We start from the raw sequence: 72089 nt of genomic DNA, 5'->3' as shown, positions 1-72089 counted from the left end.
CACTCTTCAATCCAATTGACTCACAAGTCAAGGCATCACCTTTATGATGTCAATAGATCTCTTTGAAAAAGGATGAACAAGAACTGCCTAACATATTCTTGTTGTGGAGGAGCAGCTAGATCTGTATAGAATGAAGACAAAGGAAAATCTGGAGATGGGAGGTCCTGAATTCAAATCTAGCATCAGATACTTCTTAGCTGTGTGACCCTGGGCAAACCAGTTACTCCCATAGTCTAGCCCCTACTGCTCTCTTTTTTTAAACCCTTACCTTCAATCTTAGAATCAATATTTTGTATTGTTTCCAAGGTTAAACAATGGAAAGGGCTGGACAATGGAGGATGAATGACTATCTAGGAAGTCTCTAGGGTCATATTTGAACCCAGGACCTCCCTTCTCCAGGCTTGGTTCTCTATCTACTGAGCCACCTACCTGTTTCTCCCACCTCCACCCCTCACTGCTCTTCTCTCTTAACAATGATACTTTAGATCTATTCTAAGACAGCAGGTAAGGGGTTTTTCCCCCTTTATTTTTTTAAATTTAAATTAATATATTTAGTCAATTTACAACATTATTCCTTGGTTACAAGAATCTTATTATTTCCCTCCCTCCCCTCCCCCCCCTTCCCATAGCCGATGCACAATTTCACTGGATGTTACATCTGTCTGTGATCAGAACATATTTTCATGTTGTTGGTGTTTGCATTAGGATGTTCTTTTAGAGTCTACATCCCCAGCCATATCCCCTCGACCCATGTAACCAAGCAGTTGTTTTTCTTCTGCGTTTCTACTCCTACAGTTTTTTCTCTGAATGTGTAGAGTCTTTTTTTTTGTAGATCCCTCCAAGTTTTTCAGGATCACTGCATTGCCACTAATGGAGAAGTCCATTACATTCTATTGTACCACAGTGTATCAGTCTCTGTGTATAATGTTCTTCTGGTTCTGATCCTTTCACTCTGCATCAGTTCCTGGAGGTTGTTCCAGTTCACATGGAATTCCTCCACTTTATTATTCCTTTGAGCACAATAGTATTCCATCACTAACAGATACCACAATTTGTTCAGCCACTCCCCATTTAAAGGGCATTCCCTCATTTTCCAATTTTTGGCCACCACAAAGAGCGCAGCTATGAATATTCTTGTACAAGTCTTTTCCCTTATTATCTCTTTGGGGTAAAAACCCAGCAGTGCTATAGCTGGATCAAAGAGCAGGCAGTCTTTTAGTGCCCTTTGGGCATACTTCCAAATTGCTCTCCAGAATGGTTGGATCAATTCACAACTCCACCAGCAATGCATTAATGTCCCTACTTTGCCACATCCCTTCCAGAATTCATTCCTTTCCATTGCTGTCATGTTAGCCAATCTGCTAGGTGTGAGGTGATACCTTAGAGTTGGTTTGATTTGCATCTTTCTGATTATAAGAGATTTAGAACACTTTTTCATGTGCTTATTAATAGTTTTGATTTCTTTAACTGAAAATTGCCTATTCATGTTCCTTGCCCATTTATCAATTGGAGAATGGCTTGATTTTATGTAGTTTAGCTCTTTATAAATTTGAGTAATTAGACCTTTGTCAGAGGTTTTTGTTATGAAGATTGTTTCCCAATTTGTTGCTTCCCTTCTAATTTGGTTGCCTTGATTTTGTTTGTGCAGAAACTTTTTTTCTTTGATGTAATCAAAATTATTGATTTTACATTTTGCATTTTTTTCCTAGCTCTTGCTTGATTTTAAAGTCTTTCCTTTCCCAAAGATAGCAGGTAAGGATTTAAAAAAAAAAAAGTTCATGTGGATCAATTCACAGAGTTTCATTTTTTAAGAAGAAGTAGCATAGAGTGATAAACAGAGGGTCAGCTTTGGAATCAGGAAGACCTGGGTTTGAATTCTGTCTCTGATTTATAACAGTTGCCTGAGTCCCTTAATTTTTGTTCACCTCAGTTTCCCCATCTATAAAATGAAGTTAATATCAGCACCTATGTATTTCCGTGGGCAGCTGAAAGGGTCAAATGTGTATTAGTTCAGCTCATATGTATAATTCTTGAGTGTTTGAATCACCTGTGGAGGGAAACTGGAAGCTGGAAAGTAATGGGTTAAGATTACAGGCTAGAGAAAGTAAGCCATAGAAGGAGAAGAGAGAGAAGGAACACAAGGACAAAACTTTAGCTTGGTATCAGCATGTCAGCAGGTCAGCTCTTCCTCTCCAGATGGTCAGAGAGAGTGACTGAGCTGAACTGATTTTCTTGAGGATTGCAGGAATGGGGATTGCAGGATGTCAATCAAAAACAGTCAGTACATCAGAAGTTTTAACATGTTAATGACAGGGAGCAGCTGGGTAGCTCAGTGGACTGAGAGCCAGGCCTAGAGACAGCAGGTCCTAGGTTCAAATCTGGCCTCACACACTTCCCAGCTTTGTGACCCTGGGCAAGTCACTTACCACTCTTCTGCCTTGGAGCCAATACACAGTATTGACTCCAAGACAGAAGGTAAGGGTTGAAAAAAATATATGTTAATGACAAAGCCAGAAGAGAGGATCATAGCACAATAGATCGCCAGGAATCCTAGACAGAACCTTTCTCCTTCCCCTGACACTGGCACCAGCTTATGCAAATGCAAATGTAAGTCTTTGATATTATAAAGGACCTGTAGCTTTCAGACTACAGATCACAGTAAAGGCTGGATTGCTAAATTCCACAAAATTGAAGACCCAACCAATTTAAGGATTCAGCAACCAAGCATGTGGACTATTAGAAATATCTCCATAAGTCTGGCCCGTGAGCACTTTGCTCATTAGAGTCAGCTTTTTGAATATATCTTGAATACCTTTGTGGTTCATCATAACTGAAACCCTACAAAATGAGAGAATAATTATAATTATAAAACATTTAGCCCAGTGTCTGGGAGATAGTAAATGCTGTACAAAAGTTAGCTATTATCATTATTATTATCTTTCTGGGCAAATTATTGAACCCCTCAGGGCCATAGGCAAGTCTCCAAGACTCCAAGGTAGAGTTGCTGCTGATCTGCAGTGAAGGATGGCGTTTTCAAACTAAGTAATCCATCCTATGAGATGCAGAATTGCAGACTGGGTATCACTGAGGGATGGCTTGAAGGAACTGAGATCATCTAATTGGTGGAGGTGACTTCAGCAAATCTATCATGACTACCTTCAAGTGTTTGAGGAGATGTCATATGCAGAAGATCCCTGGATTTGCCCTGCTTGGAATAAGGAGTACAAATTGGAAACTGTCAAAAGCAAAAATTAGGCCTGACATGGGGGAAATGACTAAAGTACCTCCTAGGTAGACTAGTGAATAGACATAATAGAAGCAGCAAGTGATACAGTGGATTGAACTCTAGATCTAAAATCAGGAAGACCTGAGTTCAAATCCAACCTCAGACACTTACTAGCTATGTGACCATGGGTAAATCACTAAACTGTTATCTGCCTCACTTTCTTCATCTATAAATATGGTTAATATTTGTCACTATCTCTTAGGTTTGTTGGTAAGATTAATAATAGTTAACATTTTTATAGCATTTACTATGTGCCAAGCAATGAGTTAAGCTTTAATAATTACAATGTATACATTATAGTTTATTTGATTTTCACAATAACTCTGGCAGGTAGGTGTTTTATTATTCTCTATTTTACAGATAAGAAATCTGAGGCACTAGAGGCCAAGTGTCTTGTCCAAGGTCACATACCTAGTAAGTATTTCAGGTCTAACTTGAACTCAGGTTTCCATGATGAAATAATACTTCAAAAGGTCTTATTACAGTGTACAGCATGTGGTACTTAGTGCTAGCTATTATTATTGCATATAAAGTGTGGTATTTTGAGTCAGGCTAACTTCAGTTCAAATTTACTCTCAAACACTGATTAGCTATGTGATCCTGGGCAAGTCATTTAACTTGTCTGCCTCTATTTCCTCAAGAATAAAATAAGGATAATAGTAGCACCTCCTTCCCAGATTGTTAGAAGGATCAAAGCAGATAATATATGTAATATACTTTAAAACTTAAAGTATTAGTTATTTCCTAAAGGGGAAGTGGGTTCCCCCTTGATGGAAGTCTTCAAATGAATTGTTTTTTTAACGCTTATATTCTGTCTTAATATCAATTCTAAGATAAAAGAGCACTAAGGGGCACTCTACTGTCTACCTGTTTAGCTGCTCCTAAATGAGTTTTGAGACTCTGTGTGTGTGTGTGTGTGTGTGTGTGTCTGTGTGAGAGAGAGAGAGAGAGAGAGACAGAGAGAGACAGAGACAGAGACAGAGACAGAGAGAGAGAGAGACAGAGAGAGAGAGAGAGAGAGAGAGAGAGAGAGACAGAGAGAGACAGAGAGAGACAGAGAGAGACAGAGACAGAGAGAGACAGAGAGAGAGAGAGAGAGGGAGAGAGAGAGAGAGTTATATTGAAATGGAATGATCAGAATAGTCATAAAAATGAGCCCACAGACCCAGGCTGAGGTCCCTGAAATATAGGAAGTTAGGCTCTTCCATTCCAGGCAGGGCTTGGACATAGATGGTCACTGATATTCCTTTTAACTCTAGAATTCTGTGACCAGGTGACTTCTAAAGTATCTTCTCCTTCTCCATTTCTGCTCAATGCTCCCTGACCTTTGGGATTGTGAGCCTCCTCTTTAACCCCCCAGGTGACCAATCCCAGGTCTATGGAAGGATGATAGCAAACTGCCCTGCTGTGACCATCGATTGCCCTAAGATGGAGAGTCTGGAGAGGAACGTTGGGTGCTGGATGAGCCTCTATTTTTTTTTTGAGAAATCCCAAATTCATGGGCTTGTTCTCCCTATTTTCCCAGCTCCCTCTCTAATACTGTGTTTGGCTCTCTCCTTCACCCATACATAAGCAGCTGTCATGGATCAAAGTCTTCCCTGAGATGTATTTGCTGTGAGTCCTAAACAAGCCAGTGTTTCCATGTAATGAAGAGAAACATTGAAAAGAGATGGTGAAGGGCAGACCAGCCTTTGAAAGCTGCTGTGATTGATCTGCCCATGTTCCCAGAGCTGACTGTTTCCCCATTCTCCCAGCCCAGCCTGGCCAGAATTGGGAGCACAAAGAGGGAGGCAGAAGCTGAACAAGCAGCTGCCAGGGGTGGCCCTTCTCCTCCTACTGCCTGTTTAGTCTCTCCTACCATCATGGAAGGAGTCCATTTTCCCTCCATGGTCCAGCTCAGAAGAGGAATGAGCTAGAACTTCACTCCTGCCAGGAATACATGGTCTTTGGAGTTACTAACCCTTCACCAGTGGCTTTCCTTGTATCAATCCTATGATGCATGAATATGTTTGGGCCAAGGCCAACTCATTTCTTCAGATGAAGGATTCATGTATTTGTGAATTGGGTTTCATATCTCTCTTCTATAACTAAGGCCAATTGTTGAAGGAAAGACTCCTGCTTCTAGCCTGGGCCCTACAATAGCATGGTGGAGAGAAGGGGCTTAACTTCCTCCCCACCACCCCCACTGCCACTAGCTGCTGACCAACTGCCACCTCTGGGCAGGTGACCCCCATGGCCCTGCTTCCAGCTCACCCATCAAAGCCTTCCAAAAAGGAAAGCTCCCATCACCAAAGGAGTCAAATAGTTCCACATTGGTAACTAACATTGACTTCATCATCAATGAAAATGGTGTTAAAGCATTATCACTGTCTTTGCTACTGCACCCTAAGAACTCCTCATGATTGGTAGCTGAAGCATTCTATTTGTGTTGTCTCCCTGATTTAGAATGGAAGCTCTTTGAGAATGAGGACTGTTCTGCTTTTCTATGGTCCCCACAGTGCTCAGTGTGCTTGGTGTTTAGTACTTTTGGTCTTATCTAACTCTTTATGACCTCATTTGGGAAGGAATGGTTTCCCATTTCCTTCTCCAGCTCATTTGATAGATGAGGAAACTGAGGCCAAAGTGATTTGCCCAAGGATACAAATCTGGTAAATGTCTGAGGCTGAATTTGAACAAAATAAATTGAGTTCTCTTGACTCTAGGCCTGGAAATCTCTCCACTATGCCAGTGAGCTATAGTAATTAATTAATTAATGTTTTTTTTTTTTTTTTGCAGCATCTACTTGGCTCAGTAGACTGAAAGCCTGGTCCAGAGATGGGAAGTCCTGGGTTCAATTCGGTCTCAGACATTTCCTAGTTGTGTGACCCTGGGCAAGTCACTAAACCCCTATTTCCTAGCCCTTACCACTCTTCTCCCTTGGAACTAATACATAGTATTGATTCTAGATAGAAGGAAAGTTTATAAATTTTAAAAAATCATTTATTCATTCATTTCCTTATTAATCAGGTCATTTAAATTTTAGAATGACCTTTAAAATTGGGGATGCTCTGAGCCTCTATTTACCATCTACACAATTGAGATAACAGTTCCCAAACAACCTACTTTATAAGGTTGCTGTATGCAAAACACTGTGGTCTGGTCATAATCTTGAGATAATAATAATGATGATGATGACAAAGAAGATATTAATGATGACCATTCCTATGGCTCTTTCCAGTTGTGTATTATTTGTTGAGTTATTTATAGTTGTGTTTAATTTTTTGTGACCCCATTTGAGGTCTTCCTGGTAAAGATACTTGAGTGGTTTGCCACTTCTTTCTCTAGCACATTTTGCAGATGAGGAAATTGAGGCAGTCAGAGTTAAATGACTTATCCAGTGTCCAGTGTCACCCAGCTGAGATTGGACTGGAACTCAGAAAGATGAGTCTCCCTGATGCTAGGCCCAGCACTCCATTTACTTTTCTATAGAGCTGCCCTGTTTACGTATAGCTCATGAATGTATGAACTAAATTCTAATCACCTTTTGTTTTTGTCTCCTCTTTCTTGTGGACCTTGGCTGGTGATCAATTGGTCTTTGATAATATTAAGTATTTTTCTATTTATTGATATAAGTACATGTATTTAAATACATATGTAACCTATGGCCCAAAACAATTGCCATTCACCAAAGACTGTGGGTTCCAACACAGCAGGTTCAATCTTAGAGGCTGGAGCAGGAGGGTAAAGGGTTTATTTTTTGTTCTTTTTAATTTGGCTTATGCCTCCACTCAGAGTGACTTTAGAAACATCACTAAATATATCTTAGGTATAGCAGCTCAAAACTAGTTTGTTTTTTTTTTTTCCTAGATGAGAGTAACAGAGTAACCAATTCCCATTTCATCATGAAAGTAATAATGGCTGTAATTTTTATTGAAAAGATGGGGAGGATATGAAAAACTGGGGGATATGGGAGGTTTGTAGCAGGGTATGGAGGAGTTGAGGGGAGAGGGAATATTGCTGCTGGTGAGGAAAAGGAGAGCGATGCCCCCTGCCGAGAGGAAGCAACAGGGGTCTTATCAGGACTGTTTGTCTTTGAATGACTGAACTGATGTTCAGTTCCCTCTCTATGCCCAGAAAAGAGAATCCACTTATCTGACTGTGAATTCAAATAATATAAAGTTTAATAACCAGTTGGGATTGAAGAGATGTCAGGAAGGAGGGGCAAGGGAGGTCCCTAAATAAGGTTGGAGTCTTTCTCAGCTTTTGGAGCTGAGGCCAGGCCCCACAGGCTGGCAGAGGGTTTCTCCCACTCCTGTCTTCTGTGCTAGTTTTGTCAATTTCAGAATCTTAGCAGTAGACAGAAAGCAAACAAGAACAGTTCTAACCTTCAGAAACCTGTGTCTTCGAGCTGAACAGAGTAGAGGTACTCCACTCCAGACTGGGATAATGAGCTCCTCCCACCTCCAACACTAGAAAGGAAGTACTAGTCACAAGACCCAACTGCCACTCCCAGCAGGAAGGAAGTGTTAGTCACAAGACCTAACTGCCACTCCCAGTTACCCCTTCCCCCACCAAATGTCAGTTTTGTTTCCTTTCCACATGGCAGATCTCAGGTAGTTCAACCTTTATTTCACCTCATAGAAAATGCAGAGGACTCACAGGAGCCCATAAACACATACGAGAAGACATAAAACACTCACAGTCATTCTCCTTGGAAGAAACTGATTTGGGGGTGGCCATTGGGGCAACCATTTGACATTCCAACAAGTTCCCTTTGGATCCTATGCAGTTGCTCTAAGACACGGCTCTGTAGTTTAGCAACAACTCCATTTTAGAACTCTCCTTCCCCTCCAACAAGGCAGACACACTTTCAATCAATTCATCTGTCATGGAACCTGAAGTATCCAAATACTTATTCTAATGGAAGAAAGTGGCAAGATATGTATTTCTTGCTTCCTTAATCATGAGCTTCTTTGATTTTTTTCCACTGTCATGGAAGCTCCATGGCTCATCTTCTTTCTCTGGGATGTTCAACAAATTCCTTTCTTTCTAAAAGGTTCAGTGCCTAAACTCAAAGCTAGATATTCTGAAACATAGCGCTATTCCTGGGGCAACTGTCCAATCTGGTACAGCCTAAGAAATCCACCTTTTCTGACTAGAAGTTTAGATTTGAGAATCCTATTACCTTGTCATTATTACTTTGTCATTCAGCCCACCCCACTTCCCCTCTTCAGGAAGTTGAGTATCAAGAATATTCTCTATTGAATCCCCTGGGTAGGCAACAAGTGGGGCAGACATATGTCTATCCTTGACATGCTCTTCTGCAGGAACTCTATAATTGCCTCAGCTGCTGCCATCTTTGGCAAAGTCCACCCTCAATTCTCTGGTCTCTGATTTGTGCTTAGGGAGGAGTGGATGACTCAAGACACCTACACCATTTCCTGGGGGGAGAACAACACATGCATACACTGATTACTTTACTCTTGCCTGTCCTGAGAAAAGTGAAGAAGGAAAAAATGGCAAAAAGTTGAGAGTGGTTTATTATTTTCTTTCATAAGTTACTGGGGAGTAGTGATTTCTCCCACAGAAGTCCATCCAATTCAGAGTCCAAGATAATCATCTTGGAAACATGAATTAGGTGGACATGAATATGTTTTCCTGGCCTTTGATAATTTTTAGGGTGCTCATCAAATTAATCAGTGATCCCCTGATCCCTCCAACTCCCCCAAACCAAGAGACTCCTTACACATGTGCTGAGTCTCCCTTCTCCTCCATTGGTTTGTAAGATCCTTGAGAGCATAGGCTGTCTTCTCCTTTTTTCATTTTTTAATAGGATCTGTGTACAGTGGATGATCAATCCAGTAATTCTGGACCAGACTTATGCTATCAGGGGCCAATCCAAAGCTGAGAGGACTATAATTTTTCATGGTATGAATAATTCCAGGCTTCCTCTAAACTGAGTTGCCGGCACTCCCAGGACCTACCCTGTCCACTGCTTTGGGGGTCCTGACAAGATGTGGCGGTGAAGGCAGATAATGATGAATGGGACTCTTTCGCTTTCAACCCACTGCACAGATTTCACAGGAAAAACTGTTCTGCATTGGCTGAGGCTTGGCTTTATTTTATATCCTCATGTTCACATATCTACTTGGCACACAGTTTGATTTTCAACATACATGTTTCCATAGATCCGAACAACAGATGTGAAGCCTAAGGAAATAGTCAACAAAACACTGTTTCTAAGTGCAGGGTCAGAGGGTAGAATCAACATGGCCCAGTTTTAGGTTGGAGAATTCTGAGCACAGATTTGCCAGAAGTTTTAAGCCTAGAAAAGAGGGTCCTATCTAAGTGGGTACATAAGAATCCTTAGGTTTAATTTTGTGAGTAAAATCTCTTGGCAACATTCTGGGGGGACAGAGTGGGACATCTATTTTAACCCTACAAGGATGTTGCTCTCATCTATTTTTCCTGGGGCTAAGTAAGAATAATAATCATAGCAATTCCAATAATAAAGGGATGTTAATAAGGAAAGTCACCCAGGGTGGGGGGGTGGTCTGAGTGGATGTTTCCATCCTTTCTGGGGGCTGTTTTGCAGCCCACAGTTTTCTCCTGTGGCCATGTCAGATAGCATGATCTGCAATGGCTTTTGGCACTGAGTAGGCTAAGACATTGGTAATTCCTCCAATATGTCTCAATTTCATAATATCACAGAGGATAGATCTGGAAAGAACTCCAGAATAGAATGGCAGTGTTTGAAAGGTCATAAAATTTCAGAACTTTGAGGGAGCTTAGAATATAGAACATAGAATGCCTAATGTTGGAGGAATCTTAGAATATAGAGCACAAAATGCCACAGAGAGAGGTGATCTTACCAGGTCATTAATTGATTGACATCATTTTTAGAGTGGAAGAAATGGAAGCTAAGAAAATCCAAGTGACTCTTGTTCAAGAGCAGGATACATAGGTGACATGTATCAGAGTAAATAAATAAGCCCAAGAAAATCCTTGGATGTCTGGGCTTGTCACCACTAGGTTGAGTATTCATGTGGAATTAGGAGTTTAGATAGAATGATTTGGGGGAAACAATCTTTTATTTAACATCTGGAAGAAGTTCCTAGGGATCCATTTCCATCTCCCCTAATATCTTTCAATGATCTGTACAAATCCAAAGCCCAGGTTAAGAATGGGAGTAGAGAAAGGCAACTGTAACTCCAATCAATAGAGTCATTGTGCAAAAACCATTTAATATGGGTTTTGGAATCTTCTATGAAGCTTTATTTTGAGGACATCTTCCTAGATATCTCTTAAGCAGATACTAACTACCTCTTTTTTAGGTGGTGAAGGATATGAATTGGAGGAAGCTTGCTGACCCACAAGCTGATTGCCTTTTAAATGAAGAGCAGGTTCCACTTAATTTAATGAGTATTTGATATGTATATATTGTATACTAGGCACTGATCACAGAGGACAAAAGATAATTGTGAGTTACCTAGATTAGGATCCATGGATTATCTTTATAATAACAGGGAAATGCAAGATTTAAATATTAATAAATAGACTCATAGCCTCTATTTCCATAGCCTCTATTTATTGGTTCATTCATTTGACAAGCATTTTTTAAAATAAGGAAACTAGGGCAGAGGTGAAGTGGATTGCCCAAGGTCACACAACTCTTAAGTATCTGAGTGGGACCTGAACTTAGGTCTTTCTGACTCTATGTCCAGTGCTCCAGCCACGTCAATGAATATTTATTAAACATCTATCATGTGCCCAGCATCATGGGAAATAACTTAATATAGTGGATAGAGAGCAAGCCTTGTAGCCAGGGAGACTTGGGTTTGAGTCCTTCCTCTTCCTGGTTGGCTGATCCTGGAGAAATCCTTTAACCTCTCAGTGCCCCTGGCAAGATTATAAGTGGCAGAGAGATAGTGATCTGTATTGGTAGAAGGAGTTTCCTCACCTGGGAATTCCCTCTACCAGTCAAATCCCAAGTCTAATTCCTAGGTCTAGATATGTGTCTAGGACTTTCTTGGGCACTGATTATACAAAGAGAGAAACAAAATAGTTCCTGCCTTCAAGGAGTTTATATCCTATGGGATGTGAGGAATATAAAACAATTTCAGAGTTGGTGTGAAAAGCATAGAAAACTGGGGAGATCGAGAAAGGTCTCCTTTTGGATTATTTGAAACATATTAAATTCTGTTTTGAATGGAATAAGATGAAGGAGAGCATGAGGTTTGACTACAGGAGAGTGTGGAGGTAGGAGGAGGAGAGAGAACACTGGAACTTCCTGACACAAGACTAAACCTTTCCTCTTTCACCAACCTCTCTCAAACTAAGGGTTCTGATGTGCTCTGGGATCTTGGAGTCTGTAAGGAAGAAGAGACCTGGTAAGATGGGTGAGTTCCCTCTTCCCTGGGACTAACTGGGCACAATTAATTCTCCATCCATCCTTTCCCACCCTCGGCTTCTTTCTAAGGCAAGCGTCTGAAATGGACTCTGGGGAGGGTCCAGGCAACAGCTGCCTTTGATCAACCCAACATCTGGGAGACTCAGCACTTCAAGAATGCTGACTTGTGATCAAAGGTGGGAACTCAGTGACAGTCCAGACCTGGCAAGATCCCAACATTGTGAAATAGATGATTGGTGCTTGAGGAGGGGGGAGGGGACAGGACAGAGAGAAATGGGTCCATCTACCCACCCCAACAGTTAGGTTTCTGGTCACTCAGTGTTGAAGACTGGAGTTGGGGGTGAAGGGGAGGTCACTTTGTGTATGGGCCATGGCACTCAGAACCAGAAAAGACCAGAAATACATGGTCTCCATCCCTCCTCATTGTGCCCAAATTCCTTCTCCCTGTACCATTTCCCACTTTCCTTAGCCCATTCAGTTTTCTATTATAGGAGTGGCTTGGAGCATAGAAGACATGAGTTCTGATGCCCACTTACTAGCTGTGTGAGATGTTGGGTGAGTCACTAACCTTTACGTATCTTGGGCAACTCCCTAAGACTGAGGGAGAAAGCATGCAATTAGCATCTACTGTGTTCAGACATCTTACTAAGCACTTTACAACTACTTCATTTGATCTTCACAGTACAATAACTGGAAATAGGTGTTATTGACATTATCACATAGTAAGACTTGACTCTCTGCCCTCTTTGTATCAACTCCTCTGAGTCAGTGTCCATGGCTTTGGTCAGGCCTCCACTAAACCCAAATGAAAAGTACTGTTTTAATTTGAACTTCAAAATAACTCATTGAGATAGGTGCTACTATGTATGATCCCCAATTTTGCAACTGAGAAAACTGAGGCAGATAGAGGTGATATGACTTGCCCAGGCTCACTCAGTTCAGCTGTTCCGGAGCCAGATATGAACTCATGGACATAAATCTTCTTGACTTCTAGCCCAGTGCTCTGCTCACCGCTCCACCTAGTAGTCTTAATTTGAGGCTGTCCCCTCAAATGTAATTGTCCTCTCATCTGACTTCCACCTCTAAGAATCCCTAGATTCATTCAAATCACAAGTTAGGTATCACCTACATGAAGCCTGCCTTGATGACTTCTATATGTGATTCCTCTCTTCCTCCTTAAATTATTTTGATTTTACTTTTCTGTGTCTAAATTGAAGCACATATTCTCTTAAATTATTCATTCAATTTCATATCAGAGTCTGAGGAATAAACATTCTTCCTCCATCCTCTGAGAAAATTTTTCTAAGGGATGACTGATGTCTTATAGAAGGCTGTGAAATGTTCTGGGGATGAATGCAGAAGGCAATGGGCAAAGATGAGTACCTGAGGGACCTCACCATCTTCAGGAAATTCCACTTCAATTTGGATTCTATTTTGTACCTCCTGGACTCCTGGCATCATTTTGTTTGCACTCCACTTGGGCTATCATCTCTACTCCTATCCTACCTGAGAAGGGGAATCTGCCCCTGGAGTCAACCTAGACTTTGATAGAGCAGTTTGACTTTGTTTTACTTTGCTCCAAGCTTCCACCTAAACTTCCTGGACATTCCAACCATGTGTTACCCTACATCTCCCCATAATGTGTTGTCATCTCTCTTTAGAATGCTCTAATTTGTATCCCTAGTTGTTAGCATAGCTCCTGGCACAATTATATCCTTAATAAATTATCTATCTATCTATCTGTCTATCTATCTATCTATCTATCTATCTATCTATCTATCTATCTATCTATCTATCCATTTATACATACATTCATACACCCAGTCATCTATCTATCTACCTACCTACCTACCTAAGCTGCTAGGTGATAGAGAGGAGAGAGCTTCTAGATTTAGAATCAGACTGATCCAAGTTCAAATTCTGTTTTAGATATTTACTGTGTGACCCTTGGGCAAATCATTTAACCTCTCTTTGTCTCAGTTTCTGCAACTATAAAAGAGGGATGATAATAATAGGTCCTACCACTTGGGGTGGTTATAAGGATCCAATGTGATAATATTTGCAGAGCTCTTTGCAAAACAAAGTGCTACTTAAATGCTCACTATTATTGCCTATTACTTAAACCTTCATGATAGTCACAAGTAGTTTTGTTTCTGACTTCCTGTTTTATGACACCTGATATTAAAGGTCCTAGAGGCACGTGGAATAAGGTTCTTGCTGATGTTATATCTTTCAAGGAATCTCCTGTGATTTTGATGTACGTGAGCAATGGTTCCTGGTTATAAAAGAGCTTCTAAGTTGCACTTTGGTCTACAGAATCAAGTACATTTTTAAAGTCAACAAAGAATAAGCCAGAGTTGGGGAGAGATCTTTTATTCTTTCATCATTCAGTCAATTCAGTAATGGCACAGATGGCACCTACTATAGAATATCTTAAAGATCTGCCTGTTCCCTTTTAATGCCACCACCCTCCCCACATATGAAAATGTTTGCTATTTCTTCAAGGTCCCAGTTTATAAGAACTGTGAGCTCAAGGAGGAAGAGACCTCAGAGACCATCGAATCCAACTCCCTCATTTTACAAATGAGGAAACTGAGACCTAGAGAGATAAAGTGACTTACAGGATTATAGAATTATGGGATCATAGATGTAGAGTTGGAAGGGGATTTAAGGGATGTCTAGTCCAACCTCTTCATTCTAAAGATAAAGAAACTGAGCTGAATCCCCCAAAGCTGAGCAGTGTGCCAAAGGGTACCCAGGGAGTAAGCACCAGAGATTTGAATTCAGCTTCTCAGGCTCCAGAGATAGTGATCTGTCCTCTATGTAATGATCTCCTCATCCCCTCTGTTTAGACTGTAAGCTCCTTCAGGGAAGGTTTATTGTTTTTGCTTTTGTATGCTGAGAGACCACCACAGAATTTTGCTTCCAGGACTTTCTTAATGAGTAAGTGTTTGGTGGATTGAACTGAACCAAATCGTGGCTGGATTCACAAAATTCTGTTTCAAAAAGCTATGACTTGAAGACATGGAAATTGCTTCTGTCATTTACAATGAATCCTATTCCAAAGCAAGATCCAACAAGTACCATTCCACAAATATTCATTAGGTGCCTACTATGTGCTGGGGATACTTTCCTTTGCTTCCTGTGGTCATTTTCTTCTGAGCAGCCAAAAATATTTTCCAGACATTACCTAATCCTCAATAATAGCATCCTCTTGGGGATAGTCTAGGAACAACTCTCTCTGTGCCTTGGACTTACCACATGGAAATGGGGATTTGCTTGGGCAAAGTCTTGTAGCATATGGTAGGATACAGGAAAGCCGAATCCTGGTCTGACCAAATGGGACCTCCTGCCCATCTTTCCGTCACCTAATGGTTCTCACTTTCTCTGCTCAATTATTTCCTGATCCATAGCTTTTTGTTTCCATTGAAATGGCTTCCAATCTGCTTAGTGAGTCTGGTATTTTTATCCTACCCTAAGCTGTTTCTTTTTTCCTCCTGTTTGATTCCATCCTTTTAATGAAATCATTAACTTATAGGCCCTCTTTCCCTACTGACATCTGCCAAGGTACAGTCAGTTCTCTCCACCTTGCCTCATATGTTAGACTTTGTTGAGCCCAATGTCCAACAGTCCCTGAGAGATTGAGCTGTTTAGGAATCATTAGTCAGCGACCATGGTCATGGCAGGGAATGTCCCACTTGGCAACCAAAGGCTATAGGTCTCAGTCCTGTGGCCAGCTTGCTCCATGACTAACATGGCTCTCTTTGGAATGTCTTGAGGTCCTCTTTCTGATCCTGGCACTTGGGATAATGAATGTCCTCTCTCCCTCTCTGTCTCTCACTCTTTCTTTCCCCATCTTGCTTTTCACCCTCACTCCCCCTCTTTTCCTCTTTCTTTGAATTGGCCAGACCCTTTGATTTTTCAAAATAATCAAACACTTCCCAAAGGAATGATTTCATTTCTCTTTTCTAAAAACAGCCCATAAAACAGCCTTCTAGCCAGAGGAGATGTGGTTTGGTTCAGGCTGGCACATATGTGTCCATGGGGAGGTGGGGGCATTTTTCCACTGGCTAATTTCTTAGGGGAGTTCAGCTGCCATTTTTAAGGGAGTGGGTGATTTCATTAAATAACTCACTTTTTGCAATCTCTTCCCTAGCCTCTGGTTCTGGTTCTATTCCAGTCCCTCAAAGAGTTGGGTTTTATATTAGCTCCCTGTCCTCCTTCCAAGGAGATCAGGGCACTTTCCATGCACCATTAACTCAGCAACTGAAATAAAAGTAATATGCCATTCAAAAAGCCTCTTGGCTAGAGAAAATCACCAAAAATGTCCAAACTTGCAAAAATATTTCTCTCACACAAACAATCTGTGGTCCTCTGGTCCTTAGGAAATGGACTTGTTTAAGGTCTCAGGGAGGTCTCACCACTCAGCTTTCCTCTCTTTCCTCACTCAAAGCTCTACTAAGTCAGTATTTCTTGCTCTTTCTCTGCGTTATACATAAGATGTGCCTGAAAGTCATTCTTGCCAAAGATTACCTGTCTTGTTTCAGGCCAGTGGCCCAGCCAACCCTGTAGATTACTGACCCAAATCTGTCAGAAGTGGGGCTTACGTGATCATCTACAAAGATCATTAATTGTACATGATTGTATAGGTATAATTCACATCACATTGCTTACCAGCTCCAGGACGCAGGATGGAAGGAGGAAGGGAGATGATTTGGGTCATATAACTTTGGGAAACTTACTTGGAGATTTGTTATTGCACGTAATTGGTAAAAAGAATATAAAGTGAAATAAAATATTTAAATGAACTGAGACATCTTCAAGAAAAGACTTTTCCCAAGTCTATCACCTGATGAATAAGTCCAACTGCTAGGCTGGAAGAAAACTCAAGATGTTTTCTGTTGGCTTGCTGTCTCCTGTTCAGGCAGTTTCATGTATTGTTAGTAAATTTATTTAAATCCTCAGGGCTAAAAGGTATATGATGTCTTCCAGATACCAAGTTTCCATTTTTAATAAAAGTGGGCACTTCCTTTAAAGGAAATAACCTATCTGAATTATTTGGTACTCCTGTTTCTGTTTCTAGGCTTCTTAATCCATTCTCAATGGGGTAGGTATGATAAAGAGAAGGGTTTGTCACACTGAGGGAGAGGGTTTGTTGTTGTCCAATAGTGCCATAAAGATCAGAGGTAGGAAAGATATGGGAATTGAATTGGGCAGAGTGGGAAGGAGGGGCAAAGGAAGAAGTATGAAAGGATAGAGAAGTGTAAGGGTTGGAGGAATGAGTAGGGTGTGAGGCATTAGGATGGTCAGTATGGGTAGGGTAAGAACTTAGAGTGGAGGGTGTGGGATCAGAAGCATGGGCAGTGGGAGGAATGGGTTGGTTAGAAGTCAGGTTTTCTAAGGCCAATTGGGCAGGGGGAGGGGTGGGTTGGTTAAGAGCAGGGGTTTCTAAGGCAGAGTTGTCAAGAGAAGCAGTGGGTTGGCTAGGAGGGTTAATGTCCAGAGATTCTGATAATGTTCTTAACTCTCTTTTAATGTTCCTCATAAAAGCTATGATCTCCCCCAAACTTTCCTCCATAAGCTCAAGCCGAGTATTTATTTTTGTATTTTGTTGAGTAGTAGAAGGAACACTTGGTTGGTTTGACTGAGAAGTGGGTTTTGTAAGGAAACATGGAAGGAAACGTGTCAATTATACTTTGCCATAAGCCCCATGGTATGAGAAATCTCAGAGAGGCAACGAATGCTAATTTTACAAGGTTGGTCATGTTGCTGAATAGCCAGTTGTTAAGTACGTTAATCCTAATTTAGGCAGTTGTTCCCTAAAGGAAAGGATATTTAGAAACAGCTCTCCCTATTGCTAAGATTTAAAACAGTTGTGTTCTTTTTAATTTAAGGAGAAATCAAAATGTTTTTTACTCACCTGCTCTTGCAGCTGTGTTTTGAAGCCGAGTTAGAAATGTTTAAAAAGACTGACTGACAGAGTAAGTAATAAAGAGAGAAAGGAAAGAGATTTCACAGAAATTTTTGAGGGTTTTTCGTCACAACATACATGGTCTGCCATAAACTGTTACAGATAAAATAGTGGTTGCCTTAAACTGTGACCGCAAAAAATATGGTTTCAAGACTTTGAATAGCCAAAACTGTAAAGATAATTTTTTGGGTCTTGATTTTACATTAAAAATAAAGTGATTGCCAAGGGAAAAATTCCCAAATATGAAATACCAAGTCAGCTGGGTTTTTATGGAGATTTAAACTAATACAAATGAGGAATTAATGAAAGGGAGAGAGAGAGTAAGAGGAAATAATGAGAAAAGGGCTAGGCTAGCCTAGGCTTAAGCCTTAAGAGAGAAATCAGTCAGTCTTTTATTAACACACAACAAGATCCTTCCAAGCAAAACTCTAGTGTTCAGAGAGACCCTCCAGTATAGCTCAGGAAGTTGAACTAAGTTCAGAGGCCTTCTGACATCCTTTTAAAGATAATTTTCTCCTATGTCACCTCCCCTAAGTTTTCACATCTACCAATCACAGTAGACGTTTTCACAGGACTGACCATTCTTAATTCACATCTTCTTTAGTTCTCAACTTCTCTGGGTAGACTAAAATGTCACACCTCTTTTGTTAAGCTTGTCCCTTGCAAGTTTGCAAGTTGCCTGACCTTTTAGTGATTAATTATACCTTCATAGGTACTTAGCACCTGTTTGTATTAGATCTAAAAATAGACCTAGCTTAAGGGTTCTTGCTTCACTTTAAGTATGGGTTGGGGAATTTTCATTGTTCAATAAGGAGTTTACAACTTTATTTCCCCCTAAGGCACTGTCTAAGTATGGGTGGAGTAATGTTAGAGTTCTCACATTCCTGATCAAGTACCTTCATTGTTTAAAATGGGGAATGATCACCTCTACTATTTGACATTGTACTAGAAACACTAGCAGTAGCAATTAGAGAAGAAAAAGAAATTGAAGGCATCAAAATAGGCAAGGAGGAGACTAAGCTATCGCTCTTTGCAGATGACATGATGGTCTACTTAAAAAATCATAGAGATTAAATCAAAAAGCTAATTGAAATAATCAACAACTTTAGCAAAGTTGCAGGATACAAAATAAACCCGCATAAGTCATCAGCATTTCTATACATCTCCAACATAGTTCAGCAGCAAGAACTAGAAAGAGAAATCCCATTCAAAATCACCCTAGACAAAATAAAATACCTAGGAATCTGCCTCCCGAGACAAACACAGGAACTATATGAACACAACTACAAAACACTCGCCACACAACTAAAACTAGAATTGAGCAATTGGAAAAACATTAACTGCTCATGGATAGGACGAGCCAATATAGTAAAAATGACCATCCTACCCAAACTTATCTATCTATTTAGTGCCATACCCATAGAACTTCCAAAAAATTTCTTTACTGATTAAAAAAAAAACCATAACAAAGTTCATTTGGAATAACAAAAGATCAAGGATATCCAGGGAAATAATGAAAAAAAAAATACAAAGGAAGGGGGCCTTGCAGTCCCAGATCTCAAACTATATTACAAAGCAGCAGTCATCAAAACAATTTGGTACTGGCTAAGAGACAGAAAGGAGGATCAGTGGAATAGACTTGGGGCAAGTGACCTCAGCAAGACAATATATGATAACCCAAAGATCCCAGATTTTGGGTCAAAAATCCAGTATTCGATAAAAACTGCTGGGAAAACTGGAAGACAGTGTGGGAGAGATTAGGATTAGATCAACACCTCACACCCTACACCAAGATAAATTCAAAATGGGTGACTGACATGAACATAAAGAAGGAAACTATAAGTAAATTAGGTAAACACAGAATAGTATACATGTCCGACCTTTGGGAAGGGAAAGACTTTAAAACCAAGCAAGACATAGAAAGAGTCACAAAATGTAAAATAAATAATTTTGCCTACATCAAATTAAAAAGCTTTTGTACAAACAAAGCCAATGTAACTAAAATCAGAAGGAAAACAACAAATTGGGAAGCAATCTTCATAAAAACCTCTGACAAAGGTTTAATTACTCAAATTTACAAAGAGCTAAATCAATTGTACAAAAAATCAAGCCATTCTCCAATTGATAAATGGACAAGGGACATGGGTAGGCAGTTCTCAGATAAAGAAATCAAAACTATTAATAAGCACATGAAGAAGTGTTCTAAATCTCTTATAATCAGAGAGATGCAAATCAAAACAACTCTGAGGTATCACCTCACACCAAGCAGACTGGCTAGTATGATAGCAAAGGAAAGTAATGAAAGTTGGAGGGGATGTGGAAAAGTAGGGACATTAATTCATTGCTGGTGGAGTTGTGAATTGATCCAACCATTCTGGAGGGCAATTTGGAAGTATGCCCAAAGGGCACTAAAAGACTGCCTGCTCTTTGATCCAGCCATAGCACTGCTGAGTTTGTACCCCAAAGAGATAATAAGGAAAAAGACTTGTACAAGAATATTCATAGCTGCGCTCTTTGTGGTGGCCAAAAATTTGAAGATGAGGGGATGTCCTTCAATTGGGGAATGGCTAAACAAATTGTGGTATATGTTGGTGATGGAATACTATTGTGCTCAAAGGAATAATGAAGTGGAGGAATTCCACAGAGACTGGAACAACCTCCAGGAAGTGATGCAGAGAGAAAGGAGCAGAACCAGGAAAACATTGTATACAGAGACTGATACACTGTGGTACAATCGAAGGTAATAGACTACTCCACTAGGGACAATGCAATGTCTCTGAACAATATGCAGGGATCTAAAAAACACTATCCACAAGAAGAGGATAAACTGTGGGAGTAAAAACACCAATGAAAAGCAACTGCTTGAGTACAGGGGCTGAGAGGAAATGACTGAGGAGATACTCTAAATGAACTCTAGTGCAAATACCAAGAACATGGAAATGGGGTCGAACCAAGAACACATGTGAAACCCAGTGGAATTGTGCGTCGGCTATGGGAGAAGTGGTGGGGGGGCGGGGGGAGGAAAAGTTAATGATCATTGTTTCCAATGAATAATTTTTGCAAATAACCAAATAAAATAATGTATAAAAAGTAAATAAATAAATAAATAAATAAATTGAATTTAACAAAAAATAAAATAAAATGAAATGAAATAAAATAAAATGGGGAATGCTCTTAACCAAATGTTCTAATGTAGAGTATGAGAATTTTTTAAAATTCACAAGTCTGAGAATTTTTAAGATTCACAATACTCCAGGCAAGTGAAGACTTTCCCATTTGTAGGGATGAATGAGAACAATTTTTCATGTCTCCAATGACATGGAAGCAGAAGCTATGGAGCACTTAGAACTTAGACACTGAAAAAGCTGCGGCCATTCAGTGCATCCTGAGTCATCTCCACGAGTTTGACTCTTGTCTTGCCACTGCACTTCAAAAACTCTGGAAGAGAGTGGGGCCAACAACTTTGTGAAACTCTGCCTCACTTTAATCCACTTTATATGGGCATCAAAAGACATTACCCCTGCCAATTAGTGTTTTACAAGAAGGTTAAGAACAATCTGCCCAAAGAATATATAGCAGACCCTTGTCCCAGAAGATGGGCTTTTGGCAATAGGTTGAATCCCCAATTCATCTTTATATAAACATCCGCATCTTACATCGTAGTTCACCATGGCAATACATAGGAATCACTGATTTTAGAGCCCTGATTATTCAAGTGAAGAAAGGGAATGAAGTCCAGGTCTTCTGGTTTCTTCTTCCATCAAAGGGGAAAAAAGACAATTCCTCAATCAAATTTCAGAACTGGTCAGGGCCTCAGAAGAGAGAACATCAAAGCCTGGAGGGGTCTCAGAATGTTGGAGTATGACAGAGGCTGGAACTAGAGAAAAAGTGCTAGGCTGAAGAGTATGTGAAATTGATCACATCAATGGGGGAGGGACCCTAGGAGTCTGAAATCTGGAGGATGAGCAGACTCTGGCTGGTAGAGCAGTGAGGGTCTCTCAGTCTTGAGAAGCTAAAGATAGAAGGTGGAAAAAGACTTTCTCCTGAGAGTTACCCACTTTTCCTGCTGGTGACTGGAAATCTTTCCCCCCACACTTCCCAATTGAAGGGACTTCTAAAGAGAAAACTGAGCAGACTTTACCTCAGCTCCTGTTGTCCAGGGGTGAGTCAACCTGACTTTCTCTCAGGGGGCTCAGGCTGCCAAGGCCTGAGTTCCCCCCAACTCAAGAAGGGAAGGAAAAGGGATTTAGATAGAGGCAGGGACCCCCTTTCCCCACTTTCCTTTTACCATTCTTCCCTGCCCATTATTCCTTTTGCATTACCTGATTGAGTTGACATTAAAAGTTATCTGTTCCCCAAGCTGAGTGTAAGTGAACAGATCAAGGGAAGACCCTTTGGTCTCAAATAGTGGAGGGGGGACAAGAGGAACAACAGCAAATTGGGAAGAGCAGCTTTAGCTAAGGAGGGAAGTCAGAAGGCAGGAGAAAAATCTTCTAACTTCCTTTCCTCTCTCTGAGCCAACCCTAAACATCAGCTGTCTCCCCTGTAACCCGCTTTTGAGAAAGAGGTTCTCAACTCTTTCCACTCTCAATACTGAAAGTCTTAACCCCTCTGGCTATAAATTAACTCCTTTTTTAATACAGGAGTTGGGATGGGTCTTAGAACATGGAATGTCAGAACACAAGTGATGTTACTTCCTTGTTTAAAAAGTACTAATAGTTCCCTATTATCTATCAGCCTAGACAGCTCTCTAAAATGAGTTCTGAACCTGAGGCCTCTGAACTGTTTTTTTCTAACTCTTTTGATATCTCTATTTTAGTATAATTGGTGACCTCCATAACCCTATGTGTTTCATTTTATGTTTTAATAACTATGAATCTGAGAAAGGGTTCTTCTCTTGGTTTCATGAGCCTGTCAGAAGAATCCACGCTCTAGGATCAAGGACCTCCTTCTCTGCCACTTAAAACCCTTCCCAAAAAAGGTTGTTTTTTTTTTGTTTGTTTGTTATCCCATACTATCTATACTATCAATGCTAAGACAAAAGAGTGATGCATGCTAGAACTAAGTGACCTGCCCAGGGTCACACAAGCTAGGAAGTGTCTGAAGCCAGATTTTGATTCAGTAAGACCACTCTTTCTGGCTGCTGGACTGGTACTCACCATTCCATTACCTAGCTGTCCCACTAATGATAATTATATATACATATAGCCTTTTTTGCCTCCTTTTCTTCAATTTAAATGGGCCATAACATGAGCACCTACCTTCTAGGGCTTCTGTGAGGATCAAATGAGATAATATTTGTAAAGCACTTAGCACAATGCCTGGCACATAGTAAGCACTATGTAAATGTTAGCTATTATTACTATTAGTTATTACTACCTGCTAACCATATATTATTGTATTATAAGATTTGATATATTAAAATATTCATTCAATAATTAATAATAACTAACTTTGTATAAGTGGTACCTAAAGTCCAAATATATTTTATGGTATTAAAGATTAATCATATTAATAATCTTAACTTTAATTAATTTATAATATATAATAAATAGAATAAAATATAATTGATGTAATTATAACTATTAATAATTATGTTGATTATAATAATGGTAATTATGCAATTTTAAGCAATTAAAATTTTAATAGCTTAAAAATGGACCAATACTTTTTGAGAACTCCATCCAATGCTTTTAAGTTTTCAAGGCACTTTATATAGCTTTGCTCCTCTTATTCTATCCTTATAACAACCCTAGAGGTTAGTACTATAGATATTTTCATTTAGTAAATTAGGAAACAGATTCTTAAAGAGGTCAAATGGCTTGCCTTTGATCAATCAATTAAGCAACAAGAATTTATGAAGAACCAACTGTGTCAGGCATTATTCTAGTAAATGAAACATGGCTGGCAAGTGTTAGTGACAGAATTTGCATCTGGGTCTTCTAGATTCCATTCTCCATCATTAGACCCTCTTCTAGAAAAGAGTGTATGAGGTGTTAAGGGAGAACAAGCTTCTCTAGTGGGAGGGCCAATGTTCTCTACATATAGCCCCACCAAGCTGCACAGGGAGAACCAGCACCTTTGGTGGGAGTGTCCTGTGCACTATGAGGTCACCTAGTATCCATGGGGGACTAGCACCTTTCCAGGACTGTTCACCCACCTTTGGTATCCACCAGTCACACTACTCTCATCTGTGATTCTAAGAAGCTATATATACTGCAGCCACACCTTGGTAAAATCATCCCTTGAGATGGGGCCAACTAGACTGAGGGTAATTGACAGGCCTCAAACCCATCAGTGAGTCACAGGGGTGTCTGCCCCAAGTATAGGAAGACTTCCTCTAGCAGAATGGGAGGATGGGAACACTTTGTTCCTACAGAAATAAAGGCAGCTAAAGCAGAAGCCTATGGAGTAATAAGAGCCTCATCAGATGTTGAAGATGCCATGGTCTTTCTGGCAGCCCAGCCCATCTTCGGTCATTCTGATTTTTGCCTTCCCACTGTATTTCAATGATTCTGAAAAGGAGTGCAACCATGCCACACTTCAATCCAATTCAGCAGCAAGGATCACCCTTGTGATATCGCTGGTCCTCTTCAAGAACAAATGATGAATAATGACAGCAAACAGTTAGTGATCACTTGCCATGGTGTTAAGCAGTGGATTAGATTAGGTGACTTCCACCATACCTTTTGACTCCAGAGAAGGAAACTGACCTTGGGGAAGTCAACTTGGGCACATCTTCCTATTGGCTCTAATCTGGGCCAACCACCCTTCTCTCTGCTCTTTATACTCTGCATCAGCCCTAGAGCCATTATCACCTCTTCCCCCTCTACCCATATCTCATTATGCTTTGTATGGCTTTTTCTCATTTTGCTTATTTGTGTACACTTCATATTTCTCCTCCTAGACTAAGCCTATCAAGGGCAGTAAATCATTTTATTTGAATTCCCAATTCCTAATAAACAATATATTTGTTAAATTAAAAGCAAAGAAACATCTCCATGGCTTTGCAGTGGCCATACCTCATTCCTTTGTCTCTTAGGGATCTTTCTCTTCCTGAAAAGATCTTCTATTTTGTAGGGTAAAATTAGGGGGGTCTGACTGAATATATTATTTTAGTGGTTGATGGGGATTAAAATTCAATCCCAATAAAATATTCAAGTCAGTTTGGGATTTTTATGGTGGTTTAATTATAATAGAAGGAAGAAATTTAAAAGGAGAGAGAAAGGAAAGAGCAATGGACTGCTCTGGCAAGCCAGATGGGATTTCAGAGGCTTAGGCCAAGGGGCCTTCTAAATGTAGCTTGACTTCTAGCCACCAGGCCTCCTCCATGATGAGAGGTCTCCTTTCAGGAGGTAAAGGAAAAAAGGAATCAGCCTTTTACTCACCAAGGTCACTCAGAAAAGACGCCGCACCTAAACCCACTCACCTCACTGCCAAGCCACAAATGCCAAAACCCACCAAGAGCTCCCCACATCACCATGAGAGCCCCATGTCACCAAGAGAGCCCAATGTCTCCAAGAGAGAGGCCAGAGAGGGGATGTGACATGAAATATATTGACCCTTCTTTACATCACTTCCTGTGTCTCACATGTACCAATGGTAGCTTTGCTTGACTTAGGTCAGCCTAGGGGGTCTGTCAGCTATTATCTGATTTGTCACTTGCTAGCACATGTTTGTCATTATCTTCCTCAACATGTAATCCTTAAGTAGGGGTGTTTCCATTTCTGGTTGCTAGAATTCTAAAAACTAAGCAAGGTGGAGTAAATCTAAAATTCACAATTCGAAGGTTTTTTTTTTTTAACTCTTACCTTCCATCTTAGAATCAGTACTGGGTATTGGTTTTAAGTCAGAAGAGTGGTAAGGGCTAGGCAATAGGGGTTATGTGACTTGTCCAGGGTCACACATCCAGGAAGTGTCTGAGGCCAGATTTGAACCTAGGACCTGCCATATCTGGGCCGGATTCTCAATTCACTGAGCCATCCAGCTTCTTCCCGAAGTCTTTCTTGATTACTCCAATATCTAGGGCCCTCCCTAGCTTCCTTGTATTGGAACATCAAATATTCATTCTCTTTACAGTTATTCTGTCTTATCTATGTATATATGGCAAGAGTGTAAGTTATTGAGAATATGGAATGTTCTATTCTATCTTTGCATTCTCAGTGCCCAGTCCAATGGCTGCACATAGTAAGTGCTTGCTAAATGTTAGTTGACCCTTGAAGTCAATTCTCTCTGGGCCCCAGGAAAAAAAAAACAAGCAAGGAAATAAGAAATCTTAGAACCTGGCCCAAGTTACTTACTTATCCATATCTAGAAATCATCTCACCTGGTCCTATCTCAGAGCCATTTCCATAAGACCCCACTGATAACAGAAAAAGGAAAGGTAGAACATTCAATACAGTGAGAGCCTATGAAACAAAGGAGAGAGGAATATATTGAGGGGTATTATTTTTTCCTGAGAAGTTTAAAGAGCTCTTAATCATTGAAACAAGAAACCTCATAAAATTTAATAACCATTTGCTAAATCTCTACCAACCTTCCAAGCACTAGGGATGCAAAGACTCAAAAATGGGTCATAGATTTAGCATGGGAGTTTCAGAAGTCATTGAGGAAAAGCCCCTCAGTTCACTTATAGGTAAAGTGATACTCAAGAGCTAAAGTGATTTGACTAGGGTCACAAAATTAGCAAATGTCTGAGGCTGACTTGAAGTCCAGTGCTCTATCTACTATATCAATGATAGTGAACCTTTTAGAGACCATGTGCTGTGCCACCCTATCAAGTGTAGAAGGATGTGCCCTCCCCTTACCACACAGGGTAGGGAGAACTCACTCTCATTGGGCTGCTGGGTGGAGGGGTGGTAAAGTGAGGAATGATCTCAGAGAGTGTACAAAGTGTGAGAGGAGTGGTTTGAGCTCTGCCCCCCACCAGCTATGCTGCCTATGAGCTTCTCATCTTACCCCCTATGATCTCCCATTTGGCTGCTGGGTAGAGGAGCAGGTGATGTGAAAAAATGTCATCAGACCTGATGGAAAGGGGTATGTGCATGCCCACAGAGTGCTTTCTGTACTAAACACCTCTATACTATACCATGCAGCCTATTTATGATACTTTCCTTGTCCTCGAGAAGTCTATACTCTTCTAGGAAAAACAACATGAACACAGATAAGTTAATAAAAGGTACCATGTAGCTAATAATGTTTAGTGCATAAGAAGTCCTTTAATGTTACAAAATGCTTTGGAAACTTCATTTGAGAAAGCCCCTATGCCAGCCATGCTCACTCCAAATCCAACTCAACTCAGGACTCCTGAAATACTTGATCTTTCTTGCCCCAAACATGGTTATTGGCCACCAAACCCAATTTTTTCAGCTCCCTTTTGTGGGCTGTCCCCTTCTCAACCCCTTAGAATGTAAATTTCTGACTAACTTCTTTTTGTTTATATACTTGTATTGCCAGAATTAAACACAGTACCTAGGACAGAGTAAATACTTAAATGATTTCTCTATCCATCCATCCATTTCTTCATCCATTTCTCTCTCTCTGAATTGATCTTTCTGTCATTCTATCCATTTATCAATCTGCCTATCTTTCCATCTGTCTGTCTATCCATTCATTTATCTATTTATCCATCCATGTATCCATCCACCTAGACATGTATTTATCCATCTACTGTCTGCCTATCTATTTATCTATCTTTATGTATCTTCTCTCATTTGAGACTCACAAACACCTCTGTGAAGGACATATTATTGTTATCCTCATTTTACAAATGAGGAAACTCTGGCAAGGATGGATAAATGACTCACCCATTAATAGTAAGTGTATGTTGTAGGATTTGAAATAATATAAAGTAATTAGGGAGAGATAGGACATTTACAAAGGGGGAACCTGGAAAGGCTTCCTGTAGGAAAGGCACTTGAGATGACCCTCAAAGGGAGCTGGGAAAGTCCAGAAGTGGAATATGAGTGAGGAGAGAGCATATTCCAGGAATAAGGCATGTGGGAAGCATTACATAGGAAGCCAAGCCTTGGAGAACCCAAGATGCTCTGGGGATGAGTCAGGAATTGGGTCCAGACTGGGAGTGACCTACAGAAACAAGCACCTAGGAGGTAAGAGGATAGAGCCAGGGAAGAGAGACAGCAGGTGAAAAGCAAAAGAAAGTGAAGCTTATCAGGCTAGCAAAGCTTGTCAGTGCTGACAGAGCCTAGGGAGCCTGGGGCCCAATGGAGGGGATGGGGCTGACATTTAGAAATGGCATACAAACCAACCACACTAAGGAGAAGAGAAAGACAAATAAATAGCTTCTCCTGGAGAAAGGGGGAAAGACAGAGTGACCAGGAGAGATGAGAAAGAGAAACAGAGATCACAAGAAAGGGATTAAAGAGGAAAAACTATGTATGAGAATGTTCAAACTGGAAGGAGCAGAAGAGTGACTCTGCATTTCCATGTCTGTAACAATAACAAATACAACAGAAACAACATTTACAATGACCACTATGGACATTTCTATAATGCTTTAAAGTTTGCCAAAGATTCTTTATACAATATCTTGTCTGAGTTTCCCAGGAACCCTGTAAGGTAGATTCTATAGGTGTAGACTTGTTCCCTGTGTGACTTTAGGCTAATTACTTTAGTTCCCATGGCCTCATTTTTCTCATCTGTAAAATAAAGGGTGAGATGGGGCAAAGGGAGTCAGCTATCTCATCCATTTTTAGCTCTATACTTTAGTTTGCTCATCAGTAAAATGGGAAAGAAGAACTTGTAGTAACACACACACACACACACACCACTAACAAATGAACATAACACTAGAAGACATCTAAACTCTTCATTGGAATTACTTCTGATGCAGAGAACGAGGGGGGGGCTGGATTTGTTATGTGATATAGGGGTGTCAGATTTCCTCTTTTTTATTAATTTTAATTGTTTTCCAGTTGATTTTTGCTTAACCATTTTACAGGTGAACACACTGATGTAATTTTTACAGGCTCACATAGCTAGTGTGAGTCAGTCTTGATTTGAATGCAGGTATTCCTGCTCCAAGTCCAGCCCATCTACCCATTTTAATAGGTAGCCTCTTAATGGAGAGAGTGCTGGATCTGAATTCCAGAAGATTTAAGGTCAAATCTGGTCTCAGATAGGCTGTGTGTTCCTAGGCAAGTCGTCAACACTGGTATGTCTCAATTTCATCATCTGTAAAATAATCCATACTGCCCAGGGTTGTTGCAAAGAACAAATGAGGTAATATTTGTCAAGTGTTTGCAAACGTTAAAGTGCTATATCATTGCTAACTTTTATTGTTATTGTTCTATTATTATTATTTATGAAGTATGGTGGTTGGACTAAAAGATCTCTCAGGGCTCTCCTACTTCTACAGGCAGGATTAAGGAATTAATGAAGTTGAGCACTTCTCCATCCTTCTGTGTGTGCCCTGGATTCCATTCATAGTCTAGTGAAAGCGGACAGATGCCTCCTGAAAGCATTAAAAAAAATTCCCGAGAATTACAGAAGAACACGATTGGGTTGAAATAAAGATGACATTTGTCTCTTATTCAAGTTCATGGACCCTGTGAATTCTATCCATGTATCTTGTAAGGGGGTAGTGGAGGGACAGTCTGTGTTTCTCAGGTTGTTGTTGAGTTGTTTCAGTTGTGCTCGACTATCCATGATTTCATTTGGTGTTTTCTTGCAAAGATGCTTGAATAGCTTGTCATTTTCTTCTCTAGTTCATTTTACAAAGCGAAACCTGTAAAGGTTAAAATTAGAGGTTGAACAATGATTATATGAAGTTATGTGGTTGCCAGTATTTATTATATCTTGAGTCAGAAATTTATTTACAAATATACACAAATAGAGAAGAAACAATAAAGAGAAATGTGAAGGAGTTAGAGAGGTTATCTATCTATCAACCTAACAAACCTAACAACAACACAAATCTAACAAACTCCAGGTCTGCTTAATCCAGGCAGAAATAAATTAGCTCCCAACCAGGGAGGCTGATAGTTAAGTAACAAGGCAGCCTCCTCCAAGATGTTAGCTAATCTCTACGGAAACTAGTTAGCTTTTTACTCACCCATCAAAGTAGTCCAGGGGATAGAGTCTAAGTTGAAGCTGAGTTCCAAGCCCATGATTCAAGCTGTAGTTCCCAGCGAAGCCCCTTCTAAGACTCTCCCCAGTCAGAATACTATCTCCAGAAGACAATGTCTTCAGACTATCTTCTCAAAGACAATCTGTCCTGAGGGACTTTGGGGCTTGCTTTTATGGTGGCTCCTTGTCCCTTCCCCTTTACACAGGAGCCATAACATTTTCCAAATTGTCTAGCACTGCCCAGGGGGCAGTGTCTATGGGATCAACCTTCTCACCTTCTGAAGTTTAAGTTCTCATCAAAAGGATTCACAGATAAGGGTGTGAATTTTCTAAATATCACCTAATGCTAAGTAGGGTGTTCAAGCTTTTGTTGATTCAATTCAAAAGTAGAGAACAGAGAGTCAATCCCATCTTTGCAATCTAGTGAGGTACTAAGTAGGGGTACTTAAATTATTGTTAATTTAGTGTTAACTCAAGAGTGTTAACTCAAAATAGACAAAAAGAAAAAAAGGATTCCCTTTCAAAAATGTAAACTCAAAGAGAACAAAGAATTCTCTTTTATAAACTTAAGTGAGGCAAACAGGGTTAAGTGACTTGCTCAGGGTCACACAGCTAGTAAGTATCTGAAGTCAAATTTGAACTCAGGTCTTTCTGACTCTTGGCCTGGTGTTCTATAATAAAGGGAGAAGAGCATCCAGGAAGTAGGAGAGAAAAAGAGAATGGCAGGATGACATAAACTTTGCTCATGACAATGCTGAAATTGGAAGGACTAGGATTCAAATTTGGCTTCAGACATTTCCTAGCTCTGTGATTCTAGAAAAGTCACTTAACCCCAATTGCTTAGTCTTTGCCAGTTTTACTAAAACAAAAAGTAAAGAAAGGAAGGAAGGAAGGAAGGAAGGAAGGAAGGAAGGAAGGAAGGAAGGAAGGAAGGAAGGAAGGAAGGAAGGAAGGGAGAAGAAGAAGAAAAGAAAATCAGTGAGATCCTCTTTTACCTAAACCCTTCCTAGACCATAGGATTAGCTATGGATCCTGAGATAGAACTCAGGGTGTATACTAGTGAGTTGTCCAAGGTCTTACAGTTGTCAAAGAAAGCCAGGATTGAGAACCATTTTTCCCAGACTTGTGGGGAAGAAGTGTAGAGAACATAAAATAACAGGTTAATAGGCCTACAATTATAGGGGACTTTCATGAGTTTCCCATCCAACCTCCTTATATATGAAAGTAGAGAGAGTGGTATATAGGAAAAGCAAAAAGAGAAAGAGAAGTAGAAAGGAGAGAAGAGAAAGGCAGGGGCTTTAAGAGATCATAGATTTGTAGAATTATGGTTGGGTACAGAGACACAAAGTCTACAACTCAATGGGGATGTGGTCAATGATGATACATCAATGCCTCCCTAGGGGAACTGGGTACTCAGTGGAAAATACTGTTCTGTCACAAATAGGAGGATGGGTGACTTCCAATCCCAGGTGGAAGATTAGCTAGTCAGTATAGGGGAAAAATGTCTGTCACATCAGCATTAGGTATCAATATCTCTCTTGGCAAATCTCCCCATCCCCTCAGAGACAGTAATGTAGCTGTTATCTAGGACCCTTCACTGTCTTTGGGCATTAGAATGGAGTGGAAGACTAGTGTTCCATGTATCCCTGAGCCACAATGTTTGAAGCATGGCTATCCATTATATGCCAATTCCTTGGTTGGTGGGTTCCATTTTGGATGTGTATCTTCTATTATTTATTTTTTAGCCATCACAAGAGCTTGTTAGGTACCACTTGGCTGAGGACACAAGATATTAAGGGCAGTGTCCATTCTTATCCTTTATATGATTTCAGGGTTTGCACTGGGTTCATTGTTCTTGGTTTGCCTCATTTCTCAATTGAAGAAGTGAGTTCCTCATTTATCATATTCATCTCCTTTTCAATTGCATGCACCCCAGGAACTCAGAGGAAAGTTATTAATTAGAGAGCTTCTAATTGTAGAAATGGGCTCAAAGTCTAGGGTTTTCTCCATCAACAGGGAGAGTAGGAAAGTACCCAATGTGCAAACATAAATCAGGCAACAAGTAGAAAAAGACATGCTATGTGCTTATTCATTATGTCTCCTGTTGGGCCAAGGCTTTTGTGTCTGCATCCAGCCATAATTCTATAATCATATGACCTTTTGAAAGCCTCTATGTCTCTCTTTTCCACTTTTATTTCTTTCTCATATTTCTTTACCTACTTAATTTTTAAAAACCATCACCTTCAGTCTTAGAGTCAACACTCTGTATTGGTTCCAAGGCAGAAAAGCAATAAGGGCTGGGCAATGGGCGTTAAGTGACTTGCCCAAGGTCTCACAGCTAGGAAGTGTCTGACACCAGGTTTGAACCCAGGGCACACTTCATCTGTAGGCCTGACTCTCCATCCACTGTGCCACCCAGCTGACCCCCAGTAATTTATTTTTACTTGTACAATGAGATGGGAAGCTAAATTAACATTTCAGCTTCATTGGGACAGAGTCTTTGAAAGGCTGCTAATTAACTCTTTTACTTATATTCATCACAATTCAATCTAATACCAAATGGGAAAATTCTTTAGGGTAGAGTGGGGCTGCCTCTTAGAGTCAGATGCTTTATCATAATTTGGATCCCATGTGGCATCTGCCATTTTTCCTGCTCTAATAGCTGGCCATGCCTCCCACACTGACAGGCCTTCTGAGACCTTTTGATATTCACAGGGTTGATGCTAGAGGAAAAGAAGCCCAGAAGGAAGGGAAAGACAGTCATGAGCATCTCTCTCAGATAAGCTTGGCTAGGCAAGGCCACAATCCATGTAGGGACCAGAGGTTCAACCTTTACATCAGGAGGACCCTTCCATCCTCCATCCATCCCCAAGAGGGGCCACACCACTTTTATTTTTTCCTTGAAATCTGATTTTAAGGGACATACTAGCCAGGAGCCATTTACCAGGAATTGTATCCCATGGCATCAGCCTGTGGAGTTCACTAACCAATCAGAGTGACTCAACCCAATGGTGAAACAGCCCCAATTAGAAGCAGCCAGAGGACATGTGTAGATATGTGGGGACCTGAACAAATGCATATATTTATTCACAACTTTATAGGAACATGATGTATTCTCTATTAAACTGTCAAGTCAACAAATATTCATTAAGCACCCACTGTGTGCCAGGCATGGAGCTAAGCAGTGCAAACATAAAGAAAAACAAAAGTAGCTAATTTGCTAGACAGACAGAGACAGATAAATTCACAGACAGACAGAGAGAAGAAAGAGAGATCTTATGAGTAAGTACTGCTTCATTTTTTTCCCTTTGTGTCCCTAGCATCTAGCAATGTGTCTGGCACATAGCAGGTACATACATCATGTTGTACTTCCCTTTATTAAGGACAGAACCTGGACTTTGAAGCTCACTACATCTTCCATCTGTGGCTCTGCTTGGATTTACTTTTCCACAACAAGAAGACTTTGCACCATGTTCCCCCTATTGTAGTTCCCCAGATTTCTATCCTTCTTTTCTGTGTTGCCTTCTCCCACTGGATTGTAGGCACCTTGAAGGCAAGGACTGTTTTCCATTCTCTTTGTATTCCTAGCACTTAGCCCAATGTCTGGCACATAATAGTTACTTAATAAAATATTTAATTAAAATTTTAATTTGAAGAATTGGGATTAGGAAGAACTGAGTTCAAAACAAACCTCAGACTCCCCCTAGCTGTGTAGGCAAGTCACTTAACCCTTGTTTGCCTCAATGTTTCTATCTGAAAAATGGGGATCATAACAGCACCTACCTTTTAGGATTGTGCTGAGAATCAAAGCACATAATTGGAAAAGGTTTAGCATAATGACTAGCACAGAGAAAGCACTGTATAAATGTTAGCTATCATAAGCTACTGAGTGATCCTCAGTCCAAGTCCAGTGAGTTATCTGTTAGAAGACATAGAGGGGAACCTGCCTCTCCCTCCCTCTTCCTTTGGCTTTGACCCACCTTTCTTGAGTTGACATCATGCAAGCCATTGCCTTAGATGGACCAACAAGTTCAGCAGGATCTCAGCTTCAAAACAATGTCTAAGCAGACCTAGGATAAACAGGGGGAGCAGGCTGCCTAATGAATTACAGCCCTCCTGGCTCTGGCTGAATTCTAAAGTGCTTGTTTATTTAAAACCTGAACTCCTTTCACCCACTCTTTGGTGAAGTGAGTCCATGACAGGATGAGAGATTACAGCTTGAGTGGAGGCCCAAAGCTTTCCAGGGAAACTTTCCAGGGACTGCCTTGAACATAAGTCTGTCCACAACAAGGACTCTCATCCACACAGAGCTGCCCACCCAGCCAGACCACCAGACTGAGGGAGGAGAATCACAAGAAGTAAAAACAATCTTCACTCTCCTTGCATTTGTCTATAGCTAATTCTCCATTATCCCTGGCAGCAGTCACTGCTTTTGGTTTATTCAGGCTGTTCAACTTCTCTCTGCTGAACCACATCCTGGATTGGATGTTTCCCTATTCAGTGAACTTGGGAGAACTGCTTAACCTCACCAAGCCTCAGTTTTCCCATCTGTAAAATGGACATAAAAAATACATGTGCTCTTTGAGGTTAACAGAATCATAAATTTTGAGAAGGAATTGATTTTGGAGACAATTTGTCCAATTCCCTTATTTTTTCTTTAAAAGTTTTATACAATATCTTTCATTTTTATGTTTTGCTTTCCTCACCTAATATATAACCTGTCCTTCTTTCTTAGTCATAGAGCCATTACTTATCAAAAAGCAAAAAAGAGAAGAATAAAAATTTAACAAAACCAATCATCTTGTCAACTGAGGCTGACAATATATGCACTTTTGTTTACCCATAATTTCCACTTCTAAAGAGAAAAGACAAAATGGTAAACTTAGAAAGAAGAAGCAAAAAGAAAGAGAAAGTGGTTACAAATGAATATTCCATCTTCCCTTCTCTACCCATCCCCACTCCATTAAAACTCTCTTTTCCTCATTCATTAGAGGAAGATGGTGGTGGAATGGATGGGGAAAGAGAAAGGAATAAGCATTCATATAGAACCTACTATGTGCTAGTGTAAAATGGAAAGGAGTTTGGGGATATGAAGGGATGAATTGTGTTGGGCCAGTATCAGAAAATTATCTGTGGTTTGGGAAGGTCCAAAAACCCAGCCAGGCAAAACCTGAACTGAGACTACACACACAAATCATTCAGTGAAATGGGAAAGTAGGTTTAATAAAAAATAAAAAAAGAATAGGATAGAAGGGTATGGGATAACCGAAAGCTCATCTTCTGACTAATACCCCAGGATCTAATGTCTCTTCAAAGAGATTTCTTCAGTGATTTTTCCTACTCTAATCCTGTCCTCACTGCCTAAATTCCCAGTCCCTGTTCTTGGCTAAATAAGAACTAAATCTACAACTAAAACCTGCTTAGCTGGTTTTAAGGAAAGGGTCTGTGTAAGTCTGATAGAGCCCAGGGAAGGTCCTAGATTCAGAAAGGTCTCACAATCACTGCAGATGGTTGATCAGGATCACCAGATTCTGCTTCGATGAAATATAGCACCAAAGAGAGCAGGCAGGACAGAAACAAGGATAGGATCAGCCACTAAGGAAATACAGCCACCACCTCTAGATATTTCCAGAGACTCCGTACTAGTCTAACCCTTCCTTCAACATACCAGAAACTTCATGCTGATCTTATGCCACTTCTCTCTACAAACTTATATACATTTTCCTCCTTAACTTTTCCTTATAACATTAGACACTGTGCTAACTGTTTTACAAATATTAGCTTATCAGATCCATTCCAAGGTCCTTGGAGACAGTGCTACTATTATCCCCATTTTACATTTGAGGAAATCAAGGCAAATATAAGTTTTCACTTATTAAGGGACACACAGACACATTATAAGACCCTAGATAAAGTGGTGGGTCTATAGTCAGGAAGACCTGAGTTTAAATCCAGTCTCAGACACTTATCTGGGGAGGTTACTTGACCTCTCTCTGCCTCAGTTATTACCTCTGAAACCTCCCTTCTTTTCCCCCCTACTCCTCTCACTCCTCTTTTTTCTTTACATCTTCTTATTCTTTGCATAGAGTAGGTATATAACATATTTTTTTATTCGTGGAAAGAGATGAAGTTATCATGGGAAAGTTGGACTTGCCTTCTGGGTGGTATTTATCAGTCATATGAAGTAGATAGCTTCCTGCCTTAGATGAGAAGCTCTTCCTGATTTCCCTTAATTCTAGTGACTTCTTTCAGTTGATTGCCTTCTACTTCTCCTGTGTTTATTTTGTTTGTATAGAATTTGCTTGCATGTCATCTCTCTCCTTTGATTGTAAGGTGCTTGAAAGAAGGACTGCTTTCATTCATTCATTCATTCATTCATTCTTTCTACTTAGCACAGTGCTTGGCACATTTGTTTAGTTATTTTTCAGTTCTGCCCAACTCTTCATGACCTAATTTGGGGTTTCCTTGGCAAAGACAGTGGAATGGTTTGCCCTTCTTTCTACAGCTCATTTTACAGATAAGCAACTGAGGCAGACATTTAAATGACTTGCCCAGAGTCACAGAGCTAGTAAATGTTTGAGGCAGTATTTAAACTCAGGTTTTCCTGACTGCAGGCTCCTTGAACTCTATATACTGTGCCACTTAACACATACAAGTCACTAAATAAATGCTTATTGACTGAGTGACTAATCTGTCCAGCCTATATCTTTTAGGGTGAAAGATTTATATTTGGAAGAAGTTTAGAAGTCATAGATGATAGATAGAAAGCTGGAAAGAACCTTAAAAAAAGGCCAGCTAGATTTCAGAAAAAATTGTAAAGACCCATATGAACTGATGCAGAGTGAAGTAAACAGAACCAGGGGAACATTGTACATAACAGCAATATTGTACAAAGATCAATTATGAAAGACTTAGCTACTCTCAGCAATACAATGATCCAAGACAATTCTGAAAGACTTTTGACAAAGAATGTTATCCACCTCCAGAGAAAGAACTGTTGGAATCAGAATTCAGATCAAAGATGCTATTTCTCACTTTGTGTTTTTATTTGGGGGTTTGGGTTTTATATGAGCATTATACTCCAACAATGACCAATATGGATGTATGTTTTCCATGGTAATATCGGTATAATCCAGATTAAATTGCTTTCTATCTCCAGGAGGGGTGAGAAGGAGAACATGGAGGTAAGCAATTTGGATCATATAATTTTGGAAAATATATGTTGAAAATTGTTAGTATTACATGTAATTGGTAAAATATATATCTTTATGAAATGAAAAAATAAACCTTAATATTGTTAGAACATATAATTGGGAAAATAATATGCCATTTAAAAGGCCATCTAATCCAACCCACTCATTTTGTGGAAGAGGAAACTGAGACCCTGTTGGGTTATAAGGCTTGCCTAAGGGAGTATGGGGACTGAACTGGAATGTGAACTTAAGTTCTCTAATCAACAATCCAGTAACTCCTCAAAAATGAAGGAGATATTATTGCCTCTTGGATCAGGGAAGAGTGAAGAATTCTGTTTCTTCTCCCTTCTTCCCTCCCTTCTCTGCCAAGAACTTCATCAGAGCCCAGGTCCTTGAGGAACGTAGAGTGGGTGAGGTTCCTGGAGCAATTCATTTACCTTTCATCCTTTCCCTGGATTTCTCAAGTTCTTTCTGGAAGTAAAAGCTCTCTCTCCCTTCCTCTGCTTCCTTTTCTTTTTCCTCCTTTATGTACAGTACTAATTCAGACATTCACAAGGCTCAGGCAGAAAGCTGCCCAGGGGATTCTGGTAAGAGTAACCTTCAGGAAACATTGGAAGAAGGCTACAAAGAGATTAAACAAGTTGGGGACTGGGAACAGGGGGGCCTAATGATATAGATAGTAAGCTAATGTGAATCTGATAGAAACCTTGGAAGGATGAGAGTTAGTTCCCTGGATAACAGAATCAAGATTCAGAAAGATCCCTGCCAGTTTTAGACCATTGAGCCAAGTATACATTTATCTCTTTTGTGGTCAAGATAATAATACAAATATTTATATAGAACTCTATATGCCAGGCACTGACTTTACAATTAGTATTTCATTTTATCTTCACAGCCACTGTGGGGAATAGAGTCTATTCATTTTCCAATTTTACAGAGGAGGAAATTGAGGCAAACAGATTGTCACTGAACCAATAGCAAATAGCTAATAAGTGTCCAAAGGCAAATATAAACTCAGATTTTCCTGACTACTTGCCCTGTGTTCTATCCATTACACCAACTAACTGCCCCTCTGAGATTGTCTAATTCAAGCTCTATCTTTGGGTTCATATGGTCAACCACCCAAATAAAAGATGGGGATATGTGAAGCCACATCCAGGCTGATCTAATGGCCTTTGCTCAATCTTCATCCTTCTTGACTTATATTCAACCTTAGATAATTTTTGATCATCTTTTCATACTGAATACTCTCTAGAGCAGCGGTTCTCAACCTTTCTAATGTTGTGACCCCGCAATACAGTTCCTCATGTTGCAGTGACCCCAAACCAAAAAATTATTTTGGTGGCTACTTCAAAACTATAATTTTGTTACAGTTATGATTCAGAATGTAAATACCTGATATGCATTATGCATTCTCATTGCTACAAATTGAGAGGTTGAGAATCACTGCTCTAGTGTATCTTGGAGTGTGTGTGTGTGTGTGTGTGTGTGTGTGTGTGTTTGCTTACTCCATTTGTATTTGTTTACTTTACATTTATTCTATGTCCTTGTTGTCTTTCCCTTTAAAATATAAGTAGAGATTGTCTTATTTAATGTCTTTGTAGCCCCATTACCTTTCTTAGTGGCATATAGCAAGCAATAAATGCATGCATGTTGGTTGATAGAAATGGAATTAGAGTTATAATCGGAAGGGTTTAGGATTCTCCTAAACAAACGTTTATATGAAAAAAAATCTGGGGGACTTAATTATTGTAAAGGAAGGCCAGGCAAACATTTATTAAGTACATTCTATGTGCCAGGGAATGTGTTAAGTGATGGGAAGACAAGTAGAAACAAAAGAAAGTCTGCCCTTAGGAACTTCCATTCTAATGGATTAAGACAATGCAGAAAACAGAACTGAAATGTGAGGGCCTGCCCAATTGGAGATTCCAAAAACACACCCCCACTTTGGGAGGGCAGCTTGATGGCTTAATGGATTGAGAGCCAGGCCTAGAGATGGGGTTCAAATCTGGCCTCAGACACTTCCTAGCTGTGTGACCCTGGGCAAGTCACTTGACCTCCATTGCCTACCCCTTAACAATCTTCTGCCTTGGAACCAATACCGTAGTTCTGACAAAAGGTACCAAGGAACTTTAAAGAGACTTGAGGTTATATTTGTGGGACTTTTCAGACTCCAATGTATTATAAAAATCTCTCTATTTTATTGCATTTTTCTGATTGTTTTAAGATTTAATTTAATTGGTTTTCAGTTCATATATTAATGTATTCAGTACTATTCTGTTACACTGAATCATTTTAATGTACTGGATTTTAACTACTGTTATATTCTGTTGCTTTTCCCCTATAACTACACTGAACAAATATTATTGAATAAGCACATATAAAAAACAGCCTTTTTTCTATTTTGACTTTGTAAATTGTCACATAGGGGATGGATGGACTTCATAAAAAAAACTGATTAAAATTGTATAACAACCTTTGGAAAACTTAATGAGCTAAATATCTCAAATTGATTTTAAGGGGTCTTTAGACATGATTTTTAGATTTTTTCAACAACTCTGATCATTTTGCCTGCCTCTAACAGGAGGTAAGGTCCATTTTATCAGCTGAAGTGAAATACAATTATAACTCCCACCTCCCACATTTATAAAAATGTAAATGGATGGGACATCACAGTCTCATACTAAAGGAACTGGGAAGATAATCCCAGAGCATGGTACCCATGGATGGCTCCCAAAAAAGGGAGCATCTCTCATTTATAACTCATCAGCTCACTTTACCCAACATCAACAGTACAGAGGTTTGGGTTTTTCCTAGACTCCTCTGCCACATTTTTGTAATGATATCTAGATTTCTTGATGATGTTCTAGACCCAAATAAGTTCTAGTACCAAATACAAAATGAGCCATTGCACAGGGCCAAAGAAGTACAAAACTAAACTGCATAGTGCCAATCGAGTACAAGGTCAGAGACCAATCAATCCCAATGGGGTTGATGAAAATTCTAAGCCAATACAAAGGACTTGAACCTAGTGTGAGACTAGAGGTTGCACATATTACATACATTAAGATGTAGGCCTTCCTTGTATCCACAATCTTCATGAAAATACTTACAGACAATACCAAAATTTGACTCCTACCTGGATCCTATAATCTAGTTAGTCCCTATTCTATCATAATGTGGAAACTTTCTGTAGTCCTGGCTCCTGACTAGGTAAATGCATCATTGCTTAAATAATTTTAATTGGGCCCTGATTCAAGGACCTGTTATAGATTTATTTTTCCTCTACTTAGAATTTTTACACATAAGACTTTGAGAGTCTATATTTCATCCAGAAATTATCTTTTTTTATTTGGATTTTTTTATGTTTTTGATTTATCTTGCCAATTGACTCATAAACCTCATAATTCAGCCAAGTATCCCTAAGTGATCCCTGTGTTTTTCAATCACCCTCTTCAGGGGGTATGAATAAAATATTATTATTTTAAATTGCAAAGTTTAAATTCCTTTTGAGAGTAATTTTAGGTTAAGAAACATGCTACCTCTCCAAATACATAGAGTGAACTGTTTGGAGAAGACACCATTAAGATGCCTCCACAGACCACAAGCTACACTACAGGAAGATCCAGAATGAACCTTTGGGTGTTGTTGATTGAAATGAAGATTGATTGAATATTTGTTTTGTATGTATACTTTTATGCCTAATGGGACTGCCCCCTGACTGGCTTTTTGTCAATGCTCCTAGTAATCATTGGTTTTCTTCTTTTTTCCCCTCTTATCCTCAAATTATTGTAATCTTTAAGTTGATTATGTCTCCATGATCCTTTTGGGGAAACTGGTTTCCCAATATGATCACAAGGGCATATGTTAAAATGGAGATTTGAACCCTAGACTTCAATCCCCAGAAGTCCTTGGTATTTCCCAGAAATCCCTATAATCTCACCAGAGTCTCCACCTGGGCAAGATCACAATTAGTATTTAACTGGCAGTAATGCCTCCCTCTCCCTCTTCAATGCTCTTCTCTCCATTGTGTAAAAATGGACTTGAATCCAGGACTTCAATCCCCAGAAGTCCTTGCTCTACTTCCCCAGAATGCGTTGTAATCTCACTGAATTCTCACCTGGGACGAGAGCAAAATATTATTTAAAGGTTCTCTGCCATAGCTGGGGTCTTGTTTTTTCTTTCCTGTTTCTGCTTGCAAGCAGACATGGCTCTTTTCATAATGTAGGTGAGGTTGTGTCTAGGCCTCTCTCTGGCCTAGACACGTGCTTTTCTTACTTGTATATTCTTAGGTTCTTAATCTTAAATAAACCTCTAAAAAAATAATACTCCTTACAGAGAGGAACTAATTTCTACCTGCCTCAGTTCCCAAAATTTTAATCTTTACAGTTTGGCAACCTAATGGGAAAATGAAATATCTTAATCTTCTGATTCTTTTCTTTACTGATCTTTAGTTCAGCCTTTAATAGCTACTGCCTAGAAAGAAATTTAAGCCACATTTCTCCAAGATGCTTTTTTAGAAAACCATCTTGATCAGCTCCTACTGGCAGCCATCCACTTCACACTTTCTTGAGCCCTTCCTTCCCACCTGGCTCGGCCTCTTCTCCCTGCCTGCGTGCGTCCTTGTCTGCAACCCCCGCTCCAGACTTGTTTACAGATTTCAGCTCACCTGCCCACCCTGGCTGCCCGCTCCAGCTCCTGGCCCTGCTTGCCTGCATTCCTGTCGTTCCTGGCCTACTCTGGTGCTCTCTCTAGCTCACTCGGTCCCTGTTCAACCCATATCTTGGAGCAGATCGCTCAGGACTAATTTCTACTATCTGGTAACAAATGGGGGTATTGACCACATGGGCGGATGGTATTAGGGGAGAGAGAAAAGGGAGAGGAGAAGAAACAGACTTTTCCAAACAGGAACTTAAAAGCAATGGGCTATTTAAAAGGATACCTTTTGACTGTTCTGGTAATTTCATTGATTTCACCTGCTTGCCAGAAGAAAGATCCAGCTCAAAGATTCACCTTTAACTTTGAAGGGGAAACTGGGTCTCTTAGGCCTAGAGATGGGAGGTTCTCAGTTTAAGTCTGGCCTGAGACACTTCATGAGCATGTGGCCCTGAGCAGATCACTTGGACCTCATTGCTAACCCCTTATCAATTTGCCTTCAGACAATAGACATTTAAATGGATAATTAATAATAAAAAAAAACACCCAAAGAACTTTGAAGAGACTAGAGGCTATATTTTACGGCATTTCAGACTCCAATGGTTTATACAAATCTCTGTATTCTATTGCATTTTACTATTTGCTTTGTTTAAGGTTTAACTTTGTGATTTTAAGTTCATATATTACTGGATTCAATATTATTCTGTTATACTCTTCATTTAATGTACTGAGTTTTAAAATTCTGTTGTTTTTCCCCTATAACCATATTGAAAAAAATATCATTGTAATTAATCCCATATATGAAAACAGCCTTTCTATTTTGCCTTTGTAAATTGTCACATAGAGGATTGATGGACTTCTTCAGAACTGGTTACAATTGCTATAACAACCTTTGGAAAATTTAATGTGCTAAATGTCTCAAATGATTTTAAAGGTTTTTTAAATATGATTTTTGGATTTTTTTAAACAATCTCTGGTTATTTTGCCTGCCCCTACCATGAGGTGTAAGGCTCACTCTAGTAGCTGAAGTGAAATACATTTTATAACCCCCAACCTTCCCACATTTCTAAATATGTGAATGGAAGTTGGGGCAGTTAATCTCCCAAAAAAGGAGCATTTCTCATTTATAACTCTTCAGCTCACTACTTTATTTAGATTCTTGATTATGTTCTTAACACAAAATGAGTTTTACTTTGTTTAAAAATATGTTTATTACCAAGGTTGAAAGATTGCTACATTTGTAAAACTTGTGACAAATATCCATCAATTCATAGGTTTTTTTTTAAAAATGCCATACAGCAACTCATGTGAAATATTATAGTGTATTTGTTTGCTATTGTAATTAATTGAGCTATTGAGAATTTGGGGGATATTGATACCACATATTTGTACTACTGTTCTTTAAAAATGAAAAATGTTACCTTGTTCAATTCATTTGCTCATACAGTGGATCATGGACAGATATGAAGAGGAAATGGATATCATTTTTGGTGAGAAACCTTGTATTCTGTATTTTCTTAGCTGACACAGAGTGTCAATGATTATAAGCTATATTTTTATTTTTAAAGCACTTTTATTATTATATTTTTTCTTGCATGTGCAATATACTATTTCAGTTTTTTAATTTTATTTTTCTCTCCTTTTTTATATTTGAAGCACATGTCACCAGCATTACAGATTTTCTTTAACTTTTTTATTTTTCAGTACTATAAGTTTAAAATACATTTGCTAATGCATGCCCAAAAGCTAGAGATTGTAAAAATGATGCCACTAATTATTTAAAAAATTATGAGACTTTGCTTAATAATTCTGTCTAATTCCAGGACAAGAAACACACACAAAAGAGCCATTTCACAGAGCCAAAGAAAACCCAATCCAAGATGGATTGATGCACTTCTAGGACAATGCAAAGGTTTTGAACCTAGTGTGAAGACTTGAGGTTACTGGGTTTAATGTTTGTTACGACATAGGCTTTCCTTGCATCCACACTCACTCTGAAAATACTCACAGACGAGTATCCCCAAAACCTTGGCTCGTATAATCTGGTCCCCTTTTCTGCCTTTCATAGTGTGGTACCTTTCTGTAGTCCTGGCTACTGACTGGGTAAATACATCTTTGCTTAGATCATTTTGATTGGGCCCTGATTCAAGGACCTGCTATAGATTTATTTTTCTTTTACTTAGAATTTTTACACATAAGACTTTGATAGTCTATATTTTCATCCAGAAGTTTTTCTTTTTTATTTGGATTTTTCTGATATCTTTTTAATTTCTCTTGCCAATTGATTCATATATCTCATACCTCAGCCATGTATCCCTAAATGATCCTGTATTTTTCAATCACCCTCTTAATGGGGGAATGTAAAAAAAAAAATATCATTATTTTAAATTGCAAAGTTTAAATTTCTTTTGAGAAGAATTTTAGGTAAAGAAGATGCTACCTCTCTGAATCCAAAAACTGAACTGTTAGAGAAGACACCATGAAGAAGCCTCTAAACCACAAGCTGCACAAAAATGAACTTTTGGTGTGATTGATTGAACATTTATTTGTATGTATACTTTCATGCCAAAGGGGACTGCCCCCTAACTGGCTTTCTGTTTCTGCCTCAGTTTCCCAAAATTCTAATCTTTACAATTGCAATGATGTAGTAAGTAAGCTTTGAATGGGCTAATCAGCCCTGGGCACATGGTTTCTTATTTTGTATTTTCTTTATTCCTTAATTTCTAATAATCCTTAATAAACCTCATAAAATATAATATTTTTATTAATAGAGGCTAATTTAATTTTTACACCCTTTCTCCTCATTTCATAACCTTCAGATGTCTTCCCTCACTATCTATCTCTTCTTTTACTCTGGTCTCACACAAAGAAATAGTCCTTTTCTTTACCAAGGGAAATCCCTATAATGTGAACCCTGGATCCCAATCCTTCCTCTACTAGATTGTTCCCCTCTCCTCTCTCCTCTCTAATCTACAATGGCTTCCTATTTTACTGCCTTCAAATATGCCTCACTCAATCCATCTTTCCCAATAAGTATTGTCCCAAATCACTCCTCCCTTTCCTGGCTAAATTCCCTGAGAAGACTATCTACAATAGATGACTCCACCTTCTATCCTCATGCCCTCTTAGCTCTTTACAATCTGGCTCAGGGCTCAACCAAAACTACTCTTTCCAAAATGTCCTCTTAATTGCCTTATCTGATGCCCTTTTCTGAATTCTTATCTTTCTTGGCTTCTCTGAATGGATTTCACCCATTAAAAATGGAAATTCCTAAGGGCAGAGACTCTCTTGCTTCTACTTGTCTTCCACCATTGTCTGATCACTTTTTTTTTACATTGGGTACTCTCTCTTGTGTGAGTCTTGAGTGTGGTGCTCCCTTTCTATTCTCTTTATATTTATTCTGTCTTTGTTATCTTTTACTTTAGGATATAAGTAGAGATTGTTTTACTTAATGCCTTTTTACCCTCACTACATATCTTGCTGTCTGACACATAGCAAGGAATAAATGCTTGTTGTTTGATAAAAATGCAATTAGGGTTATGTTTGCAAAGACCGGTATGCCACAATCATCAGCGCACATGCTCCAACACTGACCAGCACAGAGGAGACCATCAAGCAGTTCTACTCTGACCTGAGTGCCGTCCTGCACTCAGTGCCCACAAATGACAAGCTGATAATACTGGGAGACTTCAACGCCCGCGTTGGCCAGGGCCATGAAAGATGGAAAGGAGTGCTTGGCAAACACGGTGTGGACAAAATGAACAACAACGGCCTACTGCTACTCAGCAAATGCTCAGTGTTCGAACTCACCATCACGAACACTGTGCTCAAAATGGCGAACAAATATAAAACAATGTGGAGGCACCCATGATAAAAACAGTGGCATCTCATTGACTACATTATTGTATGCTGGTGAGACATCCAGGATGTAAAGACCACCAGAGCCATGAGAGGAGCTGAATGCTGGACAGACCACCGATTGATTAGAGCGACTCTTCAAATGCACATTGCGCCTGGCCATCCAAAACACCCCCAGACAGTTCGCGCATTTTACAACCTGAGTCGTGTTAGAGATCCATCTTATTTGCAAACATTCCAGTCCTGCCTGTATGACAAGCTGTCTGCCAAGGGACCACTCACTGGAAGCTCAACCGAGAAATGGAACCAGTTCAGAGACGCAGTGAAGGAAACATCAAAGGCAGTCCTAGGCCCCAAACAACGCAACCACCAGGACTGGTTTGACGAGAACAACACTGCTATTGAAGACCTATTGAGCAAGAAGAACAAAGCCTTTATGGAGTGGCAAAATAACCCAAACTCTGCTCCTAAAAAGGACAGATTCAAGTCTCTCCAAGCCACGGTGCAGCATGAGATCAGGAAGATGCAAGACCAATGGTGGGAAAAAAAGGCAGAAGAAATCCAGGAGTTTGCTGATATGAAAAACTACAAACAATTTTTCAGTGCCCTCAAGACTGTCTATGGGCCATTAAAACCAACCACCACTCCCTTGCTATCCTCTGATGGTGACACTCTCATAAAAGATAAAAAAGGCATCAGCAACGGGTGGAAAGAACACTTCAGTCAGCTTCTCAACTGACCCTCTTCAGTCGACCGAAGCGCCCTTGACCAGATCCCCCAAAACCACTCCATTGAACAACTTGACATCCCTCTTTCAATAGAGGAAGTCCAAAAAGCCATTAAACAAATGAGTGCAGGCAAGGCACCCGGTAAAGACGGGATCCCAACCGAGGTGTACAAGGCCTTAAATGGAAAGGCGCTCCAGGCATTCCACATAGTGCTGACCAGCATATGGGAAGAGGAAGACATGCCCCCGGAATTCAGAGATGCCTCCATCGTAGCCCTATACAAGAACAAAGGCTCACGAGCAGCCTGTGACAACTACAGAGGCATCTCACTACTCTCCACTGCTGGAAAGATCCTCGCCCGTGTTATACTCAACAGACTCCTATCATCTGTTTCAGAGCAGAACCTGCCTGAATCACAATGTGGCTTCTGACCAGATCGCAGCACCATCGACATGGTCTTCACAGTGAGGCAAATGCAGGAAAAATGCCTTGAGCAGAACCTGAGTCTCTACATTGTCTTCATAGACCTGACAAAGGCATTCGACACAGTGAACAGGGATGCATTGTGGGTGATCCTCAGCAAGCTCGGTTGCCCAGCAAAATTCATCAAACTGATCCAGCTTTTTCATGTCGACATGACAGGGGAAGTCCTATCTGGTGGAGAGACTTCTGATCACTTCAACATCTCCAATGGCGTGAAACAAGGCTGTGTCCTCGCTCTGGTACTATTCAACCTATTTTTCACCCAAATATTATGACATGCTGTGATGGATCTAGACCTGGGCATCTACATCAAATACTGACTGGATGGCTCATTATTTGACCTTCGCTGCCTGACTGCAAAAACAAAGACAACAGAGAGACTCATCCTGGAATCTCTCTTTGCAGATGACTGTGCTCTCATGGCCCACCAAGAAAATCATCTCCAAACCATTGTGGACAGGTTCTCCACGGCAACAAAACTGTTTGGCCTGACTATCAGCCTCAGCAAAACAGAGGTGCTGTTCCAACCTGCACCAGGGAGGCCAACTAACCAGCCGTGCATTACAATCGATGGCATGCAGATTTCTAACGTCAACACTTTCAAGTCCCTGGGCAGCACCATCACCAACGAGGGGTCCCTAGACCACGAAATTAATGCCAGGATCCAAAAGGCCAGCCAGGCACTCGGGCGGCTGCACTCCAAAGTCCTCCAACACAGCAGTGTAAGCACTGTGATGAAGCTCAAAGTGTATAACGCAGTGGTATGGACACTGTACCAGAAGCACATGAAACAGCTGGAGCAATTCCACCAACGCGCCCTCCGGTCAATCATGAGGATCCAATGGCAGGGCCTAATCACCAATCAGGAAGTCCTCAACAGAGCCAACTCCACCAGCATCGAAGTAATGGTCCTCAAAACTCAGCTACGATGGTCTGGACACGTCATCCGCATGGACCCACAGTGAATACCAAGACAGGTATTCTATGGTGAACTGTCAGCTGGACTCAGGAAACAAGGCCGACCAAAGAAAAGATTCAAGGATCAGCTAAAGTCCAAATTGAAGTGGGCTGGCATTACACCAAAGCAACTAGAACTCTCTGCCTCTGACAGAAGCAGCTGGAGAGCCCACATTCACCATGCTGCCACCACCTTTGAAGATGAACGATGTCGACGTCTTGCCGCTGCGTGTGAACACCAACACCAGGCCACAACTGCACCTCCCGTAACAACTGGCGTCCCATGCCCCATGTGCCACAAACTTTGTGCCTCATTCTTTGGACTCCAAAGCCACATGAGGGTACACCATAGATGAAACTGCACAAAGACAATAATCATTCTCGATCACCGAGAGACTACCACTATACTATACTATACTGCAAGGGGTTAGGATTCTCCTTCTACATGTCTTGTCATTGCATCTCAGTTTGCTAGATCTTTGTTCCTGCCATGCCCACTGATTGTGAGTTTTCCCCCAAGGCTCTGGCTTTCCATATTGTTTTCATTAGTGATCTTAGGAGCTCCCATGAATTCAATTATTTTCTCTCATATAAAGATGACTCACACACCCCTTTATTCACCAAATCTCTCTCCTGTTTTACTAGACTAGACATTTAGAAGTGGATCTACCATAGGCATCTCAAACTCAACAAATGCAAACTAAAACTCATCTTTTCCCCAAACCTTCCTCTCTTCTGAGGTCCCCACTTATTTTAGGGGCCACCACTCTTCTCCTTTCAACCCTGTTTATAACCTGGGGATTGACTTTGATTCCCTATCCTTACCCTGTATGCCCAAGCAGTTGCCAAGTATTGTCGATTCTATCTGCACAATATCTCTCTTCATGTCATCTTCTGACTCCTCACACAGCCATTACCAGAACCTCATCACCTCTTGCTTGGCCCATTGCAATAGCCTCCTAATTTGTCTCCCTTTACCAGGTCCCTCCTCACTCCAATCCATCCTCCACATAGATTTTCTCAAACTTAGCTGTCCCCAACCTGGACTCTTCTTATGATTGTTGAGAGCAGATACAGTCTTTGTTTTTTTTTTTTGTTTTTGCTTTTGTTTTTCAGTAATAGTACCTGGCACACTGTAGGCACTCAATAAATCTTTCTTGAGTTGGATTGCATATACCCATACAGGTAGACATAGTCACCTTTGTTAGAATGTAAATACCTCATTTGGTCTTTGTATCCCATATATGGCACATAGTAGGTGTTTAACAAATGCTTGTTGAGTCATTGCCTAATTGATTTAAGCTCTACCTTCTACAGGAAACTTATCCTGATTCCCCATGTTGTCAAATTCCCCCTCCATGAAGTTATTTCTTACTTAAGTTGTATATATTTTGTATTTACTGAATATTCTCCATAATGTTTCCTTAGGACAGGATATAAGCTCCCTGAGAGCAAGAGTTATTTTGTCTGTATTTATGGCACAATGGCTGCCACATAAAAGGCCTTTTATAAATGCTTGGTGAATGAGGGAATGGGGAGGCTGGTCTTAAGAATTCTTCTGAGGGAGCTGGCTAGATGACTTAAGTAAGTCTGGTCATCCCACCTTAGATTAATTTGTATAAACTAGATGCTACCTGATTGTCATTTGAGGGGATTATGAGGTGTTTTTAAATTAAGGAGCCTATAACAATAGTCAGGCCAAGGACTTGGTTCCTATGGATGAGGATTATCCCAGAGGGGAAGAAGGAGATTGGGACCATTGAGGCAATAACTTCTCCATTTGCCAGGAACTAGACAAGAACAGGAATCCTCCATAATGCTCTATCCCCCAATTAGAGCGCAAGCTCAGATTATCTGAGTTTTCTATTTGTATACACATAATACTGGCTTATGAATACTTTGCCACTTCATCTCATTCCATATTCCCCTCTCCCCAATCAGAAGCCCAGTTTCTTTCATGTCATCCATCAGTCTGGGTGAAGGTAGAGGGATAGACAGAGAGGAAAATGAACTAAATGGAAGTATCAGAGCCAGAGGTGCTGGGATACAGATAAGGCCTTGGGTAACTGGGATCTTCATGAAACAGCTCTCTCTCTCTGTGTCTGTCTCTCTCTGTCTCTGCCTCTCGCTTTCAGAGAGATAGACAGGCAAAGACAGAGAGAGTTATGCAAGCAGAGTCTTATAGCTTCTCTCCAGATCTCTTGATAGATAGATGGGGGCTTTCCAGAGGCAATCAGACCTCAAAAGCACTTAGGTGACAGCCCCTATCTCTGTGGGCCTCCACTCTGCTTATTTCTCAATCAGCTTACTCAGGGTGGCCAGTCAATCAGCTTTGCTCAAACTAAAGGATGGAGGTCCAAGAGGGAACCACAGGGAGACCAGCTTTCTCACCTGTAAAATGATGGGGTTGGATGAGATGATCTCTAAGAACATTAGTGCCGAGGGGACATATGACTTCTAATTGGCCGACTCTGAATGTGACTAATGGGTGTATCTGAGTTTGAGCATATCAAAAGGCATAACTCTTAACTGGAAGAGTATCTTAACCACATTTTGTGCACAACTGAACTGGGGAATTGGCCACTTCACAGGAGACATTCATTCATTCATTCATTCATTCCATCAGTGTTTAGTGGACCTGAAGGGAGTCAAAATACATCTTGGATATTTACCAAGGGCAGCCCTGGGCCAGGCAAGGTGAAGAACACCAAGGATACAAGGGGTGCTGTGTAACCCTATCTCACTGGTGAATAAGTTTTTAAAAATATAAAAAGGTTTTGTTATTCAATTGTGTCCAGCTCTTCAGGACCCCATTTGGGGTTTCCTTGGCAAAGATATTGGAGTGGTTTGCCATTTCTTTCCTCAGCTCTTTTTACAGATGAGGAAAATGAGACCAAGGGTTTTAAGTGACTTGCTCAAACAGCTAGTTGGTGTCTGAGCGCAGATTTGAACTCAGTTTTTCTTGACTCCAGGCTTGGTGCTATATTCACTGCACCACCTAGATGTCCAAATACAAAATACCTACAAAATAATTTCTGGAGAAGGAGGCACTAGTGTCTTGGGTAAATCAAGATAAACCTCCTCTAGGGAGTAGCTCTTGAGCTGAGCTTTGAAAGAAGATGAAGGGATGGGTTTGGGTGTATCAGACATCAGAGAGGGAGACAGATTCTATATTGGTTGGATTATTGGATTCAAAAAACTGTCATTAATGGGCTGATATCAATTTGGAGAGAGATCTCTGTTATTAGGGTTCCCCAAGAATTTGGTCTTGCCTTGGTACTAGTCACCCTTCTGTCTCAGCAGAGCTAATTCATCATATGAAAGAGTTCAGATCTCAGAAGATCTCAACAGGCTGACAGAACATTTACCCCCTAAATGTCATCGTACTCTACATGGCCCCAGGTTCTATACATGGGTTAAACAGCAACTATTTCAGAAGTACAAGATGAGAGAGTCATAGCTAGATAACAGATCTATGGAAAACATCTGGAGGCTTTATCTGACTGTCTTCAATGTAAGCTAACGCTATAGCAAGGTGGTGTCCCCCCGGAGGCCACTCACACACACAAATAAACAAAAAGGTCATATTCCTATAGGCTGAACTAAGAGGCCCAGAGGCCCAGTGTCCCAAAGAGCCTCAAAACAAGATGGGCAAAAGACTGGTGACCATTTCATATAGGGATCAGTTGATAGAAATTGAGATATTGGAGCACCTAGGTGACTTAGTGGATAGAGAGCCTGCCAGGCCTACCATTGCAAGTACTTGAGTTTAAATTTGATCTCAGATACTTCCTAACTGTGTAAATAATTTAACTCCATTGTCTAGCCTTATCCCTTCTGTCTATGAGTTGTTATTAAGATAGAAAGTAAGGGTTATTAAAAAAAATAAACAAAGAAAGGAACCGAGATGTTAGGGCAGCTAGTTGGCACAATGGATAGAGTGCCAAGACTAAAGTTGAAAGAATCTAGGTTCAAATATAGCCTCAAATATTTCCTAGTTGTGTGACCCTGGGCAAGTCACTTAACCCCCATTTTCAGGCCCTGGGTCTTCCATCTTAAAGTTGTTATTAAGACAAAAAAAAATAAGGATTAATTTTAAATGAAAGTAAGAAATAAAGATGTTAAGTGTGGAGAAGGAAAGATGTAGGAATACATGCTGGCTGCCTTTAAGTTTCTGAATGGCCACCATTTGAAAGAGGGATTGTACTAGGCTGTTTTTTTTAAACCCTTACCTTCCATATTAGCTGGCTTTCAATGCACAGAGCTACTTAGCTGCCTCAGATTATTCTAGTTTTGCTGTGCTCCAAAGGGCATATGAAGGAGCCATGGGTGACAGGGATAGAAAAGCAATTTTAGGCTTGAGAAAAATTCTAAGGGCAATGGATTATCTTAGGAGGTAGGGAATGTTCCCTTCCTGGAGGTCTTCAAGTAGAACCTGGATGAATATTTAATAGGACCACTGGAGAGGGGTTTCTTGTACAGGGAAAGCAGGGATGACGTCTTTCTAGTTCTTATGTTCTAGGGCCCCACCCAGATCTGACATTCCCTCTTCTAAGGTTCCTCTCAGTCCTGGTATTCCCCTTTCAAAGGCCCCTCCCAGCTCTGATGGTCTGTGGTCTAAGATTCAACCTAGCTCTGAGAATCTCTTCTCTAAGGACTCTTCAGATTCTGATGATATTCTATGCCCCTATCATTAAGCAAGAAATGTTGATCCCTGTAGAAGCTCCTGGGCCCCAGCTCCCCATATCCCAAGGGTTTTTGTTTCTCTCTAGTTGGTTGCATCATCTCATGAACTAATCAACAACTACACATATGGGGTGGCCAGTCTCTGGGGTATTTTTTTCCTTAATAAGAATCAACACCAAGAAATAGGAGCAAAAAATGCTGTCAGGTCTCTCTGTTCTTTCCAGGACCAGATTATTGACTCATAAAAGTCTCTGAGTTGGAACCAGAAGCCAGCTTGGGTTCCCCACTGCTATCTTAAACAGAAACCCCTTATAGCCTCTTGGAGCCAGGCAGCCCTTACCAAAGGATGCTGTTTCCAAAGGCGCAGCCCCCTTGGGTTATTTCACCAACAAGCATTTGCCCTTGGCCTGGCTCCTTTACTCAAAACAACACACCAGAACTTGGCAGTCACCTCCATGCTCCAGGGAGCCATTTGGCCACCATGTGTTCTAAAGACTGAGGCTCAATGGGACCACTCTGCTTCGTTCGAGCTATAAATGGTGCAATAGTCCTGTCTGTAGGAATCACCAGGGATCAGCAGCCTACTGTGACTTCAAGGTGACCTGGGGCTCAAAGGAAGCTTGGGAGTTTTAAAGGCAGGGAATCGCCAGGTCAGCCTGGGCCCAGTTTGCACTAATTTATGTTTGGCCAAGTTTCACATCATAACTCACATCTCAGAGGTGCAATTAAGATGGGAGAGGAAACCAGGAAGATGTACTTGCAATGAGGAGGAGAGAAAATGAAGGATTTCACTGGGGAAAGGGGCTAAGGTGGCCTGGAATGATGAAGACTGGAGTCTGGTGTCATGGAACCTGCCTACTGGACATGGAGTTAGATATGGGGTTTGAATTCTAGCTGTGTTCTTTGAAATGAATGTGATCTTGGATGAAAAAAAAAATTGGTCTCCATGGGCCTATTTACTCTTCCATAAAATGAGGGCACTGGATGGATGTCTGAAGAGTTCTAGGATGTCCTGTCTCCATGTCTCTGTCCTGGTATTCTTCCATGCCTTCTCTTCTGCCCTGTAGAATTCCTTATTTCCTTTAAAACTGAGCTCTAATGCTAGCTTCTGCAAAAGATAGCACAAAAAATTTCAGAATTTGCAGCATTAGAGGACCTGGGTTCAAATCCCATCTCTGATGACTACTACTTGTGTGACCTTGATCAGGTCATTTATTTTCCCTGGTCTCAGTTTCCTTACCTTTAAATTAAAAAAAAAAAAAGCTGGAATATGTGGCATCTTAGAACTTTCCAAGTGTGAGATCTGTCATCCAGAATAGACCTTTACTGATTCTGCTCTACTCCATGTACAAATACCTTCCCTTCCCTGATAGACATACCTTGTGTTTGCTCAACATATGTTTTGTCTATTCCTATAGATGTCTTCTCCACTGGAATGTAAACTCCTTGAAGGTAGGAACTGTTTTTGCTTTTGTCCCTGGGTTCTAGAACCTCACCAGGTTCCTGGCTTAATAAATGCTTCATGAATGATTTATTTAAAAAAAAACCAAACACCTGTGCTCCTGTCTTGGCATCAATACTAAATAAGTATTACAGAAGAGTGGTAAGAGCTAGGCAATTGGAGGTAAGCTACTTCCCAAGGGTCACACAGCTAGGATGTGTCTGAGACCAGGTTTGAACTTAGGACCTCCCATTGCTAGGCCTGGCTCTTTATCCACTGAGCTGCCTAGCTGCACCCATGATTGATTTATTGATAAATGGCATGCCTGTGAGGGCTCAAAATATTGGGGGTGGGGGCAGTGAGTGCTAGATATACAGAGAGATGAGCTATTCATTACTGCCTGGGCATAACTCCCTTCCTTTCTAAAAAAGGGGTGACACTATAGAATTAGGGAAAGAATATCACCAAACGGCTCCACAAGAGGCAGCCCAGCAGTGGTGCCACTTACTTCAAATTGTGATCTGTGCTTTCCAAATTAGTTTGATGAAGAGTGATTCCCAGTTCCTGGAGAATTGATTCATGGGACTTTTGTGTTTTTTCTACCATTGGACTCATCTGGTTTTTGTTTTCTTCCACAGGCTTGACCCAATGGCAGTGAGATTAGGATGGACAGGAGGAGAGATGAAATAACAGAGCTAGGGAGGAAAGTACAGAGAGATGGATGGGGGAGATGGCCTAGAGAGAAGTTCATGGGGAAGCAAGGAAGGTGGAATATGAGAGATAGATGGATGGCTATTAGCAGGGTCAACAGATAGACAGGTGTGGGGGCTTGGGACAGATGGGAAGATGGATGAGTGGAGAAGCTGAGTGAGTGATGGATAACCATGGGTAGAGTAGAGAGTTATTTGACAGAGAAGAAGAAATGGTTTGGGACATAAGACCACACAGTGAGTGGCAGAAGGCTTTAACAGCTGGAAGTGAGGAAACAAGTGAAAGCAAGAGCTAAAGATTCTTTACTCTCCTTTTCCCCCTCCTCCCTCCTTTCATCTTTCCAATGGGACACTAGAAAAATCCACCAGGTCAGGTCTCCTTCCTGGCTGAAGTCTACTGTAAAAATAATGACTAATTCTGCTTTCATTCTATGCTGGAGGTACTTTTTACCCTTGACATTCCATCCTAAGATCCCTGCCAGTTCTAACATTCCCTCTTCTATGGCCCTTCTAAGTTTTGACAGGTCTCAGGATTACCATTTGGTCATTAATAAAAGATGTCAAGTGCTTTTTGTGTTCCTAAAAATCATGTTAAAAATTTTGCAGCCCCAGAACAATGTCTAGATTTTCTAGTTACTGAAACCTGTTCTTTCATGTTTGCAGGCTTGTTGGTATCCATTAAAGTTCTGAGGTGGCTTTGGCTTCTTAACATGGACCCTTCCTTCCAATTTCATTAGAATATCATCTTCTTTGGGGTAAGTGGACAGTTCAGTGGATTGAAAGCCAGAAATGCCTAGGGGTAGGAGGTTCTGGATTCAAATCTAGCCTCAGATACTTCCTAACTGTTTGACCCTGAGCAAGTCACTTAACCCTATTGCAGAGCTTTGACTACTCTTCTGCCTTGAAACCAATATTCAATATCTAAGGCAGAAGGTAAGGATAAAAAAAATTAATAATGTCATCTTCTTAAGCTGTCAGGGACTGTTTCCTTTTACTCTCACCTAGCACCTAGGACAGCACCAGGTACATAATTGGCTTTTAATGATTGCTTATTGAATTGGGTGTTCATTTATTAATGGCTTATCATTTAAACTAGAAAATTTAATTAGCAAGCCAAATTCAAAGTAATCTCTAACAATGTTTATAAACAGCCTATACAGCCTAGAAGAAGTTTGCTGAAGAGCCAAGATTCACACAGGAAACATTAGCAAAGGATGAGTAACAGTTGCTACTACTGAGGACAGAATCAATAAAATCTTAAGTTGTGAGGCATAGGTCAAGTGTTACAGTGTGACTACTGAGGCTAGAAAGTATAAGGATTTAGAAATGGACAAAGGCAACTGTATCTGTGTGTGTGTGTGTGTGTGTGTGTGTGTGTGTGTGTGTGTGTTTAGTGCAGGCTCTATGTGACTCAACAATGTGATATAATAGCTACTATGTAAGTAGTAGTTTAACTTCTTCAAAGCACTTGATGGAAAGTACCTCATCTGATCCTCAAGTGAGAGGCAGTTTAGGATAGTAGCCAGAGCGCTGGTTTTGGGATCAAGAATACTTAGAGGATCAAACCTTTTTGGTCTATACTTGCTGTCTGCCCCTGAGCAAACCACTTAATTTTTCAGTGGTTTAGGCAATTCTTTTGAGATGTCAAGCTCCCTGGTAGGTGCAGCACCTCATTGGGAGAGAGCATTTCCTCATTTGGGAGTTCCCTGGGTCAGTGAAACTCCAGATCTATTTCCTAGCCTCTCCCCCTTGATCCTCCAAGTAACCCTGTAAGAAAAACATGGAGGCTAAGAGAAATGACATGACATGCCTAGGGTCTTGTGGCTAGTTAGCATCTCTGTCAGAATTCTGCATTCAGGTCTTCCTAACTCCAACCCCAGCATGCAATCTGCTATCCCTTCTAGCTGTGATGATGGAGAAAGATAACATGGTCTTGGGCTGTGTTGAGAGGCCCAGAAGCTAGCACTAGGGTAGATGATAGTCTCTTCTCTCTCTGCATGTCCCTCCCACCCCCTGGCTCCAGGTCAGATCACACATGGAAAGCTCTGTGTTCAGTTAATAAGTCCATTGACAAGTTGCAGAGACTCCAGAGGTCTGCAACTGGGGCTTGTTGTTGGTCATCCTCCATTTTCAGAGGACCAATGACTGCTTCAGGGTGATGTCTTGACTTGTTCCTGAATTGCATATATGTGGGGCTGAGTGATGAAAAGCCAACAGCCTTGTTTTCTTTCTGGAATGCTAGAATCAGAGTATCAGAGTATCAAGGCTCTGGGAGCTTCAGAGGGAACCAGCACTTCTGTTATAAGAACTTGCCAAGCCTTTTTCAGGGCTTCCTGTCCACCTTTGGGCTCCATTGTTACCCAACTCCTACCTGCAGATTCAGGAAGTGGGTGCATATGAAGAAGTCACCCCCTGGCAAAATAGGGGCACACCTAGATGGAAGACACCAAAATGAAGGAAGACTGGGAAAGACGTCATGCAGAAGATGGAATGTGTGCTGATCCTCCAAGGAAAAGTGGAAGCCACCAGGTGATGGGAGGTAAGGGGACAAGAATTTCAGTCCTAGGGGACAGCCAGTAAACATCCTTCAGGAAGAGTTAGTTTAGTTAGTCTCTCAGCATCAGCTTAAACTTCCTCTGTTTGGTCTCAGAAGGCAGACTCAGGAGCAGCGGGGCTGGGGACAGAGGCAGAGGGAGAGTTGAAGGAGGTATATCCCAGAGTGCAATGGGCTGCTTCAGAAGGGCCTGGGCAGGCTCTCACTAAAGACGTTCAGCAAAGGTTGAATGGCCACTCATTAGTAATGCTACAGAGCAGCTTGCCTAGGGTAAATGGCTTCTGAGACCCCTTCAGATCAGAAATTCTGTTGTTTTTGAAAGTGTGAGGGCACATCTCCATAGCAGGGGAACTCCTCCTTTCTAAAGGTGAATTCTCTGGCCTGACTCCTTTGTTCCTGCATGTTGGCCCAGGAGAGGGAGCCAGAAGGCCTGCTAAAGGCTGGAGTTTATAGAAATGGTGCCCACCTGTCATCACCGGCATTTGTCAAGTGAAGTGACCATCCTTGGGCCAGGCCCTGTTTCTCAAGTGGACACAGTTTTAAACAGTGCTAATGTACAGGCCTGTCAGGCCCCAGGCTGGGGGAGTGAGACTAGCTCTCTGATGTTGCTGGGAAAGATAAGGGCTTGTTGAGGTTGGACATGGCTAGCTTCATTGGCAGAGTCCAGGAAGTGGATGAGGGTGGGAGGAGGGGAGATTCACTGGGGTCCTCTGGAGTGAACTGGGGGAGGGGAGGAGAAACCAAGGACTTTCTCCAGATGATGCACCAAATCAGTTATCTCCTTTCTTCCAAAGGAGGTGGGGGGCAGGTTGGCATTAAAGGGGAGGAAATACATTCAAGCAGCACCTTTATTGGGCTAGAGCAGTAATAAGAAAGGGGTTACCACCCTGTCATACAAATATTTTTTTTTACTGAGATTCAACGGATGGACAAGTTCTGTTGCTTATATTTACTCGCTGTGTGGCTCTGTGTAACTTAACAGCTCAACTTTTTAATACAATTAGACGCAGAAAAGCTACCAGTCAATCTATGTTGGTGGAAAGGCTTTTTCCTGTCCTTCCTTTTCCCAGGCTTGTTTCTTCAATGAAAAGTGTTAAACAGGACACCAGAGGTCCTGAGTTCAAATCCTACCTCCTTCACTTTCTATAGGTCAACTCACTTAACTTCTCTCATCTGTCTCCTATGCCTGGAACTCTCCCTCCTCATTCCCATCAGTTCAGACTCCATCAGTTCCTTCTATAGAGGAAGACAGCCTTTTTCATCATGGGCCCTTTGGATTTGCCTTGGATGCTTTCATTGATAATCATAAATAAATCATTCACAGCTACTCATACTACATTATTGCTGTTACTGTGTACAGTGTTCTCCTGCTTCTGCTCACTTCACTTTGTGTCAGTTCTTGGAAGTCTTTCTGGGTTTTTCTGATATTTTCTGTTCATCATTGCTCATGGCATGATAGTATTCCATCACCATTATAGAGTGCAACTTGTTTAGCCATTTCCCAAATGATAGTTATCCCTTCACTTTTCAGTTCTTTGTCATTATAAAAAAGGATTGCTTCAAATATTTTTGTACAAATAGGTCCTTTTCCTCTTTCTTTGATCTCTTTGGGATAGAGACTAAGTAGGTGTGCTTATTCTTAGTGCCTTCCCACTGAGATGATCACTAATTTACCCTATATAGAGTTTATTTGTCTGTAGTTGTTTGCATGTTGCCTCCCTCATTATTCTGTGAGCTCCTGGAGGGGAGGAACCATATTTAGCAAATCCTTAATAAATGTTTGTTGATTGACTCTATTATCTGTAAATTTCAGGGCCACATTTGATGACATTTAAGATCCTTTCTATCTCTAGATCTGAGATGCTAGACAAAGAACTGAGATGACTTGTATTCATATCCCATGCCTGACATTTAACTAGCTGGGTGACTACTAAGTCACTCACATTTTTAGAGCCTCAGTTTCCTCATCTATAAAATAGGGGTATGGCTGTGCCTACTCACATGATTTGTGTGAGAGAAAAGTGCAATTATGATGTAAAAGCTTTGTTAATCTTGAATTACTCTAGAAACTTCTGGTATTATTATTAATAAATACTTAATAGGATATTCATCCAATGCCCTGAGGACCTTCCTCTAGGCCTTGTGTCATTGTATGATTTTTAATCAGAAATAAGAATGAACTCTGGCTGCTAGGTGGTTTAGTGAATAGATAACTGAGTCAGGATTCAAACCCCAAACTCCCAAACCGCAGGCCCAGATACTTAAGACTATAAAGATAATTTTAGGGTTGTGACTTAAAATCTAAATTAATTGGTTGCAGGGAAAATCCCAAATAAAATACCCACATCTGTCTGGAAATTTATGTTAATTTTAATTAACATAGAGGGAAGGATTTAAGGAGAAAGAGGGAAGAAGGTATAGGATTTCTCCCACCTGGCCTGTGTCAGGGGGAGTTCAAGATCTTTGCCACTAGGTCTCTGAAGGAGATTAGAGGCTTCTAAGAGTATAAAGTTTGGAAAGTAAAGGAGGAAAAACTCAGCCAGAAACTCACCACTGAACTGAACAATAACTGTAGCCATGCCAATATGCCGAAAGGCTCAGCACACTGCCACCAGCCACCTCTCCACCTCCAAAGGTACCAGAGAGAGGAAGTGACACAAAATATATAAACCTTTTACTCTTGTGTCCCCTCCTCTAAATTTTCATATCTACCAATCACATCAGAGGATTTTCTCCTGGACTGCTCATTCTTTAGTTCTCATCTTCTTTGATTAGATTATATCTTTTGAGTTACTTAACACTTCTTTGTTAAGTTCAACTTTTGTTAGTTACTTAACCTTTTTTTGATTAATTTACCCCTTATAGTTACTTAACACCTTTTTGTAGTAAGATTTAAAAATAGACTTAGCTTAAAGTTCTAGCTTCACTATAAAGTAAGAACGAAGTACCTTCATTGTTCAATCAAGAGATTAAAATTTTATCTTCACCATAAAGTAAGATCTAAGTAGGTTGGAGTAATCTAAATTTCACACTACCAACAGGCAAGAATCTTTGTAAAGAATTCCCAACAATTAGTTTATTCAGTTTATACCTGAAGGTCTCTGGTGAAAAGGGAACTATTTCTTCCTAAAAGGGACCATTCCACTTGGAGATCACCTTGACTGTTAGGAGATTTTTTCCTCCTTACACTGAAGTTTTTCTGTGACCTCTTCCCCAACTCCCATGCCCCAATTCATGGGGTCACACAAAACAAGTTTTACTCCTCTTCCACATCACAGCCCTTCATATTCTCAGAGACAGAGCTGTTCTCATTTCCAAGCCAAATGCCCCCATTTCTTTAAACCAATTTTTATTTGACAAGATTTCAAACCTTTCTACTGTCCTGGTAACTTTCCTCTAGATAATCTTAGCTGCCTACCTTATCTATAAAAGGAGAATAAAAATAGCCCCTACTTCACAGGGTTTTGGGGAGTATCAAATGAGAAAATGTGTGGGGCAGCAAGGCAGTAAAGTGGATAGAGCACCAGACCTGTAGTCAGGAGGATATGGGTTCAAATCTGGCTTCAGTCACTTCCTATCTGTGTGACCCTGGGCAACTCACTTAACTTCCATTGCCTAGCCCTTGATGATTTTCTGCCTTAGAATTGATACTAAGACAGAAGGTAAGGGGAAAGATGAGATAAGGTTTGTAAAGGACTTTGCAAATCTTAATGTGTTGTATAAGTAAGAGAAACAATTATCATCCTCATTATTATGCATTATTATCCCCTCTTAACTGAATGAGGGGACAGAGCCTCCAGGGGTTCAATGACCTTGTAGACTCTCACTATCATAAGATATCTTAGAAGCTCTTTGCTCTAGTTTGGACCAAATTGAGAGTCTTTCTACAACATCTCCAACAAGTGAACATCTGCCTTCCATATAAAGTTACTAAGTATAGGTGAGTTTACTTTTTTTTTTTAATGATCATTCCACTTTGGGATAGCTTTATATTTTAAGAAGTTTTTTTTTTTCCTTGCTTCCGTCTCCAGGTTGCATGGTGAGCTTATCCCTACAGGACTTTTTTTTCTTTTTGATTAAACACATTCTTTCAGTTTTAGAATTGACACTAATCATCAGTTCCAAGGCAGGAGAGTGGTAAGGGCTAGGCAATTGGGGTGAAATGATTTTCCTAATGTCATACAACTATGAAGTGTCTGAGGCCAATTTTGAACCTATGACCTTCCATCTCTAGGCCTGGCTCTCAATCCATTGAGCCAGCTGCCTCCATAGGACTTTTTCTGCTGGGAGCCATCAGACTACAACACCTTGACAGAGTCACGCATGGTAGCTGAGGAGACCACAGAGTGGTCCTTGGTGAGATGTGATTGCCCACCCAATCCTCCTTTTACATGACCTCTTTCATCAATGCCCCTTACCTATGAATTGACATGGTTAATATTCTCCCTAGTTTCAAAAGAAATAATGCAAGAGCTAAACAGCTGTATCCTAATTCCCCAAAACATTACCAAAAAGATCAGACCCTTAGACCCAATCCCAAAAAGACTATCCTGGGTTAGTTTTTATTTAGGTACATAATTCCCAACTAAACAACAGCAACAGGCCAAGCCCAAAGAACTTCCCCACTCACAGAAGCCTATCCTCATAAAGCCAGCACAAAAATCAATCATAGAGGTCCAAGTGATAAGTAAAAGTCCATAAAGCTTCAGTATGCCTCAGTGACTCAATTACACAAATCAGTAACTCAGAAATACCCTAGAAGCCACCAGTCTAAATTTGAATTATGTTCCCAGTACCCCTTAACCTCAATGATATGATTGTTGAATTGTCTTTTAAGAACTGCTGATTAATTATTCCATTTTATTAAAAGCAATAAGTAATTTTCCTTGATTGTTTGTAAGCTTAAAACTTCTCGGGGGCAGCTGGGTAGCTCAGTGGATTGAGAACCAGGCCTAGAGACAGGAGGTCCTAGGTTCAAATCCGGCCTCAGCCACTTCCTAGCTGTGTGACCCTGGGCAAGTCACTTGACCCCCATTGCCTAGCCCTTACCACTCTTCTGCCTTGGAGCCAATACGCAGTATTGACTCCAAGACGAAAGGTAATGGTTTAAATTAAAAAAAAAAAACTTCTCACAGGGTAATGAGAAAATTAAGCAACCTGTGACAAAATCATTATTGTGTGCAACCTTTAGTCTGTCTATAATCATAATACAAGAATATAGAATGTTAATCAAGTGATTTGTTAAAAGTTAATGTATCACCTTTCCAATTATCTCTCTTTGATTATGTGTATTTGCATGCCAAAAAAATGGGTATAAAAATAAAAGCCAGGCATCAGGATGGAGGAGCAGCTTTCATATGCAAAGCAATCCCATGACTGTTAAGATTAAGCTGTCTTCCATTTGTTATTTTTGTTGACTGATTGTCTTCACCTGTTGGGAAAACCTGGCATCCTGAGCAAGGGTGGCCTTTGCCCAAGGCACTTCTCACCTTCAGAGATAGATCTATACTACTTATCTCCAAGTCAAATGTCCCATTCCTTGAACCAATTTTCATACCCAAGATTTTTTTCTTATATTCATTTTTAATTGTCAAAAAGACAAAGAAACAAAGTTTTGAAATATTCTCTGCAATTGGTGATGAACTAGAATATGAAGATGAAAGGTAGAAAACTCTTTCCTGTCTACATACTAAGTGTATGTCCCGGAAACTCTCCCTAGCCCTGGATTACTTTTTGTTTTTACATTGGAAGGGCCTTGTCTGCACTTGAGGGCTCTTCTTCTGATGGACTGGTTCTTCCCAGATCCTCCATAGACATAAATATATACAGAAGGTGTTTTTAAAAAGTTAGTGTAGTTTTGAGCTTTCAAATCTTTTTTGATACTGTATGAAGCTTAATAAGATAATAATTTGTTTATTGTTCAGTTTTTCCAGTTATGTTCTGACTCTGTTTTTTTTAATTAATTTTTAAACCCTTACCTTCCATATTAATTCTATGACTTGCCCATAGTCACTCAGCTAGGAAGTGTCTGAATCCAGATTTGAACCCAGAAATTCCCATATTTGGGCCTGGATCTCAGTCCACTGAGCCCCCCAACTGGCCCCATGTCTGACTCTTTGTGACTGTATTTGATATTTTCTTGTCAAAGATACTGGAGTGATTTACTATTTCCTTCTACAGCTCATTTTATAGATGAAGAAACTGAGGGAAATCGATTTAAGTGACTTACTCAGTGTCACACAGCAGTAAGTGTCTGAGACCCAGATTTTAATTCAGGAAAAAGTCTTCCTGACTCTAGGCTTGGCATTCTATTCACTAAGTCACTTGGCTGCCCCAAAGACAATAACAATATCACTCTATTTGTGAATGCCTATCTCCATCTCTTCTCCACCAGTAAAAGTTCTTTCCTATAACAAATAAGAGTAGCCAAGCAAATCAAAGCAACACGTGGGTCATGCCTGAGAATATTGACTGATTGAGCATCGCTAGAGCATCACCTTTCTGCCAACAGGTGGGAGGTACATGTTCTCATTAGTCTTTTAAGTCATGATTGATAATGCTATTGTCAAAATTCTGAGGTCTAGGGTGCACCTATCCAAACCATAAAGCCAAGCCAGCAATGTCCAAAGCAAGGGAGCAGCCTGTTCTCCAAAGTGCTGGGAGTGGAAGGGCACCAAGTGTGGTCCAGGAATTAATCAAGAAATGAAATATCTTCTCACCCAGGCTTCAGCCTCTCACTGATTAGCATTCTTTAGACTCTGAGGCTAGCCTTTTTGGTTCAATTCATGACATTTTTATAGTAGAAAAATGCAGGGAGTGCCAGCACATGGCACATCATTCTGATTAATTGTCATCATGGCGACTACTGTAACTAATGTGAACATGATCAGTTGCTACAATCTCATTCTTAGCTGCTGCTGAGTTTCTGCTGTGGAAGATGCAATAAGAGAACAGTTGGGAAGAAGCAGAAGGGGGCTCATTTATGTATTTGGGGGATCCTAGAATCATAATTCATAGCCTCTTCCCCAAACAGTGCAGTACCTCTTCCCTTTTGCTTTTGCCAACTACGAGATGTGAGATTTTTTCCATAGAGACAGATACAATAGTCTGTTGTGTTGACTTCAGATTGCCCTGCTGTCAGGTCTGGGCATATGAATGATTTAATCTGTGTGCTACATTTTGTCAGTGCTCTGAATGTAGAAAATGAGGATGAGAAAGGAGGGAGGAGAAAAGAGGAATAGGGGTAAAGAGAAAAGGGATATGGGGGAGGATGGAGAGGAAGAGGAAGAGGAAAAGGAAGGAGAATGGGGAAGGAAAGGAAGAAGAGGAGGAGGGAGGAGGAAGGGGAAGTTTAAGGGAAAAAAGAGATGGTAACAGGGAGCATAAGTTGAAGAAATAAGCAAAGAAGTGAGAGGGAAAGGAAGAAGGAAAAAGAAAGTGGTAATGGATAAGAGGAGAAAGAAAGAGGGTACATGGGGGAAAGGGAAAGAGGAAAGGGTGAAGAGTAGGGGGAGGGAAGAGTGAAGGAGGAGAGGGTGACAGAGACAAAGACAGAGAGAGTGGAAAGGAGGGAGAGAGAATTGGGAAGAAAGGGAAAGGGGGAAGAAGAGATAAATAAAAGGAAGAGAAATGACAATGGGGAGAGAGATAAGGGAGAAAATAGGGGGAAAGTGAGAATAAAAAAGAGGAAAAGGAGGAAAAGGGAAAGGAAGAAGCAGATAAATAAAGGTACAGTCACTGACTTATCACAGAGGTCCAGTAGAATATCACCTAGTGATAAAGTGAAGCTCCACATTCCCTTTGCTTTTAAATGTGTCCTCCAACTCCCATACAGCCTGTTGTGGTCTAATAAATCCCAATCTTAGTAAATGCTAATGTTATAAAACCTACTCAAGGACTATCTCTCTCTCTCCAGTCCTTCATCCCTCTCTCATTAGTATTTCATGTACAATGGGCTTTGATTTTCTGGTTACTATTTTGGGTCCTAAGGGAATTCCACAGGTATTCATTTCAAATAAATAAAACCTTGGTGATATTTATTTTGTTTCTATCATATTGCCTCGTATGGGACCTTCCCCACAGAGCCCAGCTTTAATAAAAAGAAAAGAGACAAGTTTGTGTGTGTCCAGAGAGGGCACAGAGGCTGGCAAGAGGACTGGAGATCATGACATTTGAGAATCAGATGAAGGAGTTAGTACTATTTAGTTTGGAGAAGAAAAGATTTAGCAGGAAAATGGTAGTTGTTTTTAAGTTACCCATTTCCCTATATATGCACATACACATACATAACATGTAATATGTGTGTGTTTATTCTGTGTGTATATGCAATACACAGTCATATATATGTATATAATATATATATAAATATATATTTTGTGTTTTTACCCTAGCAGGATGGAACCATTTGAAAGGAAGTGTAAAGGACAATTTTAGCATTGTGACTTAAAAATCTAAATTAATTGGTTGCCAGGGAAAATCCCAAATAATAAAATACCAAAGTCAGCTGGAAATTATGGTGATTTTACTTAATATAGAGAGAAGAAATGAAGGAAAAGAGAGAGAGAGGAAAGAGTTATTTTAAACTGCTCTGGGTCAGGCTGAGTCAGGCAGGAGTTAAAGACCTTGGCCAAAGTGGCCTCCCTGAGTCCAAGGGAAAGGGAAGTCAATCTTCTCACTCACCACAAGACTGTCTCAAGGAAGCTGTCTGAGTGAACTCCTCCAGGCTGAGTTCCACCATTGAACAGTCTGTATGTCCGAATCTCCATTTCTGGCCTTTACATCCTCTTTTTAAAGATCTTTTCTCTTGTGTCACCTCCCTTAAATTTTCACATCTACCAATCACAGCAGACACTTTTCTCCAGGACTGCCCATTCTTTAGCTCTCACCTTCTTTGATAAAAATTTTGAGTTGCTTAACACTTCTTTGTTAAGTTCACCTTTTGTTAGTTACTTTACCTTTTTGTGATTAATTTAACCTTTATAGTTACTTAACACCTTTTTTTGTATTAAGACCTAAAAATAGACTTAGCTTAAAGTTCTACCTTCACTATAAAGTGAGAACTAAGTACATTCATTGTTCAATAAGGAGATTACAACTTTATCTTCCCCTAAAGTACAGTCTGAGTAGGGTGGAATAATGTTTAAATTCACAGAAGTACTATTTAATTTGGGTCTTGGTAGGCCCAATGTCTAGGTTACAGTAGGCATTCAATACATTGTTAAATTAAAATGAACTTATCATAGACCACAAGCCCCAGATATTTTATTTTTCCACACTTTTGTCTAGCCAAAAATAATGAAAAGAATCATATCATTAGCTGGTTCTCTTCTTTCTCTTTGTGCAGAGAGAGCCATTTAACAACTGATGGCTAGCTCAGGTGTTCTATTTCCTTTCTTGACATTATATTGATATCAATGGAGCACTTATTTGTCTATTGGTTTGGGGATTGTTCTCCCTATTGTATAATTGCCATAAAACCAGAAATTTAAAATTTTCTGAGAAAATTTTCAGGAAAAGGAGCTTTGATAACACTTTGAATTAAGAAAACGAGTTGTTTGAAGAAAGAGGCCTGAAAAAAAAAAACCTCCATAGAATCAGAAGATACAGCATGAACTTTGGAATATAACTCATTGAACTGTGGGTGGTTGAATACAAGCATTTTGAATGTAAACTTGTATGTCAAAGGGAATTGCCCCCTATTTGGCTTATTGTCAATGCACCTAGCAAATATTGGTTTGCTCTCTCTCACACTCTCTATATCTCTTTTATTTCCCTCTTATCTCTAACTATTGTAGTTTAAAATGATCCTTTGGGGAGGCTAGTCTCCCAAAGAATTAGGGAGGATTATAAAAGAGAATTCTTTACTCTATTGTCTATCCTGAGTTAACACTAACTTAAATACCTCACTAGATTTTGAAGACAGGATTAACTCTCCTTTTTCTACTTTTTGATTGAATCAACACAATCTTGAACTAGGTGGAGGAGCTCACAAACCACTTAGTGAATTCACACCCATAGAAACTCAATCTGCCAGGGTGTGAATTCACTAAGTGGCTTCTGAGCTTCTCCACCTAGACAAAAGGTAAACAAAGGAGAGTTAGTCCTTTCTTCACAATCTGGTGAGGTACTTAAGTTAGTGTTAACTCAGGATATACAATAGAGTAAAGAATGCTCTCTCACACTATAAGGGAGGAAAAAAGAAAGCGATCAGTCAAGAGGCATGTCTCTAAGATGGAAAATTTACAAGAAGTTGAGGATAAAGGTTGTATAAAGTAAGAAGAACAAGATTGCTGTCTTCATCCTTGTGGAAGTATTAGTTTGAAAGATGGACTCTTGGAGTAGAGAAAGTCTTATGGGATGTGGGGGTGACTATTGAAATAGCCACACAATTTAAAATAATTAATACACATATTTTATTGATACTAAAGCATTTTCTAATATTCGTTAATCCCCTGAATGATTGATTCTAAATTTCCTTTCAATTCTGACAAGGCAGCTAGGCAGCATAATGGATAGGGTCTTGGGCCTAAGCTCAGGATGACTCATCTCCCTGAGTTCAAATATGGCCTCAGATATTTACTAGCTGCGTGACTCTGGGCAAGTCATTTAACCGTGTTTGCCTCCGTTTCCTCATTTGTAAAATGGGCTGGAGAAGGAAATGACAAATCACTCCAGTATCTTTGCCAAGAAAATTCCAAATGGAATAATGAAGAATTGGACATGACTGAACAAGAAATCTGACTATCACTAAATCTATGACTGCCCCCAGACACACTTTTAAATATCTCATCTGCTAAGCCAGTTCTCTGCAAGGGCTTGTGCTGAGCCTACGATCCCTTTAAGGAGCAGAGTGAAGATGCCATCCAGGAAGAAAGGCATTATCCCAACCAGGAAATGGAGCACAATCCTGCCTATTGAGGAGATATGAAGTTTTTCTCCTTGGTCCTCATAAATACTTTCCAGAGAAGGATCTCAAACTGCATACCCCACAAATACCATTGTATATGGGAAGAAGAATGAGATCCAGCATCCCAGCAAAAATCAGCCAACTGGTCAGAGGATCAGGAGGTAGAACCAGATAGCATAAGTCCTAAAAAAGGGTGGAGAGCATATAGGATCACAAGACCTTAGATTAAGACCTGAAAAGGACCTTAAAGGCCATCAACTACAACTCTATAATTTGACATATCAGGAAACTGAGACCTAGAAAAGTAGCTACCTGTGTTACTTGATTTAGAACTGGAAGAGATTGTAGGGCTCATTGAGTCTGCTTTATTTTTGTTGTTTGTTGTGAAAAGGAGTTTCCTTCTCTCACCTAGATTAGATAGTCAGGGGCCACAGCCTGGCCTGACTGTCAATCATCAGGGGAACTTGGACTAACTAGCTCCTTTACCAACTTGGACTGTTTCACCCTTTCTTCTTAGTAGCGACTCCCAGGGGCACATTACATTGGTGAACTCCCAAATGGCTTTGGCCAATTCAAGTCATCCTATAGGTTCAGACACTATAGTAGCAGAAACTACAGCCCTCACACTGGGCCAATCCTCATCTTATTTTACAGATGAGAAAATTGAGTTTCAGAGAAATTAAGCAACTTGCTGAAGGTGACATGACTAGTAACTGCCTGAGGTGGGATTTGATCCCAGGTCTTCCTGACTACCTTTCTTATGTACACAATCAAATTATTGATAGAGAAGGAACCCTTTCCCTAATTCTCCAGGGCATTTCTTTCAGTAATATCATCATGCTCCCAATCCTAATCTTTCCCAAGCAGCATCATGATGGGGATGGGGGATGGGAGATTTCTTTGAGCTTCCAGTCTTCATTATTGTGCAGGAAACCAATGAGAAGGAAAAATGAGTCTCTTGGGAACCTTCCCCCATTCTCTGAATATGGCCCAGCCTCAGGTCTCCTCTGTTCTGTCTGACTCCAGAAGAAGGCTTGTTTTCTGTTCTACTCCAGCTGGCCCTGCAGTCTGTCATCAACAGAGCTGCCAGCCTTCTTGAAGACTGACCCTTGAATGGCACTGAGTTGTGTTTAAATTTTCAGAATTCACCTCTCTTTTCATCCTCCTTATCGGAGCCAGGCCAGTCCCAGCTGGGAGAGTGGTTTGGCTGCTTTCCCCTGGTATTGAAACAGATGGGCTGGGAATTGAATTCTTCAGTCCATGTCATTCTTCTCAATTGGGAAGGGGAAGAAACAGAGAAGGCTGGAGGGATAGTGAAGTGAGAAGTCCCTTTCTCTTTTGATTTTTCTGTTTTATTTGGGGGGGGGGTATTTTTTAAGAGATTTTTTTAATTGGTGTCTTTTATTTTTTTTAATATTACCTAGAATTCTACCATGTTCTTTCCTCTACCCTTCTTGGAGAGTCATTTTTTTATAAAAAAAAATATTTTTTAAAAGAAGGGGATAAAAGGAAGAGAAAAAAAGTTCAGCAAATCTGATCAATACATTGAAAAAAAATCTGCCATTAATATGCAATGCTCCACATTCATGCAATCTTCTACCTTTTATAGAGGAGTAGGAGGAGTTGGTTTCCCTTTGCAAATTGTCTACAATTCAATTTTGATTACTTTGAAGCTATTGTTCATTGATTTTATATCTTACTAGTCATTGTTTATATTTGGGGGAGGGCTCTGCTTACTTTGCTTTGTGTTGGTTCCTATAAATCTTCCCATGCTTATTTATAATCATCATAGTCATCATTTGTTATATAATACAGTAGAATTCCACTACATTCATGTGCTACCATTTTTTTTGGCCATTCCCCAAAAGAAGAGAATCTATTTTGTTTCTAATAGATTCTTTTGTAGTTGCTACAGCACACACACAAACACACACACATACACAAAAGGCTACATATATTTTGGGGTAAAGGGAACTTTTCCTTTTATTAATGACATCCTTACAGTGTATAACTATCAGGGGAATCTCTGGTTATGGATATATGTATGAAAACAAAAGTTATCGATGTTTTAACAATGGGACATAATTTCAAATTGCTTTTCAGAATAATGGTATCAATTCCCAGCTCCACCAACAATGAACCAGTGCACCTATCTTTTCACAAACCCTCTGTCATCGAATATTCAATGTTATTTTTTCCATATTATTAAGTGCTAGGTGAAATTTCAGTGTTAATTTCTATTTGTAATGTTGAGTTGCATTTCTCTTATTTTTAGTGCTTTGAAGCATTCTTTCATGTGGTTGCTAATAGCTTGTAATTCTTCTTTTAGAACTTTTGTTCATGTGTTGTATCTATAAGGGAATAACTTATGGTCATATATTTCTGTTAGTTACCCACATATCTTGTATTCCAAACTTTAGAGTGATTTGATACAAAGATTTCTCCCCATTTAGTTATTTCCTTTATTTTAGATGCATTGAACATTTGTGTAAAAGCATTTCTATTTCATGTAAAATAAATTGTCTCTTTGATCTTTTGAAATTTCTATTCTATGTCTTACTTGGTTAAGGAGTACATCTATCCATAAATGTGATGGGTGTATGATTTCCTTTTCTTGTACATTTCTATGATATGATCTTTATTATTTAAATTTCTATTTATTTGAATTGATTGTAGAATATACTGAAATGTGTTGTGTACCCATTTGGCAGTCTGGAGAAACCTAATATGATTTTGGTTTGTGCTTACATTCAAAATGAGAAGAGATGGTCAATTTCAGTTAGAGGTTAATGAAAATAAAGATGCATTTTTTTTCTTATCCAAATTCACAGACTTCCTGAACTCTATACATGGACCCTTTGGGGGTTTAAGGATCTCAGGCTCAGAATCCCTTGTCTGAGCCTAATTTCTGACTGATTTTTTTTTCCAGTTTTCCCAGCAGTTCAATTTATGTTTTTGGTTATATTCAACAGTAGTTTATCCATTGTTTCTGATTCTACCTTATGAAATATATTCCATTGTTCTAATTTTTTAATTTTTAAATTAATACCAAATTATTTTGATGACTTCTTTATAGCATAATTTGAGGTCTGGAAGTCCTAATCCCCTTTTATTCTAACCTTTTTTCCCATTATTTCCTTTGATATTTTAGATTTCTTCTTCCAAATTAAATTTAATTATTCTAAATCTAGAATAGCATTTTACCAATCTGTATATGGACAGCTAATTGGCAGAGTAGATACAGCATTGGGCTTAGTCTTGAAACTCATCTTCTGAGTTCAAATTTGACCTCAGACACTTCCTAGCTTTGTGATCCTGGGCAAATCACTTAATTCCAGTTGCCTAGTTCTTACCTCTTTTCTGCCTTGGAACAGACACTTTCAGTTCAGAACTGGTCAATTCCAAGACAGAATGTCAGAGCTTTGGTTTTTTTTAATATAAGCACTAATGATCTCAAATAAACTCTTTCTTTAGAATTTTAATTTTAATTTTCAGTAGCAGCTATAATTTTAAAAAATTAATCAAAATGCTGATCTTGCTGGTTTTTTATTCAAGGACTTCTGATTCCAAGTCCACTATGTTATCCATTTTACCTGATCATTTTACCTTTCAAATATGCAACCTGTAGGGATGGATAAACTTGTAATTGTGCCATAAGAAGTGACAAAGATTTTTAGAAAAAAAAATCTGGATTTACATAAAGTGATGCAGAACCAAGAGAATGTTGTAAACTGTGAATGACAACTATTATCAGCAAGGCAAGGATTCAGGACAACTCCAAGGGACTTGTGATGAAAAAACCTATGCAACCCCACAGAAGGAACAAAGTTCAAATGCATAATAAAGCATGCCATATTTTACTTTATTTCCTCCATGAATTTTTCACTAGCATAAGATGTGTCTTGTTTCACAATACAATGAACAGAGAAATAAGTATTATATGATAATATATGTAAAACTTATATCATATTACCTGAATTTGGGGGGGAGCAGTGGTAGAGAGAAGGAAGAAAAAGAATAAAACATTTTCAGATATAGCTAATGTGAAAATTTATTTCTCTTTGACAAGCATATATATTATAATTGACTTCTTATTTATGACAAATCACATGTATTATGTTATTATTATATTATATATCATGTTATATATATGGTAAACTACTCTCCTCTGCTGGAAAGATTCT

This window comes from Monodelphis domestica, chromosome 3 (genome assembly GCF_027887165.1).
Source record: "Monodelphis domestica isolate mMonDom1 chromosome 3, mMonDom1.pri, whole genome shotgun sequence".
Lineage (NCBI taxonomy): Eukaryota > Metazoa > Chordata > Mammalia > Didelphimorphia > Didelphidae > Monodelphis > Monodelphis domestica.
Note: the sequence above shows the minus strand (reverse complement) of the source record.